At 36.1% G+C, this 71,512-nt stretch overlaps 5 protein-coding genes, 3 long non-coding RNA genes and 1 pseudogene across 30 annotated transcripts; 1 reads left to right on the plus strand and 8 right to left on the minus strand.

Moving 5' to 3' along the window:
- Positions 1–12,658: 12,658 nt before the first annotated feature.
- Positions 12,659–16,629, minus strand: LOC108174939 (uncharacterized). The gene is made up of 4 exons (XR_001791812.3): positions 16,547–16,629; positions 16,017–16,116; positions 15,289–15,453; positions 12,659–13,543 (listed from the first exon to the last, which is right to left on the minus strand). It is a non-coding gene; the product is annotated as an uncharacterized lncRNA (long non-coding RNA).
- Positions 16,630–17,568: 939 nt separating this feature from the next.
- On the minus strand, positions 17,569–55,383 carry LOC114819228 (uncharacterized). 14 transcript variants are annotated; one of them, XR_011573628.1, is made up of 7 exons: positions 55,340–55,371; positions 19,998–20,103; positions 19,658–19,672; positions 19,220–19,339; positions 18,388–18,497; positions 18,197–18,277; positions 17,569–17,903 (listed from the first exon to the last, which is right to left on the minus strand). It is a non-coding gene; the product is annotated as an uncharacterized lncRNA (long non-coding RNA). The 14 variants fall into 14 exon arrangements; XR_011573637.1 differs by lacking the exon at positions 55,340–55,371 and adding an exon at positions 20,614–20,691 and having other exon boundaries at positions 19,220–19,328; XR_011573627.1 differs by lacking the exon at positions 55,340–55,371 and adding an exon at positions 20,614–20,691.
- LOC139187508 (receptor-like protein EIX2) lies at positions 21,277–24,579 on the minus strand. Its single transcript, XM_070808948.1, has 2 exons — positions 24,473–24,579; positions 21,277–24,336 (listed from the first exon to the last, which is right to left on the minus strand). Exon 2 carries the CDS (start codon positions 24,124–24,126, stop codon positions 21,391–21,393), a length of 2,736 nt encoding a protein of 911 aa, XP_070665049.1. The 5' UTR covers positions 24,127–24,336; positions 24,473–24,579; the 3' UTR covers positions 21,277–21,390.
- Positions 33,447–35,999, plus strand: LOC139189762 (DNA mismatch repair protein MLH1-like). The gene is made up of 2 exons (XM_070808960.1): positions 33,447–34,024; positions 35,398–35,999. The coding sequence occupies exons 1-2, from the start codon at positions 33,784–33,786 to the stop codon at positions 35,400–35,402; spliced, it is 246 nt and encodes an 81-aa protein (XP_070665061.1). The 5' UTR covers positions 33,447–33,783; the 3' UTR covers positions 35,403–35,999.
- Positions 36,595–44,733, minus strand: LOC103449405 (receptor-like protein EIX1). 9 transcript variants are annotated; one of them, XM_070808952.1, is made up of 8 exons: positions 40,472–44,733; positions 39,596–40,126; positions 39,426–39,503; positions 39,287–39,344; positions 38,789–38,953; positions 38,451–38,527; positions 37,535–37,703; positions 36,595–36,871 (listed from the first exon to the last, which is right to left on the minus strand). In XM_070808952.1, the coding sequence occupies exon 1, from the start codon at positions 44,610–44,612 to the stop codon at positions 42,888–42,890; it is 1,725 nt and encodes a 574-aa protein (XP_070665053.1). In that variant the 5' UTR covers positions 44,613–44,733; the 3' UTR covers positions 36,595–36,871; positions 37,535–37,703; positions 38,451–38,527; positions 38,789–38,953; positions 39,287–39,344; positions 39,426–39,503; positions 39,596–40,126; positions 40,472–42,887. The 9 variants fall into 9 exon arrangements, with proteins under 9 accessions (XP_070665053.1, XP_070665056.1, XP_070665054.1 ...); XM_070808955.1 differs by lacking the exon at positions 38,789–38,953 and having other exon boundaries at positions 37,535–37,683; XM_070808953.1 differs by lacking the exon at positions 38,789–38,953.
- LOC139187725 (receptor-like protein EIX2) lies at positions 41,323–42,794 on the minus strand (annotated as a pseudogene).
- A 560-nt stretch (positions 55,384–55,943) lies between the features above and the next one.
- Positions 55,944–58,760, minus strand: LOC139189761 (receptor-like protein EIX2). Its single transcript, XM_070808949.1, has 2 exons — positions 56,832–58,760; positions 55,944–56,657 (listed from the first exon to the last, which is right to left on the minus strand). The coding sequence occupies exons 1-2, from the start codon at positions 58,534–58,536 to the stop codon at positions 56,101–56,103; spliced, it is 2,262 nt and encodes a 753-aa protein (XP_070665050.1). The 5' UTR covers positions 58,537–58,760; the 3' UTR covers positions 55,944–56,100.
- A 1,144-nt stretch (positions 58,761–59,904) lies between these two features.
- LOC139189763 (uncharacterized) lies at positions 59,905–60,498 on the minus strand. Its single transcript, XR_011573641.1, has 2 exons — positions 60,279–60,498; positions 59,905–60,124 (listed from the first exon to the last, which is right to left on the minus strand). It is a non-coding gene; the product is annotated as an uncharacterized lncRNA (long non-coding RNA).
- A 7,888-nt stretch (positions 60,499–68,386) lies between these two features.
- Positions 68,387–70,570, minus strand: LOC114820106 (uncharacterized). Of its 2 annotated transcripts, none has more exons than XM_029090370.2 (4): positions 69,894–70,570; positions 69,080–69,190; positions 68,882–68,962; positions 68,387–68,770 (listed from the first exon to the last, which is right to left on the minus strand). In XM_029090370.2, exons 1-4 carry the CDS (start codon positions 70,158–70,160, stop codon positions 68,696–68,698), a joined length of 534 nt encoding a protein of 177 aa, XP_028946203.2. In that variant the 5' UTR covers positions 70,161–70,570; the 3' UTR covers positions 68,387–68,695. The 2 variants fall into 2 exon arrangements, with proteins under 2 accessions (XP_028946203.2, XP_028946202.2); XM_029090369.2 differs by having other exon boundaries at positions 68,387–68,779; positions 69,894–70,556.
- Positions 70,571–71,512: the final 942 nt, after the last annotated feature.

Below are 71,512 nucleotides of genomic sequence, written 5' to 3' on the forward strand. Positions count from 1 at the left end.
TAGTGCTATCAGCACCAAAAGTTGGCAGCTAGATAAATATTACCAGTGAACTTTTGTTTTAAAATATATATATATATATTACCAGTAAACTAAATTCACTCTTGGACTTGCGGATTCACGTTTTACCGCTAGGATTTGATTTGTAAATAATCGTTGAACTTATTTGCGTAAATTATTATTCAAATTTCTAAATAACTATTGAATCTGTTTGCATGAAACTGTTTGGGCCACAAAGAAAAATAAGGTATGGTATAAGGTAAATCTATTGTTATTTACCTTAAAGTTGCACGATTTCGGCCCACCAACTTTGAAGTCTAATTTAGAATCGCACTCTAGGGTTCAGATGACCTCCTCAAATCACTCTAACTCGTTTGAGGGCTCGGACAGGGTTCTTTTGGCCCGAAGCGCGTCCACCAAGCGGGCGACCAGACCCGAGAATATCTCGCCTCCTTAAATATCGATGAATGTGTCATCCAATATGTTCATGTCCACAATGATTGTGCGAAACGTCACATGACACAGCTGAAGGCCACCAACCATAAATTGCAACCATTTCTAGTGCCAAATAATCAATCTACCCATGCTTTTAGCTCAATAATAAGATCGAGGTTGCTCATTTTCCAGTGCCTATAAATAGAGCCATAAGCCTTCAAGCTCAGGACCTTCGTCAAATTAAGACCTAGTTTGGGAGTGAGGTGCTTAAAAAAAAAGCACTCATGAAAAAAAGCTGTGAGGGTTTTAGGTGTTTGGTAAACTGAAAAAAAAAAAGGCTTATTTTGGAAGCTGCTGTGAGAATAAGCTGAAATCAAAGGAAAAAGCTGAAGCTGCTATTTGCAACTTTGGAAAACTGGCTTTTTTTTCAAAGCACACGGAGCTACAGTGCTTCTTTAATGAAAAGACCCACTATTAGACTGTTTTTTTTTTCCAAAATCACTTTTACAAAAAAGTTTACCAAACACTCTGCTGATTTATTTCACAGCCGCTTATTCTCACAGCAGTTTTTTTTCAAAGCACAGCAATACCAAACCAGCCCTAAATATCTACGAGTATACAAAACCTTGAGTGATCTTTCAATCAACGCAACTGGTTTTCAGCAAAAACCAAATTGCTCTTCAACAAAACCTCTAGCTCTTCAGCTACAATCTCAAAGCCTTCATTCAAAGCAAACATTGCCTACGATTCATGAGATCTAAAACTTTTACAGCTCAGTCACCCCATGGTATGTTTTGGTTAACGTGCAATTCCAACCATCTTATTTCCTTTTTGAGGCATATGTTTTGTACTAAATCCAGTCTAATATCAGTGATCTTGGTGGACTCTTCTAGCATTATCTTGCCTTGCATGGTCTGAACCTTGCTAGAGTTTTACTGGTTTCTTTACATTTCCAGTCAATTCATATTTCAAGTCCTACAGCTTGGTCTATTGGCGTAGATTTTACTTTTATAAACGTTTGTAATCTTGACTACATTTTCTTTCTCGTTTTAGTTTCCATTTTTCTTTCATTTATGTTTTAGGCAAGTACTATACACACAAAGTTACAATGATTTTAAAGTCCTTCACTAGAGGCACAAAAAATAACTTTATCCGACCAACGTTCCATTCGGTGCACAATCGTTTGATTAAGAAGTCACATTTACGCACTACTTTCACACACACTTAAATACAAAAATTGTATGTTAGCAGTCCAGCAGTGACGTGCCTATTCTTTATTTCTCTCTGGAGCCATCATGTGGCACTAAGGGCTGCTTTGGTATTGCTGTTCTTTGAAAAAAAAAATTGCTCCTACTGTGCTGTGAGAATAAGCTAATTTTTGCTGCTTCACGTTTTCAGTTTTTTTTTTCACCAAAAACTGTGAAAATAAGCCGTTTTTAAGTGTTTACCAAACGTCTTTTTGAGCTCAACTTTTTTTTATACCCACTTTTTATAAAATCACCTTAGTATTAAACCAGTACTAAGACTAAAAATGACTCAGAATAAATAAATGTTGAACCTAATAATCCAGCCACCATCCAAGTTTTGACACCAACAGAAACCTAGCTAGTTTAAATTTGTGAATTATATATGCATCTTCTGATCATGCAGTTTCTTGGCAAGTTAAGCCTGATTAGTTTGAACTAATTAATTAGATATATAGTTGGATCATCACCTGATTTTGCAGTGTAAAACAAGCATTTTAGAACGTGTATATTTTAAATATTTTCTAGGAGTTGGGTAAACGTTAAGGAAGATGCATGGGTTTCCTTCCCAATAAAATCCCTACGAGTGCCCGAGCGTCGTGGATTGTCCTCTCGCTGCCACTCACACAAGGCACAACCCATAAACTAGCAACTTCCATTATTTATTGAAGGAAGCTAAAGTTAAAATACATTTTGGAATTCAAATAAACTTTATACACATTGTCGAATTTAAAGGGAACATGTAGGTATTTAAAATATTTTAAATTTCGGTGGTCCTCTTATTAAGAGTTCATTGACGAAATGCCTTTGTTCTAGTTAAAAAATTTTCATTTGATTTGGAGAATCAGACAAGTTGATGACTAATCATAAAAATATTACTTGCTATCATACACGTCAGTTTACTCTATACATATAAATGACTAAATGATAGTCAATTTGAATGAATTTTTCTAGAGAAATCTTTAGATGATGATGATAAAGAAAATAAACTGTACGAGATATAACGTATCTACAATAAAATGATACTACATTATTATGTAACGAGGATTAGAAGAGCAACTCATTATGTGTAAAAAACCAAATATTATCCAATTTCTACGCTGAATATAATGAACAACTGTCAATCACACATGCACATGCATATACAAGACACAGAGTCTCATTAAGTAATTTTTCAGCCCATATCTTGGACATCTTTAATCGCTAGGATCATCCATCTTAATATATTTTAACTCTGTTTTTAGCTAAAGGTTTCTCAAAAGAACTGTGTTTTTGGTGAATAATCTATTTTTTAAGCTTTGGATAGTATATTATAATCCTCCGAATTTGGATCCTCTTCGAATTTTGGGGTCTGAAGCATTATTTTGAATGAACGACGTCCTTGGTTTATGTAAGGATTGCCTGATAAGTGTTATTAGATTCAATTTGAATACTTCGAATTACCTGATTTTTGAACTCTAGACACTAAAATTTTGAAGATCTCCGTCCATAACCCTTTATCCATCTTTGTGGCAAGTTGCGACGTGAGTTAGTATTGGTCCTTAAAAATAAAGGTCATTGACCTAGTCCTAACATTAACTCCGAGTCATCGGCGTTAACATGGGGCCCCAAAAATTCCTCAACCTTTTCAAAACGGACAAAGGGAAGACATGACCCGCCCATAACCGTCAATCTGGTGCGTCCACGTAAGACACCCAAACACCGGGACGTCCATTTCGCACGTGAGATAGCGGTGGAGGACCTCCCTCCACGTGTCAGATGGTCAGATTTCTGTCTCCGGAGAGATTTTTCAGTGTAACCGTCACACGAGGTGATACATCACGTGTCCCTCTATAAATAGTGCGTTAATGTGTTAAAAGATTAATATTTAAAAATTAAGATTTTCCACCACTTAAATAAAAACACGTAATGTTACATCGGTATTCCCTTTCCAACTAAAAATTTCTACTTCTTGTGGACTATTTGTTGTTCTCCAATTTGGTCAAACGACATTTGGTTTGCCCTAGTCGACGTGGCATCCTCTACATAGGATTCCCATGATTGCACTATTATTATATCTCATTTTTTATTGAACCAACAAATTTCCATATTGATATTTCTATATCCAATTTATATAAATATATGATTACTAATTATTTTAATTTATATTAAGTGATTCAATCTTTAATTGGAAGGAAAACTAATGAAAAAAGTTTGAAAATTTTGAGTTTTAATGATAAGGACAAAATAAAGGTTAAAGTGAAGAGTACCAAGATTGATTTTTTAGTGTAAAAATGTGGTTTTTCGTTAAAATGAACAGTACCGGGAGTTTTTTGTTAAAGTTCTCATAATAGAATTGAAGCCTTTGTGATAAAATTTATAGTTGTTGAGTTAGTATGTGGTTAACTTGGTGACAGTATTGATGTTGTAGTCATTAGTAATGCGTTGTTGGATTTTTTTTTTAATAATTTTATAATATGGTATCAAAACAGGATCTTGACACTATTGGATGACAATTGATCCAATTTTTTTTTTCTTTCATATGGGATATGTTTTAACTCGTCTCCTCACACCTAATTTTAATAAGATATAAGTGAAGACAACTCCATATCGATAACCCTTTTTTAAATTTTGTTTCGGCCAATTTTGATTTGGATGTCCCAACTCGAGACTTCATTGCTTTCCATTTGCGGTCGCAAATCAAATTTAATTGGGCCAAGAGGACTAGTAAGCTTTGATGCCATGTACAACTTTTAGAGATGGTCCATTTACCCACTAGTCATTAATCAACATCATATTATACGCAACTTAATTACTTACGCAAACCCATAGGTGTAGGTTTTTGTACAAATTTAAACAAAAGAGTTGATGCAATTAGTAGTTAAATTATTGTATAAAAGGAGAGTTTAATTTTATTAAGTTTAAGATGTCAGACATGTTTCAACATGCCATCTCACATATGATCAATTTTCAGTGAGCCACATGTGAAGGTAACTCCACATCGGTGACACTTTTGATTTTGATTTTGAGGATTTTATTTTGGTATCCCAACTCGGGGCTTCAGGGTTTGCAATTCGTGGTCCCAATTTGAGTTCAATCATTCCTAGAGGATTAGTCTGCTCTAGTACCATGTAAAATATAGAGACAGTTCATCTGTCTATTACTAATCAATATTGATGCTGTCCCAACTCAATCATATGTGCAAAATAATAAGTTTAGAGATTTTACAAATTACCTAGATTCAATTAGTAGTCGAACTATTCAATATATAAGAGATTTAATTTCATTAATTTTTTCGTGGGACATATTTCAACAGACCCCTTTGTAATGAACAATTGAAGCCATGCCTCTAAAATCTTAACATTAACCCGTTAATAATACGTGCAAACATACTGAATAATTACTTTAATTTTATATGTTAAGTGTATATTTTATGACATGTAGTATAACAACGTAATATCTCTACCCTCCTCAATCTCAAAATAAATATCTTGTTCCTCTGCCGATCACATTTATCTCCGTCGATGAACATGACTTTGGAGTCGAGCCAAACGCAAACGACATGTATACGAACTTGTATGCATATGCAAAGCCTCATTTTTTGGTCGCTTTCTCAGGAGACATCAAATCTTCCTAGCAAGAAAAGGAAAGACCTCTCTCTCTCTCTCTCTCTCTCTCTCTCAAGTTAGGAGGGTTAAATTTGGATCGTGGATTCTCTTCATGTAGTCATAAGGTGCTTCATGAATATGGATAATATAGTGTGTTAAAAACATATATGTACATGGGATTCCCCTTATATTACATACATATACATATTTATGTGTGTGTGTGTGTGTGTACATCGATTGACCGTTCAATTGTTCTGGGACAATAATGAACATGTATGTCCAGCTGCATGTTTGTCTGCATGGGTCAAATTTGCTGATATATATAGACGACATTCATCTTAGTTTCCGACCAAAATATATGATTAAGTGATTAATTATACTGAACTTTTGGACGTATTCCATAAAATAAATCCATCTAATCCATATCTCTTGTGCTAATTATTCTCTTTTTATTGTATCATAAATAATACTGCTTAATAAGAAACATCGTGGAGGCTTCATTTCCACAATAGACAAAGAAATAATTGATATATGTGCGTGTGTGTATATACTCCTTTAGACAAGAATATTATGGACGTCATTAGTTAGGTTATATTCAGTGTATCATCTTAAAATTACTTCACACGCATTTTCCAGATCCTTAAATTCCTTGTGTGGTAAAACATAATCAGTTGGTTCAAAAACTCACACGTACCCTCTTCACTCTTGGACTACAAATTAATAAATATTATCCTATAAGAAATGCAAATGAGACGTTCTTTAAAGTATAACTCTCCATATACTCTTTGCCACTTCATGTTTTCTATACAATATTTTATAATATTAATAGAAGAATTGATGTTAAGCTGTGAAGTGACAAAAATAACGAAGAAATCTCACTTTTAAAAAGATTTCTTTGGCATTCCTCTTTACTCTATATATACGAACCACAAGTCAAACCCTTGGATTTTTTTCAATTTTTTCCAAAAAAGCTAAACCCTAGAGAGGGGATTGGTGTTGCCTTTTCTATTATTCGATTCAATGAGGCCCATTACTTAGCCGAAAAGAACAAGGCCCCTTGATTTTTAGAATTTGAAGAGACAATTTGTCCCCACTCTATGAGTAGGTATGTTTTTTTTTTCTTTTTTTGGAGAAGGTATGTTTGGATTTTTTTTTTTTTTTTTGGAGTTGAGCGATATCATTATTAATTAGATGTTAGATTAGTTACTGACGATCTATTTAAACGTGGCCGCATGATCAGAAAAAGAGTCGTTAGGCTCAAGATTGCCAGCAGAATCCAGGGGACAAGCCCACATGGGTGGGGTTTGATTGCTGCTTCCTTGGCGCGTGCAAGGGTTTAGGCGGGTGAGAGCTGGGCATTTGGGCGTCACTTTCTGTTTTCCACTCTCACATGTGGACTCTACCACTAATTTTGGGCTAAATCTTAGGAGGAATTTGAGTTTTGTTTAGGTTTTAGGTCCAAATTAGAACTTGGGTTGGATTGGATTGGGGGAGGGGGAAATAGAAGGGGAAAAATAGGTTTTTGTACCTAAACTGATATTCCTCCTACTGCCGACAAACCCAAAGTTTTAATTTGTTCAACTTTTCCCACTATTTGCGTCTATACCAGGAAATTGTTTCTTAAATTCAAAGAATTGTATAGTATCTTTGCTCAATCGAAGGAGGCATCAACTTAAATCTTGGGTCTTTCGTTTGGTTTTGAGTTGGGTTGTGTGGAACGGTGGTGCACCGAAAAAAGACAGAAAGAGGTGAGGCTGCCTACGAACACTTTCTTTATACTTTGCTTATGACCTTCTATGTAATTTTGCAATAGGGTAAACTTTTTGTTAAAACTTTCATTAAAAAGTGGTTGGGAGAATAAGTCATTGAGGTAGCCATAGTAGCACTCCAAAAAAATTGCCTATGTTTTTGGACCTGGACCTAAAAGCCGCACCCCCCCCCTCCCGCCCCGCGTTGATTAAAATCCTAAAATTCACTTAAGTTTGCCCTAAAGCCCTTTATTCATATAGGTTGCTTTGCTAGTTTGTCCCCTGAATTTTTATAGCCATTTTCAACTTACCCATGAGCTAAGTTTTTGAAGAATATTATTTTTTCCAATCCAAAATTTCAAGTCTTGAAATTAATAGGGTAAAGGTTTTGAAATTGGAACTCTTTCGACATTGAGGAGAATAATATCACTAGACAAGTAACTAGTTGGTGAAAACTTAGGAGTTTTCTTCATTATAACAATAGTCCAAAGTAAAGGTCCCAATTGAACTATCCATCTTGCTTATGGAATGGCGTGTCAATTTTGATTTGATTACAATGCTACATTTGGTCTCTTTGTGTGGGCCGTTTATCACCCAACAAATACGGGCTGGGCCCAAATAACAGGCCTGTTCGGCTGGGTTGGATGGAGAGAGAGTCAAAATGACTCTTTTGCCCCCTTTAATCGCATGGAGCAGGTTACTACTTCCATCCCAATTAACATTTGGATATGTTCCTATTGTTTATTATCGATCGTTAGTGCCTCCGTTGCTGATGTTTATCTAGGCAAATTTCTCACAATTGCTTTCGTTTTAATTACTACTATAGCACTGTTTTGATATGCTTTAAGATGGTTAAACACTTACTAATGAATGATTGGTTAACGGGTTTTTGACGAATTGACTGAAGCTGCGATTTTAATTACGAATTGTTAATGTGTTTTGGATGAATTGACTGTAAGTATGATTTTAGTTATACCTTCCATGAGATAAGTGCAATGCAAGTGCTCGACAAAGTATGAATCCATTGTCATATCATTTTCAGTTTTTTCATGTTTTGTTGTTTGTAATTTTCGTTGTGTGGTTAGTATGAGGAAGCTCCTATAAGATTTTAGTTTTTTGTGGGTTTTCAAGTTTTTTTCATGGCTTCAATTTTTGTTTTTGAATCTGTCTATAATGTTTGCATTGATAGAAAAAGGCTGCTTAAGCTTTGTGGACCATGGTGCCTTACTACCTGCCTGGCTGCCTTGAATGGTGGTGCTATGAGATTCTGATGTTGCTAACAGATCGGCTTTCGAATATTGAAATGTTATATATTGCTAACAGGTTGGCACCGCGTCGGCACTTTTTCTAGTAAGATCTATTACTGAAACGATAAATTCATAGATAACTACATATTAGGTAAAATGTTTTGTTTTCGTAAATGTTTGAATTCTAAATGTCCGGTTATTTGGCCTATCAAACGTTCAATTTTAGTATTACAATGAATTCATAACAGGATTAGTGAATTCAATGATCTGATTTAATCATTCTCTATTTATGATAAACACGAATCTACCTAATGTTTTCTTTGACATTCTCCTTGGACCATCTCCAATGGTTAGGCTAAAAGTCAAATATTTTAGCCCAGAAAATTTAGCTTTTTAGCCCAGAAATAGCTTTTCTGCTCAAACCGTTCTAGCCTAAAATTTTAGCCCGGGATTATTAAAGAATGAACTTAGGCTATTTTTATTGAATTAAATTAAAAAAAATATCTAGACTATCGTAAATTAATTTTATGAACATTTTAATCTAAAAAAATTTAAATTCCAATTTCTGGGCTAAATTTCGGGAGGAATCTGGCATTGGTTTAGCATTTAGCATTTAGTCCAAATTTTCCCCTTGGGTTGGAGTGGGTTTGGGGGAAAATTTTGAGGAGTAATTTGGCTTTTAGCCCACCATTGTAGTTGGTCTTAAAGAAGCTGTCTTGGAACTTAGAAGCAATATACATGTTTAACAGAATGTCTCAAAGGACCTCCGAAGCCAAAGCAACTACACAAAGTGGCACAATGAGAAGAAGAGCGGGTGGAAATTTGGAATATAGAAAAGAACTAGGGTACCCAAGTTAATAATAAAATTCGCAAATTGGAACCGTCCGGCATCCAAATTCCAGAAGGAGCGAATAACAAAAAAAAAAAAAAAAGGTTTTTATATTAACATCCCACAAAATGTTGAACGCACCACACATTAAAATTTAATATTAAATGACTTATTTACTCCACTAAATACACCCCAAATCACTTTTAATGTATTATTTATCTTCTTAACTATCAAACATTTTGATTAAGAAAAATTGTTTTTGACAAATGAAACACGAAATTGATGTTTCAGGAGTTTCACATGAGGTAAGACTTCATAGTTTTCATTGTTTTAGTGATTTCGATGACATCGATAATTATTTAATCTTGCGTTTGCTGCATTATTTAAACTTCTATATTCATATTCATCTTTTAGTGTTCATATGGTTAGATTCAATCCCTGAAAATTAAAAATGAGTGTTATAAGATTTGAGAAATGTGGGGTGTAAAGAAAATGTGGGCTCTATGTACAAAATATAAGATGTATATTGAGAATGTGGGGTGTGGGGGTATTATGGGAAAGTAAGTGGGGTATATTAAGATAATTTTTAAGTAAAAAAGCAAATGTGGGGTGTATTAAGTTTATGGGGTTTATTCAACAATTTGTGGGGTGTTAATATAATTAGCAAAAAAAATAAAAAAATAAAAAAGGTATAAGCCAAAAAACCGACATTGTTGCAACTCCCGACTCCCCCGAACGACACGCCATGTCAAATTATCAACTGTAGATCCATCGCAGCCATTTCTCTATATTTTTAGGGGATTTTAACGAAAAATTTTCGGTATTATTCATTTTAACGAAAAATCACATTTTTACATTAAAATATCAATTCTGGTACTATTCATTTTATCTTTTATTTTATTTTTATTGTTAAAACTCAAAGTTTTCAAAACATTTTCATTAATTTTTCTTATTTTCTAAGCTCTCTCCCGTCGCACAGGATACTAAGAGCAGATGCCACAGACGCCAAAAAACAAACCTTCAAATCTTCAAACCCAATTCAATCCCAATGATTCTATTGCAGTCCCACTCAACATTTCTCTCGACAGTTTGGCTCAATCGCCTCCAGAAGTTCTTTCCTTTTCCCAATTCAAGGGTCCAACCCTCCCATTTTGTATGGTTTTGCAGCATCGAGAAGGCGGTGGAGGTTTATGGGAAGAATATATACATTTGTTTATCTACTTTATGAACAGTGTTATTTTGTTAAATTACAACATTAAATAGATAGCCGTTACATATATATTTTGTATTATGTGATTGATAAGTACAAACTAGATAGAATTCTTGTACTAAATGGATAGCCGTTACATAATTGTTTATGGGAACATTTATTGAAAGATATAATTCTTTTATTTAATACATATGTTGCAAGTATCCAAAGACAAAGTAGAAAGGGAAAAACATCACATTATATATTATTACAATCAAACTTCAGAATAAAAATCTTTTGAAACAAGTCGTTTTCAATGCAATTGCTAGTGCTACCTTATCTTTGATGTCATCCAAGAATTGAAAATAGGCATACCTCCATGAGGTCTTTAAGATCAATGTGCCGTAGAAACCCCAAAAGCTTGTGATAAAGCCAAGTACCACGCTGACATAGAACAACAACTTATCATTTCCATCTTCATTCTTTTCCATTGCATCCTTGGCAGTAAAAGTGTCATCTTCAGGGCACTTAGTTGAGAGATGAAAGCCACATAGCCATGGATTACCCATATAAATGGACGAAACATTGAGCGTTTGAAACTGGTTTTCAGAAGGAATTCTTTCGGACAAGTTGTTGTAAGACAAGTCCAAGTGAGACAAAGAGGTTAAAGATGACAAGCTTTGAGGAATCTGTCCTGAAAGGTGATTGTGTGAGAGATCAAGAGTTTCGAGCCAACACAAGTTTCCGACCTTGGAGGGGATCTTTCCAGTCAATTGATTCATAGACAAATTCAAGATGCTCAACTTAATGAGGCTGCTTATTTCTTCAGGGATTTCATCTTGTAAATTATTTGATGAAAGATCAATGCGCTTTACAAGATATAGAGTCGTGTTGTACACAAGTTATTTTCCTTTTAGTGTCAGTGTGGCTTGCTCAAGCTCATCAAGATAGTGTTCATAGGAATTATCATTGATCGGAGAAGAGTATCCATAAGAATTATCATCGACCATGGAAGTTAAGTTACCTAAACATTGGAATAGTACTTGAAAGGTTGTTGTGACTAAGGTCGAGGATGTGAAGGCCATGAAGATTGCACAGTTGCTGGGAAATGCGTCCAGTAAAATAATTGGACCGTAATCGTAGCATAGACAATATGGATACATTTGATCCTCCTACCCATAGAGGTATGTTCCCAGATAACTTGTTGTCACCAAGATCAATACTCATCAAACTAGAACAATTTTACAAAGAATCAGGAATTTCACCTCCAAAATTGTTGTTGTTGAGCTTTAATATTTCAAGGGAACTTAGTACCCCCAATGAAGTGGGAATCTTACCAAAGAGGTTGTTTTGATCAACATCTAGAAACACCATGTTGCTCTCCACACTCCATGCGTTTGGGAGTTCTCTAGAAAATTGATTGCTCCTCAGAGACAGGATTCTCAAGTGCTGCATGTTGCAAATAGAGGGAGGAATAGTGTCATTCAAATGATTCTCATGAAGTAACAATTCTTGCAAATTGGGCATCATTTGGTCAATATTTGAGGTGATTGGCCCTGAAAATAAATTGCTTTCAAGATAAAGGTATAAAGCATGAGTCGACCACCAAAGTGGGAGTTGGCCCTCCAATTGATTATGACTCAAGTCAACAACATCTAAATTTGGAAATTTCAAATGGGATGGAACATTTCCATGAAATTGGTTGACACAAGTGTTGCAAAATTTAAACTAACCGAAATTAGTCCAACTTAGTTCCAAAGTTTATGCTCGGAAGCGTACAAATCGGTTGATAGTATATAAAGCAAGCACTTAATATCATCCCTCAGAAAATGATTTAATTCTTATCAACTAACTTAAGTCCAATTGCAACGAAGTAAAATTAGCAAAGATTGATGAAAGATGGATTTGAGAATTGAAACTAATAGTAAAAACAAATGAAAACAAGAAAGTTTGATCACAATGCAAAAAGTGGTAGCCAAGAACACAAATTGTAATTCAGTCGAGTAAAACGCTAGAGCATCCGACTCACCATAACCAATCCAACTTATTTTCTTCAGTGAATTATTAACAAGTACTCAACCTCATTGATAGTCAAATCTCCCCAACACATGTAATATCTATGGCATCTAGACTATTACGTATATCCCAATATGCAACCATCCATGGCATCTGGAATAGTTTAACATAATAAAACTCATTACAATCAGTGGAAATTTATATAAAGATTACACAAATCCTAGAGTCTGACATCTACTACTAGGTAATTCATGGTATCTATGTGCAAGAAGCTATTACTCAAGTTGAAAACATGACACCTACACAACTTGTATCAAATTCACCAAGACTAAAACCAAGCATATAAGCACAGCAAACGATACTCAATGAAATTGAAAACTCGAAAATAATTCAATTCAGAATTTAATCATTCATAGTCATGGCTACACCATAGCCTTAGCTAAGGAAAATTAGTTTCGAAACATAACTGGAAATATGATTGAATTCATATAAAAAAAAAATTAAAAGAAAAACTAAGTTTAGAAAAGCCTGAAATCCCCGTGCTCTGCCGCTGCCTTCTTCTCTTTTTTCTCCTTCCAGAAAAAATTGATCAGTTCTTTTCCTTCTTTTCCCCTTTTACGTTTCCGTAACCGACGAAAGATTAACCCCAATTAATTGCTGACGGTAAAAGAGAGGAAACGGTAGAAGTCTTCAATTATGTGCTGGCCACTCTTTGGTACATTAAGGCACCCAAATGAACATCTATTAACATTAAACTCGTGCCCTTGATCTCCTTGCTGCTGCTTCCCCTAGGTTCAATAACTCTTTCATTGCCATCAATAAATCCATTTATACAAACAACCAAGTCTCTCTCTTTGATGCCTTCTCCAAAACCCATAATAAAAGAGAACACATACCACAAGAAAATCAAACAAATTAGGAGCAAGAAAATATGGGAATAACATTCCTCTGCTTTCCTTTTCCGTTCTCCCCCAACTGTGCAACTGCAATTTCACCAACTTAATCACTGCCTCTTTGATGCGATCTCCCATTTTTCTGATTCTGTAGCAGTCAATTCCCCATTTTTCTTTGAGATAGTGAGTTCCTCCTGGAAAATGGTAAAAGTCGCAAGCCTTTCAATCATCTTTTAAGACAGATCAAATTGAAGTTTGATGCCCTTTAAGTATTGAAGTGGCCATGTGGAAGCAAAACAAACTGGTTCATCTTTGGATCCAAAGGATAGAAATATTGCCAGCTTTTACCATGTAGACCCTACATAAAAATTATGAGAATAAGATGAATTTAGATAATGCCTGCACATGAATCCAAAAGAGGAGAAGCTCCAACAACGTCCACTTTGACTAGAAATTAAACAAAAATCTTAGGAATGTTGCCTTATTATTAATCTAGTCATAAAGGCACAAATCTCTGAAATTCCTTTCATTTTTGTCCAACTTATCACAAGAAAATGTAACTTTTGGAGTAAATAAATAGTAAAATATGCGATCATCAAATACCCCCAAACTTACATTTTGCTTGTCCTTGAGCAAAAGAAGAAAACATAAGAACAAGTAATAGCATGATAATATCCAGAGATTTGAAGCCTGTTTTAGATAAATCAAGGTTTTCCAGAGATTTGAAGTTTGAATATTCACTTGGAAAATTATCCCTAAAATAATTCCCGGATCGATCAAGTGTTATGAGGTTGGTACGATTAAGAAACCAACTGGGAAATGAAGAACTTTTAATGCCATCAACCGACATATCAAGGACCAAAAGTGACGTCAAGTTAATCCTCTGCAATGAGAGTGGAAGAAAGTTAACGCTCTGTAGTGAGAGTGGAATGCTTTCAATTTGACACGAAGATAAATATAACTCTAACAATGAAGGGAGCATGATAATATCATATGCCCAACTGACTCCTGTGCTGCTAAGATCAACGTCATTGAAATTAATGCATTTCAGGGAAGAGAGGTGAGGAAGCCAATTCAAATTTTTGGAAGATAAGTCTTAATTCCACCCGAGATCAAGAAAATTTAGGCTCGACAGGTTACCAAGAGAAGAGGGAATCTCTCCTCCAAATGACGCAGAGGAGAGATTGAGATATTGCAAACTTTTAAGCTCCCCAATGAACTTAGGAATTTGATTGCTAAGAAAATAATTCCCGCTCAAGTCCAGGTAATTTAAATGTTTCAAGCTCAACAGAGAAGCATTTATCTTACCTCACAAATTCTCGCAGAGAAGAATCTATTTTTGGCCATATCAAAAAGTTCAAACTTTGTTGTTGAAATTCCATATTTTGTTGTGTACAAAACCCCAGATTTACAAAAATTCTGGAAATTAGTTAAAAAACAGGGAATTACTTCCATCAGAGTTCATGGTCTTTGTAAAATACATAAACCAAAAATTCAAAAACAAAAATAAAAAAAAAATAAAAAAAAAGTTGAAAAAAAAACCAATTTATCTTCATTTCATGTAAATTGATCATAGTTTTGCTCAACACAAACATATCTACTCTACGATCGTTGTAGAGTTGACATTAGGTGGACAACTCTTTTGACTATGCCAATAGACACATTACGAAAGTTTACTTTCCATGAGCTTTGCATGCAACTCACAAATTCCCAACTATATGTGTCATTTGTTAGTCCTTGACCTTCATTGCGTAATCACTAAAGTAACCAAATCCAAAAAAAAACAAAAATGTGACTCTCTCTCTATGGCTTTCTTACTACACAAAAATATCCCTAATTAAAGCATGCCACACATCATCACATTGCTATTATATGAAGTATATTTCTCATTGGCAAGTAATATACTCTCCTTAGCTCAAGAGGATATGAAATTGGTTGAGTACACTGTTCTAGCCATTCGAATCAATAAGCTCAAGTTTGCATGGTACAAAACCCTAAATACTCAGACATATGATATCCAATCTTCCACTTTACAAATCACATATGGGTAAAATAATAGCTCTAAAGAAATCGGAAGTAAAGGGCTTTAGAACACAAATATACCTGAGGTGCCAAAATATGGAGTTGAGGAAACGTTTTCTTCTTATTTTGAGGGAAGAAGAATCCAGCTCTGAATTTGGATCCATTTTCTTAACCCCGTGGTTCCTATAACCCATAAATTTTTCTAGTGTCGTTCAAAATCACAAGTACCCCAGATGAATTGAAAAACTGCAGAGATTAGTCAAAAACACCTGAACAGCACCATATTGGCTGTACTAAATATAACAGTACCCCAAATTTATGGGGCTATCAAATTTATGTATATTTTTTAATGACACTAAAGATTAATTCTGAATTCATGGTACTATCAAATTAATGTATATAGCATACCTATATTAGTATGATTCTAATTTACATTTGTTTCTTATAAAAAAAAAAATTATAACATAAATTTCAACATGTATGCGTACAATGCAAAAATTTTTGTTTCGTAAATTACAAATAATTCACTAATACTTCATACATGGAGTGGCGAACCACTTTAGTTGGGTTATCTTGGCACACATTTGAGTTAGACAGTTGATAAAAGGATAGTACTTCTTATATATATTTGTACCAGCCAACGCCAGCAAAAAAATTAATGAGCAATCCAAAAAGTAGCCAAAGTCGCTTCAGCCATATGCCTCATGAAACACATTCTAAGCTATCTGGACAGACTACCTTGAAATATTCTCTGATATACTGTTGCAAATATGCCTCTATAACAAACACAAAACATTGAATTCCATTACCTTCTTGTTATTGACCTCTTTCTCAGTCGGAATCGCCAGACTTCCGAACCATCATCCGGGAACTGTGGAGGAAGAGACCGTCGACCACGCCTTCACGCACCTGCGGCCGGAGCTGAAGAGGAGAGTTAGAATTATAATATATCATATTGACGGATTCTCAGACACATTTCATCGAACACTAGTGTGCCACGTTCTCATATGCTTTCTTGTAAGATTAATTGAAGAACAATACTAGTTTTTGAACAAAATTAACTTCCTGACGAGTAATTTAACAGAGAAGAAGCAAAAAGAGCGCAAAGAAAAAGCTTATATAAATCATAATATGATTAAATGCAGGCTGCACAAATGTCACTGGAAAATCACGGGTAGCCGCAAGCTACTTTATCCTCTAAAAGCCAAACCAAACAAATCAAAAACAGGACACGCAAATAAAGATTTCATCAATTTGTTTACTAAATCCGTTTTTTCTGATTTCATTTCGAATACCCAAATGAAAAAAATTAATTAGAAGCTTTCAACTGAGAGATTACCTGAAGAGAGGGAAGTTTCAGCAAGCGAGAATAGAGATGGAGCCCCCATCCCTCTAAGCCCTAGCCCCTCACTTGAATCGCCCACCCACCCTCTGCAAACCCTAGACCCACCCCGTAATCTCTCTGCAACGGACAGAAATGGAAGACAAGCCTCTCCTTTACAAATTATCCATTGAAGATCCATCTCAGCCATATCAAATTATCCGTTGTAATACTAAGAGCAGAAGCCACAGACGCCAAAAAACCCTCAAATCTTCAAACCCAATTCAATCCCAATGATTTTATTTCAGTCCCACTCAACACTTCTCTCGACACTTAGCTCAATCGCCTCTAGAAGTTCGTTCCTTTTCCCAATTCAAGGGTCCAACTTCTTCTCCTTCTTCTTCCTCCTTGTCTCCCTCCTATTTTTGTATGGTTTTGAAGCCCCAACAAAAAGTTTGTCTTCAGTCAGTGGCTAAGTCAGGAATCGTTGGGGGAAGGAGTGAAATCTATAAGGGTAAAAGATCCAAAAAAATGTAGACAACCAACTCCTAAACATCAAGCTAATCATTCTAATGATGTGTTACAAATCCGTAATCGGGTAATACTGCAATTAGTACATCTCAAACACAAATACTGACAACCCCCAATCAAAAGAACAATACCGTGAAAAACATGATAAGAAGAGAGACAACGTAAGACTAAATTCATTAGACTGAAAATGGTACTTGGAGACTGAAAGAATAGAGGGAATGCATGCAAAATCAGGAGGTGAATTCTTATGAATTGCAAAAATGCAAACCCAGCAACCATTGACATGCCCTTGGAGCACTTGGGAAGCTGGAAATTTCATCAATCTCATAAGCGGCTCAGTTGTCAGCTCCACATACAACCCATTTTCTATGAACACAAACTCCCTCTCAACTTTATTTCTCTTCCCCTCATCCAATCCGTACACATGCAAGCTCCTAATAAACTCACCATGGTTGATGGTGTTCTTGAAGACCAGGAGAGATCTCAGCAAATGAACAAAATACACTCCATTTGTCCCAAAATCACTCATAAAACTTCACATTATTACATAAATATCATGGCCTTTGCAATCCATAAAAAATTAAAATAAAGAATAGGAATAAATTCAAAGAACCCCACATTACACTAGGAAGTAGTGTAGTACAGTGTTTGGATACATGGAAAAATGAGAAGGAAAATGCAAGGCCAGATGCTTTTTCATCCTCGCACAAACCTAATCATCACACAAACCTAATCAGATCATCAGTTACCCACATAGGCTGCTATTTCTTCACTTTAAAGATTCTATGTTCTTGCTCAGCTCCTCCAGCTTCTTCATCCTCGTCTTCTCATTTTGGCTCACCAGCTGCATCAAATGTAACACGACAACAAAACAATCTCAAAACATTGAATTATATAAGCACTTTGTACGCTTTTACTGAATCAAAATATAATGAGTGATAACTAGCATCGGTTGAGAGTTTGGACGGGTTGAACTCCTAACCGGAGGTAAGCCCAAATTTTGTAGGATTGGTTTTGTCAAAGCAGGCTCAACCGTGCTCACTCTAACTCCGAACTGGCCAGACTGGTTCAAGTTCAACCCATCCATGAAATTGCAACCCTAGCTATGCCAAGTAAAAAATTGTTTAACAAACTAACCTCCATTAGCTTTGTGATAAGCTCCACATTTTCTCTGTTCTTTTCATTGAAAGCCTCAAGTGCATCTCTGTATTCCTTTTCCTGTGACAAGTTACAAACCCGAAATTCATCACAAACACACACGAATTGATCCATAATTGCATATGCATAGCAGTAAACATTGACATCAGCAAAAATCCAGGTTGTGTTACCTTCTTCTGGCAGGTATGTCCTAGTGGCTTTAACTCTGTTAATCGCATAGATCTTTCTTACGAACTAGTGAAACATCCTTCCTCATTGGACCTGAGAGCCCTTCAAGCTCCTGGAAGTTCCATAATTTACGACAAAAGGGAAATTAATCATCTAATAATTGCTAGCAAATGATCCAACGATTATACAGAAGAAAATTTGAGGGTTTTGAGAAAGAAGAGAATCTGTTTTTTGCCGTATCAAAAAGTTTAAACTTTGTTGTTGAAATTTGTCGGCTAAATTCCATATTTTGTAGTGTACAGAACCCCAGATTTACTCTGTTAGATGAGACAAACAAATAATTATCCAGCAGTACAAAATTATTAGCATCCGACCATATGCTGCTAGACAATTGTTTCACTAACAAAAATTCATAAATTATTGACAAAAAATTCTTACAAAATCGATATTATATTACATTTGAATATGAATGAGGATAAATGGTTGACACTCATAAATGTGTTCACTTATCCATAATAAAATTTAAAAGGATGAAAAAATAACAACAAAACACAGAACACAGGCACCTTACCCCAATGCCTCATGAGTACAAATGCATTCTAAATTTGAACCTGACTAAAAGTTGATAAAAGGATAGTACTTCTTATATGTATTTGTACCAGCCAAGGCCAGCAAAAAAATTAATGAGCAATCCAAAAAGTAGCCAAAACCGCTTCAGCCTTACGCATCATGAAACACATTCTAAGCTATCTGGACAGACTATCTATAAATATTCTCTGATATACTGTTGCAAATATGCCTCTATAACAAACACAAAACATTGAATTCCGTTACCTTGTTGCTATTGACCTCTCTCTCAGTCGGAATCGCCAGAGGTTCAGAACCGTCTTCCGGAACTGTGAAGGAAGAGACCGTCGACCAGTACCACGTCGCCTTCATGCACCTGCGTCGGAGCTGAAGAGGAGAGTCAGAATTATAATATATCATATTGACGGATTCCCAGATACATTTCATCTAACACCTAGTCTGCCACGTTCTCGTATGCTTTCTTGTAAGATTAATTGAAGAACAGTACTAAGTTTTTGAACAAAATTAACTTCTAGATGAGTAATTTAACAGAAAAGAAGCAACAAAAAAACCCAGAAATCTTTTAATTGAAGAACAATACTTGGTCTTTGAACAAAATTGAATTCCAGATGAGTAATTTAACAGAGAAGAAGCAAAAAGAAACCCAGAAATCTTTAAAAAATTGTCTATAAAAAATGAAATTACCTTGAACGGAGCTCGCTGCAAACAACACAACCACTCATTAATACGTTCAACCCCATTTGCACATAAACAATTAGAAAGATGTGAAAAAAGAAAGCAAACAAAAAGCTTATATAAATCATCATATGATTAAATGCAGGCTGCACAAATGTCACTGGAAAATCAAGGGTAGCACCAACCAAACAAATAAAAAACAGGACACGCAAATAAAAATTTCATCAATTTGTTTACTAAATCTGTTTTTCTGATTTCATTTCGAATTCACTGGGAAAAAAAATACATAAATCCAAAGAAAAAAAAACCCAAATGAAAAAAATTAAATTAATTAGAAGCTTTCACGCACCTGGGACCGGAGCTGAAGAGGAGAGTCAGAATTATAATATATCATATTGACGGATTCTTAGACACATTTCATCGAACACCTAGTGTGCCACGTTCTCATATGCTTTCTTGTAAGATTAATTGAAGAACAATACTTAGTTTTTGAACTAAATTAACATCCAGATGAGTAATTTAACAGAAAAGAAGCAACAAAAAAAACCCAGAAATCTTAATTGAAGAACAATACTTGGTCTTTGAACAAAATTGAATTCCAGATGAGTAATTTAACAGAGAAGAAGTAAAAAGAAACCCACAAATGTTGAAAAAAATGTCTATAAGAAGTGAAACTACCTTGAACGGAGCTCGCTGTAAACAACACCACCACTGATTAATACGTACAACCCCATTTGCACATAAATCATCATATAATTAAATGCAGCAAGCTGCTTTATTCTCCAAAAGCCAAACCAAACAAATAAAAAACAGGACACGCAAATAAAAATTTCATCAATTTGTTTACTAAATCCGTTTTTCTGATTTCATTTCGAATTCACTGGGGCAAAAAACATACATAAATCCATAGAACAAAAATACCCAAATGAGAAAAATTAATTAGAAGCATTCAACAGAGAGATTACCTGAAGAGCGGAAAGTTTCAGGAAGCGAGAATAGAGATGAAGCCAACATCCCTCTAGCCCTAGCCCCTCACTTGAATCGCCCACCCACCCTCAGTGCAAACCCTAGACCCACCCCCTAATCTCTCTCTGCAACAGACGCTAAAAACCCCTCAAATCTTCAAACCCAATTCAATCGCCTCTAGAAGTTCGTTCCTTTTCCCAATTCAAGGGTTCAACTTCTTCTCCTTCTTCTTCCTCCTTGTCTCCCTCCTATTTTTGTATGGTTTTGCAGCATCGACAGAAATGGCAGAAAAGCCTCTCCGTTACCCCCATACTTCTCCCATCTCTCTCTCGGCAAGGGACAGGAACCCAGAAGACGCCATCCAAATCTCCCACCTCTCTATCTGCAAGGAACAGGAATCCCAGAAAACCCTCGACGATATCGAACCACCAATTCTTCCTCCTTGTCTCCCTCCCATTTTTGCATGGTTTTCGCAGCATCGACAAGGCGGAGGAGGTGGACTACCACTGGCCGAGTTCGACGACATTCAAGTGTAAAAGAGAAGAATACATACATGTGCTAATCTAGTTCATAATGTTATTTTGTTAAATTGCAGCATTACATAGATAGCCGTTGCATATATATTTTGCAAGTACCAAATTAAATGGATAGCCGTTACATAATTGTTTGTGGGAACATTTACTGAAAGATTCTTTTATTTAATACATAAATTGCAAGTAACAAAACACAAAGTAGAAAGGGAAAAACATCACATTATATATTAGTACAATAAAACTTCAGAATAAAAACCTTTTGAAACGAGTCACTTTCAATGTAATTGCTAATGCTACCTTATCTTTGATGTCATCGATGAATTGAAAATAGGCACACCTCCACGATGTCTTTAAGATTAATGTGCCGCAAATGCCCCAAAAGCCTATGATAAAGCCAAGTGCCACACTGACATAGAGCCACAAGTTATCCTTTCCATCTCCATTCTTGTCCTTTGCATCCTTAGCAGTAAAAGTGTCATCTTCAGGGCACTTAGTTGAGAGAGGAATGCCACATAGCCATAGATTGCCCACATAAATAGATGAAAAATTGAGGGCTTGAAGCTGGTTTCCAGAAGGAATTCTGCCAGACAAGTTGTTGTAAGACAAGTCCAAATGGGACAAAAAGGTTAAAGATGACAAGCTTTGAGGAATCTGTCCCGAAAGTTGATTGTGTGAGAGATCAAGAGTTTCGAGCCATCGCAAGTTTCCAACCTTGGAAGGGATCTTTCCAGTTAATTGATTCATGGACAAATTCAAGGTGCCCAACATAATGAGGCTGCTTATTTCTTCAGGGATTTCACCTTGTAAATTATTTGATGAAAGATCAATGCTCTTTACAAGATATAGAGTTGTGTTGTACACAAGTTCTTCTCCTTTTAGTGTTAGTGTGGCTTGATCAAACTCATCATAGTAGTTTCCATAAGAATCATCATTGACTAGCGAAGTTAAGTTATCCAAACACATGGGAATAGTACCTGAAAGGCTGTTGTGACTAAGGTCGAGGATGACAAGGCGATGAAGATTGAACAGTTGCTGAGAAATATGTCCACTAAAATAGTTGGACCGTAATCGTAGCCTAGACAACATAGATACGTTTGACCCTCCTATCCATATAGGTATTTTCCCAGATAACTTGTTGTCTCCAAGATCAATACTCCTCAAACTCGAACAATTTTGCAAGGCATTAGGAATTTCACCGCCAAAATTGTTGTCGTTGAGCTTTAATATTTCTAGGGAATGTAGTCCCCCCAATGAAGTGGGAATCTTACCAGAGAGATTGTTTTGACCAACATCTAGAAAGATCATATAGCTCTCTACTCTCCATGCATGAGGGAATTCTCCGTAAAATTGATTGCTCTTTAGAGACAGTATTTGCAAGTTCTGGATGTTACAAATTGAGGGAGGAATAATGCCATTCAAATGATTCTCATCAAGTAACAATTCTTGCAATTTGGGCATCATTTGGTCAATATTTGAGGAGATTGGCCCGGAAAATAAATTACTTTCGAGACAAAGGGAACTGACATTAGGGAAGCACCAAAGTGGGAGTGGGCCCTCCAACTGATTATGACTCAAATCAATAAACGTCAAATTTGGACATTTCAAATAGGATGGAAAATTTCCACGAAATTGGTTGTAAGACAAGTCTAGTAGGGTGAGTTGGGAAGATATCTTCAACAACCATTCATCTGGTATGGAATCTGAGATTCCATTACCACGAAGGATAACATCAAACAGTTCAGTTTGAGTTTGAAGCCATACCCAAAAACCAGAACTTACACCACAATTTATGATCCGAATTGTGTGGAGCTTGAAAGGAGGAACCCTGTCATAAGCCCCGTCGAAAATGAGGGAAATGGGCCGATCTATATTTCCTACTTCAAAATCTTGTAATCTGGTAAAATTTATGAAATGGGCTTCCGTTAGAATGCCTTCCCATGAATTACCAAGCAGACGTAGGGAAACTAGCTCATAGAGTTGTCCAATACTTTCTGGAATTGAGCCGTTCATATTATTATAAGTCAGGTCTAGTGTTCTCAAGGATGACAAGTTTCCGATAGAATCTGGAATTGAGCCCCACAAATTGTTTCCTCCAAGGTTGAGATTCTGTAAACTTCGAAACATTCCTAAAAAGGTCGGCAATTGGCTTTCAAGCTCGCAATAAGACAAATCTAGTGACTCTAATGTATTACTTGGACAATTTGAGAGACTCATCCAAAACTCTTCAATCCCCCCATCAAAGTTGTTCCCTGAAAGACTTAAGACCTTTAGTTTGCAGAAATTTCCACTCACTTTAGGAATTTGACCTTTTAAGCCTGTTCCAGATAAATCAAGGTTTTCCAAAGATTTGAAGTTTGAAAATTCACTTGGAAAATGATCCCTGAAATCATTCCCGGATAGATCAAGTGTTTTGAGGTTGGTAAGATTAAGAAACCAACTGGGAAATGAAAAACTTTTAATGCCATTATCCGACATATCAAGGACCAAAAGTGATGTCAAGTTAATCCTCTGCAGTGAGAGTGGAAGGAAGTTAATGCTCTGTAGTGAGAGTGGAATGCTTTCAATTTGGCACGAAGATAAATGCAACTCTAACAATGAAGGGAGCATGATAATATCATACGCCCAACTGACTCCTGTGCTCTTAAGGTTAACGCCATTGAGATTAATGTATTTCAGGGAAGAGAGGTGAGAAAGCCAATTCAAATTTTTGGAAGATAAGTCATAATTCCACCCGAGATCAAGAAAATTTAGGCTTGACAGGTTACCAAGAGAAGAGGGAATCTCTCCTCCAAATGACGCATATGAGAGATTGAGATATTGCAAACTTTTAAGCTCCCCAATGAACTTTGGAATTTGATTGCTATCAAACGAATTCTGGCTCAAGTCCAAGTAATTTAAATGTTTCAAGCTCAACAGAGAAGCATTTATCTTACCTTGCAAATAAGCATTTTCCCACTCTGCATCATTCCGGAGGTCCATCTTCACGACATGACTAGTGTTGTTGTTGCATGAAATACCTTCCCATTGACAGCAATCATGACCCACCCAAGACGAAAGCCTACCAGAATCATCAACAAGATGTTCTTTAAAGACAAGAAGCGCATGTCTTTCTTCATCAATGCATGAATTTGTCTTTACACCGCTTGAAATTTCATCACCAGCCAAACAGAAACGGAGTTTAGTAGGACTCTGCATGCAAGAAGAGACCAAAAGCAAAAGAAGCAAATAGTGAGCAATAATGCGGTGACAATGGCTATCCATTATGACACACAGTTTTTCTTTGCTTTGTTGGTGAGATGTTTAGCTACTAAAATTAGTGCGATACCGGAATTTATAGGAAGAGATTATGGATGTAGGCTGGAGAGCTGAAAACGAAAGCCGTCTGATAGAGAAAAGAAAAAAGGCTAACTGAAATGAGTGGCGGTTGTGATGGGTTGTGGAAATCCATATGCTGCGAAGACTTTGAATTAAGGGTCTTCATGTTCCATCACAAGTCACAACTTATCAACTTACTTATGGAAGCCGATTTGGATATGTTGTTATATTTTACACCACACATGCTGGTAGACTGGTAGTCACTACTTGGATATTTACAAGTTTGCAAGCCGTGTAGGAGCAGAGATTATGAATGCATGGATGAGATGGCTAGCTACCTGTGGAAGTCTTTGCACACCGATTAGTCTTTGGTGGAAAATCCATATGTCTAGCCGTGGAAATTCAAAAATCATAATTGATGAAAGGGATTGGTAGAGAGAAGAGAGTGGCAATTGGCAATGCAAGTGAGAATGATAGAATATTTGCGGTATTTTTCTGTCTTTTTTTTTTTAAATACTAGTGATATTCTAAACTAATTCATCTATTAATTTGTTCACTGATTCACATGCATTTAAGAAATTGCAAGAGGGATAGACAGAGACTGAAGCCCTAATCCATGACTCTGTTAACACTTTTTAGGGTTCTTACCGTTTAGCCCAACTAGAGGAATGGATGTGATTTGTTCCATTTTCCTCACTATTTGCGTATATACCAAGAATCGTTCCTTAAATCCTAAGAATGGCATAATATGTTCGCTCAATCAAAGGGAAGCAGCACTTAAACCTTGGTTCTTTCACTTGGTTTTGAGCTTGGTTGTGAGGACGGTGGTGCGCCGGAGAGATACAAAGAGAGGCAGGGTCGCCTACGTCACTTTAATTCCCAAACAAAAACACTTTCTTTATATTTTGCTTATGTCCTTCTATGTAATTTTGCAATAGAATAAACTTGTCACCAAAACTTTCGTAAAAAAGTGGGTGAAAAAATTAGACAATATAGTGGACATAATAACACTCCTTATTTTTTGGTTTCTGTTTTGGTGTTTGGTGAAGCTGTATGTTTTGTAGAGCAATGGCTAACTTAGCGTGTTCAATCTGCTTGAACTATGATAAAGTGGTGACAAAAGTTGAAAAAGTGATTGTCTTTTCCCCCTCCTCAGATGCTTCAACGTTTGCTTGTATTTCGGGGAAGAGGTCAATGCTTGACTAAATCTAACCGTTGGGTTATTTGCAAGAAGCTTCTTTTTGGGGTTTTATACTACATCTATGTACAGAATGCACCAATGTTTGAATAGCTAAAAATGTTTAAACCCAGTTATCCGATACATCGATACAATATAAAATTTTCGGCACACCGATTATGAATGCATGAATGAGGTGACTAGCTACCTGTGGAAGTCTTTGCACACCGATTAGTATTTCATGGAAAATCCATGTCTAGCCGTGGAAAGTCATAAATCATAATTGATGAAAGGGATTGGTAGAGAGAAGAAAGTGGCAATTGGCAATGCAAGTGAGGATGATATAATATTTGCGGTTTTTTTTTTTTTCTTTTTTTTAAATACTAGTGATATTCTAAACTAATTCATCTATTAATTTGTTCATTAATTCACATGCATTTATGAAATTGCGAAAGGGATAGATAGAGACTGAAGCCCTAATCCCTAATTATATTCGCTCTTTTTAGGGTTCTTACCATTTAGCCAGACTAGAGGAAGAGACTTGATTTGTTTCATTTTCTCACTATTTGCGTCTATACCAAAAATCATTCCTTAAATTCCTAAGAATGGCACAATATGTTTGCTCAATCAAAGGGAAGCAGCACTTAAACCTTGGGTCTTTCGCTTGGCTTTGAGTTAGGTTGTGACGGTGGTGCGCCAAAGAGATACAGAGAGGCAAGATTGTCTACGTCACTTCAGTTCCCAAACAAAAACACTTTCTTTATATTTTGCTTATGTCCTTCTATGGAATTTTGCAATAAAATAAATTTGTCACTAAAACTTTCATTAAAAATGGGTGAAAAAGTTAAAACAATATGGTGGACATAATAGCACTCATTAATTTTTGGTTTTGTTTATGGGAGTTTTAACAAAACACTCCCGGTTAGTGATGATCATGGTATATCCGTGTACTAGTCTGACTAAAATTAGTTTTACTCGAGAATTGTGATTCCTTCTTACACATACTATTCCTAGGATTACTAGGATCATCTTTATGAAATATTATCCTAATTAACACCACTTTAGTTTCTTCCTGATTTAACATATGCCATGTAAACCCTAGTTTTGGACCCTGTTGGAGAATAATAAAAGTGGGAAGTGTGAGAATATATTTAGGTTTCCTTGCTCTTATGGATTTAGGTTTTGCATCTGTCAATTAGGATTTGCTTTATTTCCTGTTTTGAATTTACAATTTAGTCTTGTTTCTTGTTTTCCTTTAAATTCCAAATTCCCTATGTTGAAAAACCAATTTATTGGAAAACGAAATGAGTGGCGGTTGTTCACAACCACTTTTACAAGTTTGCAAGTCATTTGTCGACACAGCTGGTACCTGTTTGTGACGGGTTGTAGAAATCCATATACAGCGGAGACTTTGAATTAAGGATTTTCATGTTCCATCACAATTCACAACTTATCATCTTATTTACTGTTCTTTGTTCTTATCTTGTGGTAAATTACGTAAATGGATTTAGATATGTTCTTGTATTTTGCAAGTCCATCGCCTACACCACACTAGTAGACTGGTAGTCACTACTTGGATATGACTTTTGTGTCATTATTTACAAATTTTCTAAACAGTGAAATGATTATTAACAGTCTAAAATAATCATTGTTACACTCATTGTTTTCATATTTGTTTTTCACTAATAAGGAATACACGAGATTTCCTGTGGACTTTTCCAAATTTTAATGAAGCCTTGTAGGAGTAGATATAGTGAATGCATGAATGAGATGGCCAGCCGTGGAAATTCATATATCATACTTAATGAAGGGGATTGGAAGAGACAAAAGAGCGGCGATTGGCAATCCAAGTGAGGTTGACTTACTACTTGCGGTATCATATTTTTTTTTTTTAATACTAGCAATATTCTAAACTAATTCATCTATAAATTTGTTCATTGATTCACATCCATTTAGGAAACTGCAAGCGAGATAGATAGAGACATAACCCTTAATCCCTAACTCTATTTGCATCTTTTAAGTTTCTTATCATTTGACCCGACTGGAGGAAGGGACGTGATTTGTTCCATTTTTTCCACTATTTGCGTCTATACCAAGAATCATTCCTTAAATTCTAAAAATGGAATAATGTGTTTACTCAATCAAAGGGAAGCCACACTTAAACCGTGGGTCTTTCGCTTGGTTTTCAGGTCGGTTGTGAGTTCAGTAGTGCACCTGAGACATACAAAGAGAGGCGGAGTCGCCTACGTCACTTCAGTTCCCAAACAAAAACACTTTCTTTATAATTTGCTTATGTCCTTCTATATAATCTTGCAATAGAATAAACTTGTCACTAAAGCTTTCATTAAATAGTGGGTCAAAAATTAGACAACATAGTGGACATAATAGCACTTGTTACTTTTTGGATTCTTTTTTGGTGTTGCAATGGCTAACTTAGCGTGCTCAATCTGCTTGAAAAAGTGATGTCATTTCCCCTCCTCAGATGCTTCAACCCATGCTTGTACTTCGGGGAAGAGGTCAATGCTTGACTAAACCTAACTGTTGGGTTATTTGCAAGAAGCTTCCTTTCAGGGTTTATACATCATCCCCATACAGGATGCACCCATGTTTGAACGGCTGAATATGTTTAAACCTGGTTACTCGATGTAATTCGATACATCGATATGGTATAAAAATTTTAGCAATTGCATTGGGTTTTAAAGATTGCAAGAGATTCAGTGAAATGGTTGTCTTGTAACCCTAGCTTTTCCACTCAAAGTGCATTTTTATGAGCATTACCACCACATGAATAGTTGTTGATGAATGTGATCAAATTTGTCTACTACTTAAATCTCAAAACCTAAACTAAACCAATCATAATTTATGTAGTGGTAATGCTCACGACCACTAAGGATAGCAAGCAAAATGCACTCTTCCATGCAACTAGTAACATAGTAGAAAGCAAACCAAAGGCTCTTCATCAAGAAAAATTATTGAAACATACTAGAACGCATCAACATGTTATATTATGAGTAGACGATCCAATTTATACTTTAGAATATAGCATTAATAATCAATCCACACACTATAATATGAGAGAATCAATAGATCATGTTCCTGTATTTCAGTGCACCGCAATATCCTTTCTTCTTCCTTTGAAAGACCATAACAAGTGATGCCCCAACAGAATACGTGTTTGTCTTCAGTCAGGGGCGAAGTTAGGAATTGTCGGGGAAAGGAGTGAAATTTAAAAGGGTAAAAGGTCCAAAAAAATTGTAGACAACCAAATCCTAAATATCAAGCTAATCACTATAACGATGTGTTTACAAATCCGTATTCGACTAATACAGCAATTAGTACATCTCAAACATAAACACAAGCACAAACACAAATAATGACAACCCCCAACCAAAAGAACAATAATGTGAAAAACATCAAAAGCAGAGAGACAACGTAAGACTAAATTCATTAGACTGAAAATGGTACATGGAGACTGAAAGAATAGAGGGAATGCATGTAAAATCCGAAAGTGAATTCTTATGAAATGCTAAAACGTAGACCCAAACCCCAAACCCCACCCCCCCCCCCCCCCCCCAAAAAAATAAAAAAAAAACCTTTTCTTTACCTTTTATTTGAGAGCATATCGTATAAACTGCCACCAATCTCCAACACATTAAGCTAATTTTGTAATAGTGTGAGTAATCCACTATTACTTGCAAAAAGAAGCAGGTGGTTTTACTATTACTCGAACCGATGCCCTTGAAGATAAAATCTCACAGGCCATGTCCATAATTTAACACGTACATTAACAGAATCTCATTTAGTGTAAGATGTAATGAAATTTCTTTGCGAGGTTACAAGTTTTAGGTAAAAACCTAACTTCTGTTAACCTGATCATTTAAATTTTTGTTAAGAGTTTTTATCACAAATGGTCCTTCAAATTGATCTACTCCACTAAGATGGTCCTTGAAATTGAAAATCAATCAATGTAGTCCCTGAAAATGGGTGTCGCAAATCAATCTAGTCATTCCGTTACAATTCCGTAAAAAATTATGTTAAGTGATGACATGTCACATAATTGACCCTTACAAGTCTAATTAAATAAGCCACGTGAATTAAAAACATTTAAATTAAAAAATAATTTTTTTATTTTGTATAATTAAAAACTTCAAAAAAAAAAAAAAAAAAAAAGGAAGACGAACACATTTGTTCTACTCCCAACTGAACACAATCACACCTGCACTGCACCCAAACCCCTCCTCACGATTTTAATTGCCAATACATCAACAACTTTGAAAAGTTTGGTGATGGAATTGATATAACAATAAGCCAAAAAATTAGTTACGGTTTCTCCACCCCATCATATACTGCTTCTCCACCCCCGTCATCACCTCCTCCAGCATAGCCACCACCTTCTCCACCAGCTGCCTCTCCTTTGGCTATGTCAGAACCCCCACCAGATGCTTCCCCACCACCTCCATCAGAAGGTTCGCTCTCCCAAATCTTCCCCAACACATCCAGCAAAACCCTCACCTCACCTCCACCTAAATCCACAGAGTCTGTTCGCTCCGTAAATTTGTCATGGGCCTTGCGGGCATGCCGGGAATTTATTCAAACATGAAATTGGTGGGTGCGGGCATGCCACTACTAGATGCCGCTAGTAGACATGTTTTGAATGATTGAGGTTGGGCCTGAGTTTGACTTCAAACCAAGGGATTGTGCCATTGAGTGTGAGTGGCTCAAATCAAGGTTCTCTATTTGCCTTAAAGATAAGGACTTTACTTATATGGAGAGATAGAACAATATGTAAATGGCAAGGTTGCTGGAAATGTAAATTACAGAGGAAAGTGAATGACTAGTATTGCAGATTGCTTGTAGATTAAATGACTGGAATTGAGTTGTACATAAAGACTACAAATGAGAACGATACTACTAGTGAGCAGCAGAGCTAATAAACTAGACAAAAGATGGCTTTTGTGAGGGCTGATCCTGAAAATGATTGAGGTTGGGGCTGACTACAGCTTCGTATGCAAATCTGGCTTGAGCAGAGTTTGTGTATTTGTTTTTTTGATTGGTTGAGTGTCCCTAATTTTTGTACTCCTTCTTCTTTATATAGAGAAATGAGAGAGCTCTTGCTGAGAACCTTGAATCTGTCTGAATGCACTTAACTGCCAGCTAGCATGTGAAATAATATTAAAATAGGCAAGTTTGCTTCTCCACCACATGTCTATTTCCCACTTGCAATAAAATAATTAAAAGAAGCAAACAAAGCTTCTTTCATCACATATCATTGCCCGAAGGCCTGCATGGTGTCTTCCTATCCACTTGCATGAAAAAGCATGCATTTGTCTTGATTAAACAAATCTCTTGGCAAATCTCCACCACCCAAATAAAAGGGAAAAGTAATATTATAATGTCAAAACCATCCTACTTGCAGCCAAATATCTTTCCAAGTTAGCTTTCTTGCACATTTATCCTTCAAATGCCATATTTTACCCAAATAGCCCAAATAAGTGAAATTGTACACATTTTAGGTGCAAACAGAATCCCCACCTCCTCCAGCTGATGTCATGCCCCATTCGTCCGATTCTCCACTCGCACCACAAGGAGAAGCACCAGAAAAATCTCCTTCATCCCCTACCGTCACACCTCCTCCATCTGGTTCCAAATCTGCTCCTCCACCAGCTAATAACTCACTGTTGAATTTTTTATGTGTATTTCATTAAGAAACAATTACAAATGAAACATATATATAGGAAAAGAAAGTAGACATAAGGCTAACTTGCCTAACTTGCCTAATTTCCTAACTTGCCTAACTTGCCTAACTTACACAAAGAATGTTGACTAGCCTAACTTCACTAGTCATCCATCATGTTTATTTCATGCATGCATTTTAACAAAAGATATGACTTGCATGCATTCCAACACTCCCCCTCAAGCTGGATCAAGGGGATTCCTTGAGCCAAGCTTGGACAGAATGCGCATGAACTGAACCGTAGGAAGAGGTTTAGTAAAAATAACGCTTTGCTTCTTGTTGCGCCATGTTACCAAATTCCCACTTGAAATGGCTTCGTGCCGCAAACAAACAGTAATGGCTTCGTGCCGCAAACAAACAAACTTGAAATGGCTTCGTGCCGCAAACTTGAACAACGTTAGGTAGAGCTAAAGCATCCATCGAGCTCTCAGCTTCATAATGTTCTCCAGCCATCTTGGCTTAGAGTAAATGTTCTCCAGCCATCTTGGCTTAGAGTAAAAGTTCTCCAACCATCTTGGCTTAGAGTAAAAGTTCTCCAGCCATCTTGGCTTAGAGTAAATGTTCTCCAGCCATCTTGGCTTAGAGTAAAAGTTCTCCAGCCATCTTGGCTTAGAGTAAATGTTCTCCAGCCATCTTGGCTTAGAGTAAAAGAAACTTAACAGAAACGATCAACAGAGCATCCATCGAGCACTCATCTTCATAATGTTCTCCAGCCATCTTGGCTTAGAGTAAAAGAAACTTAGCGGAAACGATCAACAGAGCCAGGAATTTCGAGTTCCTGCTCTGATACCATGTTGAATTTTTGATGTGTATTTCATTAAGAAACAATTACAAATGAAACATATATATAGGAAAAGAAAGTAGACATAAGGCTAACTTGCCTAACTTGCCTAACTTGCCTAATTTCCTAACTTGCCTAACTTGCCTAATTTACACAAAGAATGTTGACTAGCCTAACTTCACTAGTCATCCAACATGTTTATTTCATGCATGCATTTTAACAAAAGATATGACTTGCATGCATTCCAACACTCACCCCCTGCACTCACGATGCAATCACCACCTCCTTCGGTCCCTTCACCCCCTGGTACTTCGCTCCTTCAACTTTCCCATTAATTGAGTAATTAATACAATAAGAAAGGTCTGGGTGTGGTTGTGTTCGAGTGGGAGGAGAAGAAGATTGACGCATCTTTTTTTTTTTTTTTTTTCTTTCCTTTTTTTTAAGTTTTTAATTATACAAAAGATAACATTGTTTTAATTATTTAAATAGTTTTAATCCATGTGGCAATATTTAATTAGACTTATGGGACCCAGTTATGTACCATGTTATCACATAATGAAATTTTTGACGGAAATGTAATGGAAGAACTAGATTGATTTGCGACACCTGTTTTCAATGATTATATTGATTGATTTTCAATTCCAGAAACCATCTTGATGAGATGAATCAATTTTAGAAATAATTTGTGATAAAAACCCTTTTGTTAATTGATGACGTGACAGTGTCGTAGACTAAAGTCGTGCCACTTTATTAATTAACAAAGCATTTGACGAAACAAATCAACGAAAGTACAAAAGTGCCAAAAAAAAAATCAAAATTGTATGAAAAATAATCAAATTTTTAAAAATTTTAGAATAATAAAAGGAGAATTACTCATTTTATTTATTTATTTACCGTGAAGGCGAGCTTCGAATCATTTATTTAACCTATATATGAGAAAATTCACATTTAGATATCTTAGAATGGTAGGTGCGAGCAACAACTACACTCTTGGTGAATTAGTGCACACTTTTGGCGAATTTTTACACATAATTTAAACTTGTGAACTTTGTCGTGTTTATTCTAAGATAAAATTTTGTGGCTAATGAATAGACTAACTCGAGTTTATCATGTTTTCTAGGTTATCTCGATCAAATTCTTGCCTCTTGTCTACATTTTTTGGTGTTCTTTTTGTCTACCATAGACACTATTAAAAACTTTAAGCCTTTATTACCAAAAACTTATGAAATGTAAATATAATTTTTATATCTCAAATATACCTCTTTCATTGTTATTACGCTTATGTATATTTTCGTAATGCAATTCTTTCATTTTTGAACAAACAAGTAGATGAATGAAGTCTCACACTGGTCTAGTCATAATAACCTAGTTTAAATTTGTCATTGGTAATAATCGATCCTAAGTTCCCTCATTTATAAATAAAGAGAAATACTATTCACCTTAGTATTAAGTGGCAACGCAATTCTTAACAAATTTAAGTTTTTTAACCTAATTTTACTCCCCTCTATTGAACCAAAAAAATATAATAAATAATAATAATAATAAATAAAATAAAATTACACTCGTTTCTTCTTCATTTTGGCGGTGCCGGGAAAATTGGCGCTTCCAAACGAGTGCGGTGCAACGGAAATGGAAATTGAAGCAGAAGAAGAAGAAGAGAAAGTCGCGACGGAGCCTCCCAAAACTCACCGCCTAGAAGAGTCTGTGGTGAACCGAATCGCTGCCGGCGAGGTCATCCAACGCCCTGTCTCCGCCGTCAAAGAGCTCGTCGAGAACAGCCTCGACGCCCGCTCCTCCTCCATCAACGTCGTCGTCAAGGACGGCGGCCTCAAACTCATCCCAAATCTCCGACGACGGCCACAGTATACGCGTCAGTCCCTTCTCAACTCATTTTTTCCATTTTATTAAATTTTGAAGGGTAAATTACATAGTACCATCAGGTTTGACAGGTTTGACGTCTATTATAACCTCATACAACATCTTTAAAACATTTTATTTTCATACCTTAAGTATTATTTTATTTTAAAATAATACATCCGTTACATTTTTCGTCCATTGATCCGTTAAGTGCTGACGTGGTTACCACATTTATACCATGTGGGTGCCAAATGTATGCCACGTGGCAAAAAAATAATTTTTTTTTTAAATCTTAATCTTCTAAATTTACAAACAAAAAAAAATCCAAATCCCTCCCCCAAAGCCCCCGTACCTGAACCCTGAACCAAAAAAAAAAGCTCTGAAACCTGATCCCATTATCCCCCCCCCCCGCCCGCAACCTTGAACCAAAAAAACAAAAAAAACACCTCTGAAACCCCGATCCATTACCACCCCCCCTCGCTGCAAAAAACCAGTTCCCATTATTCAAACCCCAAATCCCATAAATCCCCTACCAGATCCACCCGCACCAACCTGTCCACTACCAGATCGACCCACCTCTGAACTACACCACTGCACCACCATCAAGCATCAGACCACCAGCCACCAATCTGCCGCCGTTCTGTCCAACGCCTTGAACCAGTCTCGCAACCTGCTTGAATCTCCCGCGCCAACCCATCGCCTAGATCCGATTGACCTAAGATTGCTGCTCCATCGCCATCCTTGCTGCACCGTTTCTGTCCTGCATCACTGCAATCGGTTCTCGTCGCCGCCATCCACCATCACCCGTTCCCATTTAAAAAAAAACCCAGATTGCCTAGTTCCCATTTAAAAAACCCCAGATCCCATTATTCCTCCCCCCAACAAAAAAAACCCAGATCGCGTACCTGGCGAAGTCCGACGGTTCGCACCCATCCTCCACCTCCTCCTCTGCACCCAGCTCGACCTCCTCGGGGAAGATGAAGATGGGTTTTTTTTTTTTTTTTCCTCTCTTGTTCTTCTGGTTGCAGGTTGTGTGGGTGGGTTGCGGGTTCAGCTTTTGATTTTGGCTTTTGGTTTTTTTTTTTAATGTAGAAGATTCAGGTGTTTTTTTAAAAAAAATTAAAAAAATATTTTTTTTGCCACGTGTCATACATTTGGCAGCCACGTGGTATAAATGTGGCAGCCATGTCAGTACTTAACGGATCAATGGACAGAAAATGTAACGGATGTATTATTTTGAAATAAAATAATACTTGAGATATGAAAATGAAATGTTTTAAAAGATGTTGTATGAGGTTGTAATAGACCTCAAACCTGAGGAGCAATGTAATTTACCCAATTTTGAATTATTTCTAAATTTATTTACGAATTTACGATTCATTGCAGTATGAGGACCTGCCGATACTGTGTGAGCGGCACACGACGTCGAAACTCTCGGCGTTTGAGGTCTTGCAGTCGATAAAGTCGATGGGGTTCAGAGGAGAAGCACTTGCCAGCATGACGTACGTAGCTCACGTCACCGTCACCACCATTACCAAAGGCAAGTTGCATGGTTATAGGTGCGTGCCCATTACCTGTTTGATGAAATTCCCAGAAAATTATATGATTTGTTCATAGAAAGAAATGGCCTTTTCATTTTAATCTTAGTGATAATTATTGTGTTATACTTGTAATTTATGATTTAGTTTTGAAATAATTATAATTTTGTGGGTTCAGGGTAACAATTAGAGCAGTTTAACTTTAAAATTTTCCTAATGAATGTGATGAATTAATTTCTATGTTTTGGTTTAATGGGATGAAATTATCTTTACTGGTGAATTTAGTGGTGGTACTTGTTATCAGATTCTGCTGATGATTATTCAAAGATTGTAGATTTGCTAAGCCGGTTTGCAATTCATCATATGAATGTTAGCTCCTCCTGTAGATGAACATGACTTTGGCGTCGAGCCAAACGCAGAAAATATATATATCTGTGTGTGTTCATTCCATACTACATATGACGACATTCATCTTAGTTTCCGACCAAAATTTATGACTAAATGATTAATTATATTCAACTTTTGGATGCATTCCATACAATAAATCCATCCTAATCCATATCTCTTGTGCTAATTATGCTCTTTTTATTATATCATAAATAATATTGCTTAATAAGAAACTTCGTGGAGGCTTCCTTTCCACACTGGACAAGAATATTATGGACGTGTTTGTTAGGATATATTCAGTGTATCATCTTAAAATTACTTCACACGTATCTTCCAGATCCTTAAATTCCTTGTGTGGTAAAACATAATGAGTTGGTTCAAAACTCACACAAATACCCTCTTCACTCTTGGACAACAAATTAATATATATTATCCTATGAGAAATGCTAATAACGTTCTCAAAAGTGTGACTCTTCATAGACTTTCTGTCATCTCTCATGTTCTTAATACAAAATTGTATAATGTTGACATGAAAATTAACGTTAAATTGTAAAATGCCAAAAATTTTACAAAGAATGACTTTTAAAAAGGTTAACATTTCTCTTACTATATATATATACTAGAAATTTGAACCTGCGCGTTGCTGCGAGATTGAAAATTGTATAAAAGATTATGCAATTTCATTTCTTTTCATAAGCAATATTTGAGTCAAGAACTAAGAATTACAAATGACAAAGCAAGCAGAATGGAAGCAAGTTGCCGACCCTAGTTTTTTTGTGAACACTAAAAAAATTCAATCAACATCTACCAAACAAATGCATACGTAGAAACTAAAATACTAAACCTTCTTATTTTCTGTTCGAAAAGCCCTGCAGGCGTCAGAATTTCGCTACCGATGGACTCCAATTCTCTTGTTTTCAGTTCAAGAGTCGTTCCTGCAACAACATCAAACAATGTGATTCTGGATATAATGGTATATTTGAACAGTAATGTAGTTTTAAATTAGATTGTATGCAGAGTTTCTCAATAAATTTATAGTTAATTAAAAAAAATAGCAATCTGCAAGTAATTTAGAAACTCGTTCCAACCCAAAAAGTAGTTCAAATATTTGAAATTGCAATTTTACAAGTCACTAAACCCAACTTACAGATTATGTCCTTTTCATTTATTTCCTCCAATTGCATCAAAGCATATACTTTCAAGTTCAATCAATCAAGAAATTCAAACATATCATAAAGATCAATTTCAGTTCTTAATTAGCTTCAACAACATGATATTAAGATTCCCAGTAAATAGCACAAACTACCCAAAGGCATTACTCTAATGAGCAAACACTATTGAGATCCACAATCAAGTAGCCAAAGGAAAACAATTATCAGATATTCAGATAAGAAGAACTATGAAATACTGAGATTAAAAGGTTACCCACACTTAATCGAGTGAATGTTGAGCTAAGCTGATAGTAAATTCAAACTGAGCAACCACTCAAATTTCGACAGTAATACTTATTACACATCTCAAAAAGAACATATAATACTTATTACACATCGAAAGTTGAAAAACAACACAATTTCTTTGAGATTTTTCAGCGAAAGTACATCATCAGACACCTTTTGGAAATAAACTCTTGCCTCATTCTGGTCCGGGGTTCATAATCCGCAAGCAGTTTGAGCATTTCCAAAACACCACAGAGCATCATCTTTCCTAGGATTAATCAACAATGCTTACTCCAGCTTCGAAATAGCATCTGGGCAAACAAACACAAACCTGCATTTATAAATTCAAACTCTCAAATAACTAAATGAAAAAAGTTCCAAATTTAAAATTTTCAAGGCTACCAGATAAAACATGGAGAATTCCAAAGTCTATAAATAGATATTAAACATGAAAGACCACCTCCAAGAACTAATTAGGCTTGGAAAAAAATGGATCCAAGTAGATAACAGATTAAAATCGAGCACGAAATCCGTCAACAAAATTGGAGTCTCATTGGAAAATGGATGGACGTTGATTCCACTATTTCTCTACACTGTCATAAACAATGATACGAATTGCCTACTGATGGACAGAACTTGAAAATAACAGCCCTCATTTTATGATCTGTCACAAATATTTTTTAGATAATGGACATTGCTTATCAAATTTTCAGTCTGGAGAACTTGTCAGGTTTAATGAATCAAATTCGTTATTAAAGAACTTGCACTATAAGATTCGTAGAGAAATGCTTTTTTCCAACGATAGCTAAGATCATTTGGGAGTCATCTAATATTCTTATTGACATTTTAGCTATCATTCCCCTTCCACACGCAAGAACAGCTCTTCTTAGAGTAAATTTTACGGTTCCGATTTCTTTATTTTCTTAGATGAAAATAGGGTTCTATTAATATTGTCCATTTGTGTTTGAATTTCAAAGTCGATATACAAAGACAGTCCTGAAACACAATAATTTAGAACATAAAAGAAAATGTAACTAAAAAAAGTAACCGATGAAAAAATGGAGAAATATGCACGAACCTTGGAAATAAGAAAGCAGATGTTGCTTTCTAGTTGTTGACAGAATTATACTGAGGACCATTTGAATTTTGGTATAGCTGCAGAGGAAACAAATTAGAAGGTTATAATTATAGGTATAATTTAATTTTTACATTTGATGCGTCATTGGATTAAAGGAATACAATAGGATTATGTTTTAGATGCAATTGTTGGATTAAATGAAGTAAGCACTGGTCATTTCTAATTGACTATGATAAAGAAATCTAGTGAACCATTTGAGTTTTGAGCAAATATGATAAAGATATCATGTTTAATATATATTAGTAATTAAGAAAACTTAGAGCAATGAATGAGTATACATTCACTGTTTTGCAGCGAGGCAATATAGTTTGAGATGCTTGGGGAATCTGATATATTTTTTGTTGGAGCCTTTGTAGTAAAAGTTGTGTCTCATATTTCACTTAAAAATTTTCGAAATCGTTAGGCACTCCCTTCAGAGGACCAGACGATAGATATTGACGTTTCTAATCACGGAAAAAAGAAAGAACATAAACAAACATCGCAAACCCGTCAACCAATATGATAGGTCAATTGCACAATACAGAAGAAACTGAATAGAGATTCAATTGTTCAAAGTCCAAATTCTAGAAAATAAATCCTAATTAACAACCAACTAATAATGGGTAATCATTGAAATTAAAAGAACAGCATAAGGAAGGGAGAGAGAGAGTAATGCAAGATTAAATAATTGTATTAGATATAACTCTACTGTCCAAACATTTATCACTACAATTTACAACAAATCAAACTCCCAATATAGCTCACAAATTTAAAAAAAAAAAAAACGTAAGCAGCACCTGATGAATCCACTGGAAAGCATGGTGGATGAGAGAGAAGAATTTATGGTTTCACCGTCTGGCAGCAACCCATTTCATAAAAAAAATTACTTTCACAAACCCGCTTTGCAGCAAAAATAAAGAAAAAACAAACACTTACTATGTCGTATGACTTTAATTCCAATTGCCCCTTCAAGCTCCCTAGCTTTTGAACCATCATGCTCGTATTCATAAAGCCCTAACCATGAAACCAAAATTACTAGCTTGACAAATAAACATAACCAACAACAAAAAAAACAAAAATTTTCAAATGGGCACTGCAAAAATTACCAGCCGAGCTACGGAAGACAGCGATATCAGGTCCGAAAACTAATTTCCACTATTCCAACAAAGATCCAACAGGGCCCCAAAGCGTCAAGGAATAAGGTGCAATGATAGTATTATCATTGTCGAACACCCTTTCTATGTAACTCAGGCCAATCAATGTACCTAATATGCACATCTATTGCCTTTGATTTTATCCTTTTGAATTTGAAAAGGAGTATGTAGTAAACTGAATTCTTTTAAGAATTGTATCCTTTTCAATAATTTCAACATAAATCCCCAAAGTCACAAAAATGAAATTTCAACAGAAAACCCATTTAGAAAGGAAAATTTACACTTGTAAGTTGTACACACATAATATTTAAACCAGAAAATGCCCACCCCAAATCAGCTGAAGAACTCAGCGGTAAACGCTACCTTTTTGGGTCCAAAGCTCTAAATTGTGTACCTTGGGTAGAGAGAGCTTTAGAAAACAACGTCGTCGGAGAACCAGCCTTTGATGCGGCTGCGGCACATGTGCTGGTGGTTCAATTTCGCCTGATTCACAATACAAAAAAAGAGTATAAGTACACCAATGAAACAACTTTGATCAGTAAGACTTAAGACTAAAATTGCTGTATTTTAACATCTCACGTACAACATGAAAATCATACACAATATTTTGTATGATTGACTATAATCAATTGCTATTTCTTAATTTTGAATCCAGTAACTCTACAACTTCAATTAAAACTAAACTCTGAGATCCAAATATCATCAACATTCATCAAAACCTAAATTTTAAGCAAATTAAACAAAAACCCGAATCCTTATTCAGCAAAATCCCCTACAAAATTTCCAAAAATCGAAAACTTCAAGAAAATTAAAGCAAAACTCACTAACATTTGTAGCTACATTCCTGAGAAGCACAACTATAGTATGCCTGGTGGAGTCATCAGCTTTCACCAGCAACAGTCGCATGTTCAACGTCGGCAGCAGCTTCTACCACCGCATCGTCCCGACAGAAAAATCGCACTTGCTGCCGTTCTTCTCCGGAGAAAACAGAGAGCTACAGTGTTTTAATGAAGCTGGAGAGTGGAAAATCTCTCAATATCTTCTTCTCATCCTGATATTAGTCTTTGGATCGAGAGACTTTCAACATCACCGTCATACGAGGCAGTGACAAGGTACAGGTGGTGTGTTCTTATACAAATATACAAAAGGGTATCCAATCATCCTTTTTATTTTCGTCGGTATGAATTAACGAATATCAACGTATAGAAATTAACAAAAGATGTATAAGAAGTAAAAAATTGTGTGTGGATAGCACATCTCTATATAAATAGTGGAATATGAATATTAAAAAGTTAATAACTTAAAAATTAAAATATTTTACTATTTATACAAAAATACGCGATGATGTATTATCTATATTTCCGTCACAACTAAACATTTTTTCCTTGAATCTCATCGGCGATCCAATTCCCACCAGCAAGTATTACGCTTTACCGTTCAAACAACTTGTAACCCAATGGGCTCCATCCACCTCAATACTTAATTTTGTTTACCCTTCTTATATTATTTAATTAGGCCCATTGAATATTCATCATATAGAAGGCCATTCAAGTGTAAAAGAGAAGAATATATACATGTGCTTACCTAGTTTATGAACAAAGTGTTATTTTGTTAAATTGCAACATTAAATAGATAGCCGTTACATATATATTTTGTACTATGTCTATGGGATTGATAAGTACAAACTAGATATAATTCTTGTATTAAATGGATAGTCATTACATAATTCTTTTATTTAATACATAAATTGCAAGTACCAAAGCACACAGTAGAAGGGGAAAAACATCACATTATATATTAGTACAATCAAAATTCAAGATAAAAATCTTTTGAAACGAGCCACTTTCAAAGCAATTGCTAGTGCTACTTTATCTTTGATGTCATCGAAGAATTGGAAATAGGCATACCTCCACGATGTCTTTAAGATCAATGTGCCGCAGACGCCCCAAAAACCTATAATAAAGCCAAGTACCACGCTGACATAAAACCACAACTTATCATTTCCTTCCTCATTCTTGTCCTTTGCATCCTTCGCAATAGAAGTGTCATCTTCAGGGCACTTTGTTGAGAGAGGAACACCACATAGAAATTGATTGCCCATATAAATGGACGAAATATTGAGTGTTTGAAGCTGGTTTCCAGAAGGAATTCTTCCGGACAAGTTGTTATAAGCCAAGTCCAAGTGGGCCAAAAAGGTTAAAGATGACAAGCTTTGCGGAATCTGTCCCGAGAGATGGTTGTGTGAGAGATCAAGAGTTTCGAGCTGACGCAAGTTTCCGACCTTGGAGGGGATCTTTCCGGTCAATTGATTCATGGACAAATTCAAGGTGCCCAATTGAATGAGGTTGCTTATTTCTTCAGGAATTTCACCATGTAAATTATTTGATGAAAGATCAATGCTCTTTACAAGATATAGAGTCTTGTTGTACACAAGTTCTTCTCCTTTTAGTGTCAGTTTGGCATGCTCAAATATTTTACGAGAACGCTCAAAGCTCATAACATAATCATATCCATAATCATATCCATAATCATATCCATAACCATATCCATAATCATATCCATAATCATATCCATAATCATATCCATAATCATATCCATAACCATATCCATAATAATCATCATTGACGAGAGAAGTTAAGTTATCCAAACACATTGGAATAGTACCTGAAAGGCTATTGTTACTAAGGTCAAGGATGTGAAGGCCATGAAGATTGCACAGTTGTTGGGAAATATGGCCACTCAAATAGTTAGACCGTAATCGTAGCATAGACAACTTGGATACATTTGACCCTCCAATTCATAGAGGTATATTCCCAGATAACTTGTTGTCTCCAAGATCAATACCCCTCAAATTTGAACAATTTTGCAAGGCATCAGGAATTTTACCACCAAAATTGTTGTCGTTGAGCTTTAATATTTTCAGGAAACGTAGTCCCCCCAATGAAGTGGGAATCTTACCAGAGAGATTGTTTTGACCAACATCTAGAAACCTCATATAGCTCTCCATTGTCCATGCATGAGGGAGTTCTCCAGAAAATTGATTGCTCCTTAGAGACATGATTTGCAAGTTCTGGATGTTAAAAATAGAGGGAGGAATGGTGCCATTCAAATGATTCTCATCAAGTGACAATTCACCCAAATATGGCATCATTTGGTCAATATTTGAGTGGATTGGACCAGAAAAGAAATTGCTTTCTAGATAAAGGGAACGGACATTAGGGAAACACCAAAGCAGGAGTGGGCCCTACAACTTATTATGACTCAAATCAATAAACCTTAAATTTGGAAATTTCAAATGGGATGGAAAATTTCCACAAAATTGGTTGTAAGACAAGTCTAGTATGGTGAGTTGGGGAGATATCTTCAACAACCATTCCTCTGGTATGGAATCCGAGATTCCATTACCACTAAGAATAACATAAGATAGTTTAGTTTGAGTTTGAAGCCATACCCGAAAACCAGAACTTATCCCACAATTTTTTATCACAATTTCATGGAGCTTGAAAGGAGGAACCCAATCATTAGCCATGTCGAAAATGAGGGAAGTGGGTCGGTCTATGTTTCCTATTTCAAAATGTTGTAATTTGGTAAGATTTATGAAATGGGCTTCCGTTAGAATGCCTTCCCATGAATTACCATACAAATGTAGGGAAACTAGCTCATACAGTTGTCCAATACTTTCTGGAATTGAGCCGTTCATATTATTCGAAGTGAGGTCCAGTGTTCTCAAGGACGACAAGTTTCCAATGGAATCTGGAATTGAGCCCCACAAATTGTTTTCTCTAAGGTTGAGATTATGCAAACTTTTGAACATTCCTAAAAAGGGCGGCAATTGGCTTTCAAGCTCATAACCAGACAAATCTAGTGACTCTAATGTATTACTTGGACAATTTGAGAGACTCCTCCAAAACTCTTCAATCCCCCCATCAAAGTTGTTCCCTGAAAGACTTAAGACCTTTAGTTTGCAGAAATTTCCACTCACTTCAGGAATTTGACCTTTTAAGCCTGTTTCAGATACATCAAGGTTTTCCAAAGATTTGAAGTTTGAAAATCCACTTGGAAAATGATCGCTGAAATCATTCCCGGATAGATCAAGTGTTTTGAGGTTGGTAAGATTAAGAAACCAACTGGGAAATGAAGAACTTGTAATGCCATTATGCGACATATCAAGGACCAAAAGTGATGTCAAGTTAATCCTCTGCAGTGAGAGTGGAAGGAAGCTAATGCTCTGTAGTGAGAGTGGAATGCTTTCAATTTGGCACGAAGATAAATGCAACTCTAACAATGAAGGAAGCATGATAATATCATATGCCCAACTGACTCCTGTGCTGTTAAGGTTAACGTAATTAAGACTAATGTATTTCAGGGAAGAGAGGTGAGAAAGCCACTTCAAATTTTTGGAAGATAACTTATAATTCCACCCGAGATCAAGAAAATTTAGGCTTGACAGGTTACCAAGAGAAGGGGGAATCTCTCCTTCAAAAGACGAAGAGGAGAGATTGAGATATTGCAAACTTTTAAGCTCCCCAATGAACTTAGGAATTTGATTGCTATCAAACCAATTATTGCTCAAGTCCAGGTAATTTAAATGTTTCAAGCTCAACAGAGAAGCATTTATCTTACCTCGCAAAGAAGCATTCATCGCCCTTTCATCACCAATATAGTCATATGGATTCCGGAGGTCCATCTTCACGACATGATCAGTGCTGTTGTTGCATGAAATGCCTTCCCATCGACAGCAATCATGACCCACCCAAGAAGAAAGCCTGCCAGAAGGATCAACAAGATGTTGTTTAAAGACGAGAAGCGCTTGTTTTTCTTCGTCAATGCATGAATTTGTCTTCACACTGCTTGAAATTTCTTCACCAGCCAAACAGAAACAGAGTTTGGTCGTCCTCTGCATGCAGGAAGAGACCAAAAGCAAAAGAAGCAAATAGCGAGCAATACTGCGGTGACAATGGCTATCCATTATTACACACAATTTTTCTTTGCTTTGCTGGTGAAATGTTTAGCTACTAAATTAGCGCGATACCGGAATTTATAGGAATAGTTATCGATGTGGGGCAGAGAGCTGAAAACGAAAGTCGTCTGATAGAGAAAAGAAACAAAGGTTAACTGAAATGAGTGGTGGGTGTTCACAACCCCTTTTACAAGTTTGCAAGCCCCTTGTCGACACATCATGCATTTAGTGTACAGCAACGGCAAGTGCTCAGTCTGCTTGAACTATATATAAAATTGACACCCTCTTGCTAATACAAAAAGGAGAACGTTGTGGAATTTATCTTTTGTGGTGTGCTATCGATATTCTTTTTTTACTTCTCAAACACCTTCTATTAATTTCTATTATTTGATCTTCTTTAATTCATTCGATCTAACAGTTGCAAATTAAAAAATGATGCGTGAGAAATAAAAAGAAGTGGGGATAGTGCACCCCCTTTTTTTTTTTTTTTTTGAATCAGCTTTTGAAAATAGAAGGCAAAAACAAAACTGAATACATGTAAGTAGGACATGGCCGTTATAGAAAATTGCAGGCATCTTGATGATTAAAGTGGTGACAAAGGCCTCTTCAAAAAAAAAAAAAAAAAAAGAGGTGGTGACAAAAGTTGAAAATGTGATGTCATTTCCCCTCCCGGGATGCTTCAACCTATGCTTTGCCGATCATTTTCGATTATTTTATGTCCATATGTCATAATTTTATTGGTAGTTATAGTTGACAAGTTAAAATTAATGATGGAAAGACTAATCTGCCCTTAAATTTGATGAAATAGTGGATGAAATCTACCGACAATGAGTTAATTGGCTAATTTCAAATAGTTCAAGGGTTATTAGCCAAAAAAAAAAGTTTAGGAAGTCAATCTCAGCTAGAGTAATAGTTCAAAAGGTCAAATGATAGTTTACACATAAAATTGACACCCTATTTCTTATACAAAGGAGAATGCTGTGAAATTGATCTCTTTTTTAATTTTTTTTTATGAACCAACTTTCGGAATAAAAAGCAAAAGCAAAACTAGAGTGGTGTCTTGGCACTAATAGGGAATACAAGAGATTTTCTATGGATTTATCCGAATTTTAATAAAGCGGTGTAGGAGCAGATATTATGAATGCATGATTGAGATGGCTAGCTACCAGTGGAGTCTTGGCACACCAATTAGTCTTTGGTGGAAAATCCATATGGCTAGCCGTGGAAATTCATAAATCATACTTGATGAAAGGAATTGGAAGGGACAAGAGAGAGGCAATTGGCAATGCAAGTGAGGATGATTTACAATTTGTGGTACTTTTTTTTTTGTAAATACTCAGCGATATTCTAAATCAATTCATTTAAAACTTGTTCACTGATTCATATGCATTTACGAAACTGCAAGAGAGATAGACAGAGACAGAAATCCTAATTCCTAAGTCTGTTCGCACCTTTTAGGATTCTTACCATTTGGCCCGACTGGAGTAAGGGACGTGATTTGTTCCATTTTTACTACTATTTGCGCTTATATCAGATTAAATCTAAAGAATGGCAGAAAATCTTTGCTCAATCAAAAGGTAGCGGCTCTTAAATCTCGAGTCTTTCGCTTGGTTTTGAGAGAGGCAGGGTTGCCTACGTCACTTCAGTTCCCAAACAAAAAAAACTTTTTTTTATGTTTTGTGCTGCTGTCAACGCTTCTACAAAAATTTTAACTTGTGCACCCCAACCACCACACTTCATTATTGACACCACCACCATACCCTTACAATTGTTGTTGCCACCACCATCACCACCATCAGTCCTGCTGCCACCACCACTGCTAATGCCATTGCCTTCACCACCACCACCACTCCAAAAAAAAAAAAAAAAAAAAGGGTAACTGAAATGAGTGGCGGATGTTCACAACCCCTTTTACAAGTTTGCAAGTCCTTTATCGACACAGCTGGTTGTGATAGGTTGTAGAAATCCATATGCAGCGGAGACTTTGAATTAAGGGTCTTCATGTTCCATCACAATTCACAACTTATCATCTTATTTACTGTTTTTTTTCTTGTGGTAAATTACGAAAACAGATTTAGGTACGTTCTTATATTTTGCAACCATTAGATACGTTCTTAAATTTTTCAACCATCGCCTACACCACACATGCTGGTAGACTGGTAGTCACTACTTGGATTTTTACAAGTTTGCAAGCCGTGTAGGAGCAGAAACTATGAATGCATCTAGGAACAGATTATAGATGTAGGCCGGAGAGTTGAAAACGAAAGTCGTCTGATGGAGAAAAGAAAAAAAGGTAACTGAAATGAGTGGCTAGTGTTCACAACCCCTTCTACAAGTTTGCAAGTCCTTTGTCGACACAGCTAGTACCTAGTTGTGATGTGTTAGAGAAATCCATATGCAGCGGAGACTTTGAATTAAAGGTCTTCATGTTCCATCACAATCCACAACTTATCATCTTATTTACAGTTCTTTTCTTGTGGTAAATTACGAAAACGAATTTAGATATGTTCTATATTTTGTTCGAATTAAAACGAATATGACTGTTCAATCGTTATTTACAAATTTTTCTAGACAATAGAAATGTTATTAACAATCTAAAGTAGTTATTGTTACACTGATCGCGTTCTTATTTGTTTTTCACTAATAGGAAACACAAGAGATTTTCTATGGACTTTTCCAAATTTTGATGATACCGGAATTTATAGGAACAGATTATCGATGTTGGCCGGAGAGCTGAAAACGAAAGTCGTCTGATGGAGAAAAGAACAAAGGGTAACTGACATGAGTGGCAGTTGTTCACAACCCCATTTACAAGTTTGCAGGTCCCATGTCGACACAGCTGGTACCTGGTTGTGATGGGTTGTGGAAATCCATAGGCAGCGAAGACTTTGAATTAAGGGTCTTCATGTTCCATCACAATTCACAACTTATCAACTTACTTACGAAAACCGATTTGGATATGTTCTTATGTTTTACACCATACATGCTGGTAGACTAGTAGTCACTACTTGGATATTTACAAGTTTGCAAGCCGTGTACGAGCAGATATTATGAATGCATGAATGAGATGGCTAGCTACCTGTGGAAGTCTTTGCACACCGATTAGTCTTTGGTGGAAAATCGATATGTCTAGCCGTGGAAATTCATAAATCATAATTTATGAAAGGGATTGGAAGAGACAAGAGAGTGGCAATTGGCAATGCAAGTGAGGATGATTTAATATATGAAGTTTTTTTTTTTTTTTTTTTTTTTTGTAAATACTAGTGATATTCTAAACTAATTCATCTATTAATTTGTTCATTGATTCACATGCATTTACGAAATTGTAGGAGGGATAGACAGAGACTAAAGCCAAGGGACATGATTTGTTTCATTTTTCTCACTATTTGTGTCTATACCAAGAATCATTCCTTAAATCCTAAGAATGGCATAATATGTTTGCTCAATCAAAGGAAAGCAGCACTTAAACCTTGGGTCTTTCGCTTGGTTTTGAGTTGGGTTGTGAGGAGTGGTGGTGCGCCGAAGAGATACAGAGAGATGGGATCACCTATGTCACTTTAGTTCCCAAACAAAAACACTTTCTTTATATTTTACTTATGTCCTATGTAACTTCACAATAAAATAAACTTGTCACTAAAACTTTCATTAAAAAATGAGTGAAAAAGTTAAAACAATATGGTGGACATAATAGCACTCATTGATTTTTGGTTTTGTTTTTTGGTGTTTGGTGAAGCATGTATCTTGTGTGTAGCAACGGCTAACTTAGCGTGCTCAATCTGCTTGAACTATGATTAAAGTGGTGACAAAAGTTGAAAAGGTGATGTCAATTCCCCACCTCAGATGCTTCAACCTATGCTTGTATTTCGGAGATGTTTGCAAGAAGCTTCCTTTTGGGGTTTTATACTACATCTATGTACAGGATGTACCAATGTTTGAACGGTTAAAAATGTTTAAATCCAGTTATCCAATATATCGATAAAGTAAAGGAATTTCGGCATTTGCATTGGGTTTTAATCAGTGGCGAAGTCAGGATTTTTAAATAATGGGGTATAATATCAACTAAAAAAGCTGCATTGAGCTATTTCATCGAGCACATAGTAGGCACTTGCCAATTCCTGTCAACATATGCCGAATGTTTATGCCAACATATGTCGACAACTACTATTATTTGTAGCTTGTAAAGGGTGAGTGCATGATACTGTGGAATAATATTGAAGGCTTTTTAACTAAGATATTTCATAGAGCACATGGTGCGCACAATAGATCGCACAAGAAAATAGAAAATGAAGACAAATGTGTAAGAACAAGTAGAAGAAAGATGTTGTAATTTAGATTGCCTTAGCTATTTTTAAGGGTCATTATACAATACACAAACAAATTTACATGAAGTTTTTTAAGTTATTGGGGTTAAAGGCAACCAATAACCCCATGCTCGCTCCATCACTGGTTTTAATGATTGCACGAGATTCAGTGAAATGGTTTTCTTCTAACCCTAGCTTTTCCACTCAAAGTGCATTTTTATGAGCATTACCGCCACATGAATTATTGTCGATGAATGTGATCATATTTGTTTACTACTTAAATCTCAAAACTTAAACTAATTCAATCGCAATTAATGTAAGTGGTAAATGGTAATGGTCATGACCATTGAAGGATAGCGAGCAAAATGCACACTTCCATGCAACTAGTAACATAATAGAAAGCAAACCAAAGACTCTTCGCCAAGAAAAATTGTTGAAGCAAACTAGAATATATCCAAATAGTATGTATAACATATACTATGTAAGCGTTGTCCGTATTGACTATGGTACGCACGAGAGGGAGAGAGATGTGAAAAAGTTTTGCTAATTGTGAGATATATATTGCTTTTAAATACTTTTTTTTTGCCACTCAGTACAACGGTCTTGTTGTATTCATTTTCATTTGTAAGTGAGAAGTCTTAGGTTCAAATCTCGTGAATGGTTAATTTGATACTAAATTAGGTTGTTTTTTGTCTGGCTTAGCTGAACTCCTCTATACTCTTAGTGTAAAATATATCGGTGTACTTAAAAAAAAATACTTTTCCTTTTTATATATAGTGATGATCATGGTATATCCGTCTACTAGTCTCACTAAAATTAGTTTCACTCGAGAATTGTGATTCCTTCTTACACAAGTAGCCATACTATTCCTAGGATTACTATGATCATGTAAACCCTAGTTTTGGACCCTGTTGGAGAATAATAAAAATGGGAAGTGTGAGAATATATTTAGGTTTCCTTGCTCTAATGGATTTAGGTTTGCATCTTTCAATTAGGATTTGCTTTATTTCCTGTTTTGAATTTACAATTTAGTCTTGTTTCCTTTCTTGTTTTCCTTTAAATTCCAAATTCCCTATTTTACAACCACTTTTATTGGAAAATGAAATGAGTGGCGGTTGTTCACAACCACTTTTACAAGTTTGCAAGTCCTTTGTCGACACAGCTGGTACCTGTTTGTGACGGGTTGTAGAAATCCATATAGCGGAGACTTTGAATTAAGGGTCTTTATGTTCTATCACAATTCACAACTTATCATCTTATTTACTGTTCTTTTCTTGTGGTAAATTACGTAAATGGATTTAGATATGTTCTTGTCTTTTGCAAGTCCATCGCCTACATGGTAAATTACGTAAACGGATTTAGATATGTTCTTGTATTTTGCAAGTCCATCGCCTACACCACACTGGTAGACTGGTAGTCACTACTTGGATATGAGTGTTGTGTCATTATTTACAAATTTTCTAAACAGCAAAATTATTGTTAACAGTGTAAAATAATCATTATTACACTCGTTGCTTTCTTATTTGTTTTTCACTAATAAGGAATACACGAGATTTCCTGTGGACTTTTCCAAATTTTAATGAAGCCTTGTAGGAGCAGATATAGTGAATGCATGAATGAGATGGCTAGCCGTGGAAATTCATATATTATACTTGATGAAAGGGATTGGAAGAGACAAGAGAGCGGCGATTGGCAATCCAAGTGAGGATGACTTACTATTTGCGGTATCTGTTTTCTTTTTTTTTTAATACTAGCAATATTCTAAACGAATTCATATATAAATTTGTTCATTGATTCAAATCCATTTAAGAAATTGCAAGAGAGATAGACAGAGACAGAACCCTTAATCCCTAACTCTATTTGCATCTTTTAAGGTTCTTATTGTTTGGCCCAACTGGAGGAAGGGACGTGATTTGTTCCATTTTTTCCACTATTTGCATCTATACCAAGAATCATTCCGTAGATTCTAAAAATGGCATAATGTGTTTACTCAATCAAAGGGAAGCAACACTTAAACCGTGGGTCTTTCGCTTGGCTTTCAGTTCGGTTGTGAGTTCACTAGTGCGCCTGAAACATACAAAGAGAGGCGGAGTCGCCTACATCACTTCAGTTCCCAAACAAAAACACTTTCTTTATAATTTGCTTATGTCCTTCTATGTAATCTTGCAATAGAATAAACTTGTCGCTAAAGCTTTCATTAAGTAGTGGGTGAAAAATTAGACAACATAGTGGACATAATAGCACTTGTTATTTTTTGGATTCTTTTTTGGTGTTAGGTGAAGCATGTATTTTGTGTATAGCAATGGCTAACTTAGCGTGCTCAATCTGCTTGAAAAAGTGATGTCATTTCCCCTCCTCATATGCTTCAACCCATGCTTGTATTTCGGGGAAGAGGTCAATGCTTGACTAAACCTAACCGTTGGGTTATTTGCAAGAAGCTTCCTTTCAGGTTTTATATATCATCCCTATACAGGATGCACCAATGTTTGAACGGCTAAAAATGTTTAAACCCGGTTACTCGATGTAATCGGATACATCGATATAGTATAAAATTTTCAGCAATTGCATTGGGTTTTAAAGATTGCAAGAGATTCAGTGAAATGGTTGTCTTGTAACCCTAGCTTTTCCACTTAGTGCATTTTTATGAGCATTACCACCACATGAATAGTTGTTGATGAATGTGATCAAATTTGTCTACTACTTAAATCTCAAAACCTAAACTAAACCAATCATAATTTATGTAGTGGTAATGCTCACGACCACTAAGGATAGCATGCAAAATGCACTCTTCCATGCAACTAGTAACATAATAGAAAGCAAACCAAAGGCTCTTCATCAAGAAAAATTATTGAAACATACTAGAACACATCAACATGTTATATTATGAGTAGACGATCCAATTTATACTTTAGAATATAACATTAATAATCAATCCAGGCACTATAATATGAGAGAATCAGTATATCATGTGTTTGTGTTCCGGTACACCGCAATATCCTTCAAAACAAGTGAAGCCCCAACAAAAAGTTTGCCTTCGGTCACAGTGGCGAAGTTAGGAATTGTTGGGGGAAGAAGCGAAATCTAAAAGGGTAACAAGATCCAAAAAAATGTAGACAACCAAATCCTAAACATCAAGCTAATCATTCTAATGATGTGTTTACAAATCCGTAATCGGGTAATACTGCAATTAGTACATCTCAAACATAAACACAAACATAAAAAATGACAACCCCCCACCAAAAGAACATAAGACCAAATTCATTAGACTGAAAATGGTACATGGAGACTGAAAGAATAGAGGGAATGCATGTAAAATCAGAAGGTGAATTCTTATGAAATGCAAAAATGCAAACCCAGCAACCATTGACATGCCCTTGGAGCACTTGGGAAGCTGGAAATTTCATCAATCTCATAAGCGGCTCAGTTGTCAGCTCCACATACAACCCATTTTCTATGAACACAAACTCCCTCTCAACTTTATTTCTCTCCCCTCATCCAATCCGTGCACATGCAAGCTCCTAATCAACTCACCATGGTTGATGGTGTTCTTGAAGACCGGGAGAGATCTCAGCAAATGGAGGTAACAGTCACAAGAATCCATGAAAGAGAGAGAAGAAAATCATGGTGTTGTGCGGGTAGGAGTAGAAAATGCAATCGTTCCGTATAGAGCGGAGTGCTGAAGAAAAATTGAACAAAATACACTCCATTTGTCCCAAAATCACTCATAAAACTTCACATTGTTACATAAATATCATGGCCTTTGCAATACATAAAAAATTAAAACAAAGAATAGGAATAAATTCAACGAACCCCACATTACACTAGGAAGTAGTGTAGTACAGTGTTTGGATACATGGAAAAATGAGAAGGAAAATGCAAGGCCAGATGCTTTTAGTTACAAACCTGTTTAAACTTAAAGGGTATTTTCCTGCCTAAATCAGCCAAATGTTTTTACCAAACACTAATTAATGAAACAAACCAACTTAGAAATTACACCAAATGCAAATCACCACCCATATATGTAAACATTGAAAAGGCTCACCTTAAATACATCATCACACAAACCTAATCAGATCATCAGTTACCCACATAGGCTGCTATTTCTTCACTTTAAAGATTCTATGTTCTTGCTCAGCTCCTCCAGCTTCTTCATCCTCGTCATCTCACTTTAGCTCACCAGCTGCATCAAATGTAACACGACAACAAGACAAGTTCAAAACCTTGAATTATGTAAACACTTTGTACGCTTTTACCGAATCGAAATATAATGAGGGATAACTAGCATCGGTTGAGAGTTTGGACGGGTTGAACTCCTAACCAGAGGTAAGCCCAAATTTTGTAGGATTGGTATTTCGCCCCCACTCTAACCCCAAACTGGCCAGACTGGTTCGAGTTCAAACCATCCATGAAATTGCAACCCTAGCTATGCCAAGTAAAAAATTGTTTAACAAACTAACCTCCTTTAGCTTTGTGATAAGCTGCACTTGTGCATCTCTGTATTCCTTTTCCTGTGACAAGTTACGAACCCAAAATTCATCACGAACCCGCACGAATTGATCCATAATTGCATATGCATAGCAGTAAACATTGACACCAAAATGTGGTAAAAATCCAAGTTGTGTTACCTTCTTCTGGCAGGTATGTCCTAGTGGCTTTAACTTTTTGTTAATCGCATCGATCTTTCTTACAAACTTGTGAAACATCCTTCCTCATTGGACCTGAGAGCCCTTCAAGCTCCTGGAAGTTCCATAATTTACGACAAAAAGGAAATTAATCATCTACTAATTGCTAGCAAATGATCCAAGGGTTATATTTCTGGTTTAACCAGCAGAAGATGAAGCACATGGGACACAGAAATTTTAAACAAGGCATCCCTGGACTTATATTCTTGTTGTCGCAAACATAAACAAGTGACCAAATAAAACCTGACCATATGACAAATTTAAGGGTTTTGAGAAAGAAGAGAATCTGTTTTTTGCCATATCATAAAGTTTAAGCTTTGTTGTTGAAATTTCTCGGCTAAATTCCATATTTTTGTTGTGTACGGAACCCCAGATTTACTCTGTTAACTGAGACAAACAAATAATTATCCAGCAGTACAAAAATTATTAGCGTCCGACCGAATGCTGCTAGAAAATTGTTTCACTGACAAAAATTCATAAATTATTGACAAAAACTTCTTACAAAATCGATATTATATTACATTTGAATATGAATGAGGATAAATGGTTGACACTCATAAATGTGTTCACTTATCCGTAATAAAATTTAAAAGGATGAAAAAATAACAACAAAACACAGAACACAGGCACTTTATGTATTTGTTCACTTATCCATAAATGTGTTCACTCATAAATGCCTCATGAGTACAAATACATTCTAAATTTGAACCAGACTAAAAGTTGTTAAAAGGATAGTACTTCTTATATGTATTTGTACCAGCCAAGGCCAGCAAAAAAATTAATGAGCAATCCAAAATGTAGCCAAAACCGCTTCAGCCATATGCATCATGAACCACATTCTAAGCTATCAGGACAGACCATCTAGAAATATTCTCTCATAAACTGTTGCAAATATGCCTCTATAACAAACACAAAACATTGAATTCTGTTACCTTCTTGTTATTGACCTCTTTCTCAGTCAGAATCGCCAGAGGTTCAGAACCGTCATCCGGAACTGTGAAGGAACAGACCGTCGACCATGACCACGTTGCCTTCATGCACCCGGGGCTGGAGCAGAAGAGCAGAGTCAGAATTATAATATATCATATTGACGGATTCTCAGATACATTTCATCGAACACCTAGTCTGCCACGTTCTTGTAAGATTAATTGAAGAACAATACTTAGTTTTTGAACTAAATTAACATCCAGATGAGTGATTTAACAGAAAAGAAGCAACAAAAAAAACCCAGAAATCTTAATTGAAGAACAATACTTGGTCTTTGAACAAAATTGAATTCCAGATGAGTAATATAACAGAGAAGAAGCAAAAAGAAACCCAGAAATCTTGAAAAAATTGTCTATAAGAACTGAAACTACCTTGAACGGAGCTCGCTGTAAACAACACAAGCACTCATTAATACGTACAACCCCATTTGCACATAGACAATTAGAAAGATGTGAAAAAAGAGAGCAAAGAAAAAGCTTATATAAATCATGTGAAAAAAGAAAGATATGAAGAAAGATGTGATTAAATGCAGGCTGCACAAATGTCACTGGAAAATCAAGGGTAGCAGCAACCTACTTTATTCTCTAAAAGCCAAACCAAACAAATCAAAAACAGGGCACGCAAATAAAACTTTCATCAATTTGTTTACTAAATCCGTTTTTCTGATTTCATTTCGAATTCACTGGGGGGAAAAAATACATAAATCCAAAGAAAAAAAATACCCAAATGAAAAAAATTAATCAGAAGCTTTCAACTGAGAGATTACCTGAAGAGCGGAAAGTTTCAGCAAGCGAGAATAGAGATGGAGCCCCCATCCCTCTAGCCCTAGCCCCTCACTTGAATCGCCCACCCACCCTCTGTGCAAACCCTAGACCCACCCCCTAATCTCTCTCTGCAACAGACGCCAAAAAACCCTCAAATCTTCAAACCCAATTCAATCGCCTCTACAAGTTCGTTCCTTTTCCCAATTCAAGGGTTCAACTTCTTCTCCTTCTTCTTCCTCCTTGTCTCCCTCCTATTTTTGTATGGTTTTGCAGCATCCACCGAAATGGAAGAAAAGCCTCTCCTTTACCCCCATACTTCTCCCATCTCTCTCTCGGCAAGGGACAGGAACCCAGAAGACGCCATCGAATTCTCCCACCTCTCTCTCTGCAAGGAACATGAATCCCAGAAAACTCTCGACGATATCGAACCACCAATTCTTCCTCCTTGTCTCGAAGGCGGTGGAGGTGGACTACCACTGGCCGAGTTCGACGACATTCAAGTGTACATACGTGTGCTTATCTAGTTCGTAATGTTATTTTGTTAAATTGCAACATTACACAGATAACCGTTGCATATAAATTTTGTATTATGCGATTGATAAGTACAAACTACATAGAATTCTTGTATTAAATGGATAACCGTTACATAATTGTTTGTGACAACACTTACTGAAAGATTCTTTTATTTAATACATAAGTTGCAAGTACTAAAACACAAAGTAGAAAGGAAAAACATCACACTATATTCTAGTATAATCAAATTTTAGAATAAAAACCTTTTGAAACGAGCTAATTTCAATGAAATTGCTAGTGCTACCTTATCTTTGATGTCATCGAAGAATTGAAAATAGGCATACATCCACGATGTCTTTAAGATCAATGTGCCGCAAACGCCCCAAAAGCCTACGATAAAGCCAAGTACCACGCTGACATAGAGCCACAACTTATCGTTTCCATCATCATTCTTGTCCTTTGCATCCTTAGCAGTAAAAGTGTCATCTTCAGGGCACTTAGTTGAGAGAGGAACGCCACATAGTGATGGATTGCCTATATAAATGGACGAAACATTGAGCGTTTGAAGCTGGTTTCCAGAAGGAATTCTTCCAGACAAGTTGTTGTAAGACAAGTCCAAGTGGGACAAAGAGGTTAAAGATGACAAGCTTTGAGGAATCTGTCCCGAAAGGTGGTTGTGTGAGAGATCAAGAGTTTCGAGCCATCGCAAATTTCCGACCTTGGAAGGGATCTTTCCAGTTAATTGATTCATGGACAAATTCAAGGTGCCCAACATAATGAGGCTGCTTATTTCTTCAGGGATTTCACCTTGTAAATTATTTGATGAAAGATCAATGCTCTTTACAAGATATAGAGTTGTGCTGTACACAAGTTCTTCTCCTTTTAGTGTCAGTGTGGCTTGCTCAAACCCAGTATAATTGTAGTAATAAAAATCATCATTGACTAGCGAAGTTAAATTATCCAAACACATGGGAATAGTACCTGAAATGCTGTTGTGACTAAGGTCGAGGATTTGAAGGCCTTGAAGATTGCACAATTGTTGGGAAATACATCCATTTAAATAGTTGGACCGTAATAGTAGCCTTGACAACTTAGATACGTTTGACCCTCCTATCCATAGAGGTATTTTCCCAGATAACTTGTTGTCTCCAAGATCAATACTCTTCAAACTTGAACAATTTTGCAAGGCATCAGGAATTTGACCGCTAAAATTGTTGTCGTTGAGCTTTAAAATTTCCAGGGAACTTAGTACCCCCAATGAAGTGGGAATCTTACCAGACAAATTGTTTTGACCAACATCTAAAAACACCATAGTGCTCTCCATATTCCATGCATGAGGGAGTTTTCCAGAAAACTGATTGCTCCTTAGAGACAGGATTTGCAACTTCTGCATGTTACAAATAGAGGGAGGAATAGTGCCATTCAAATGATTCTCAGCAAGGAACAATTCTTGCAATTTGGGCATCATTTGGTCAATATTTGAGTGGATTGGCCCGGAAAATAAATTGCCTTCTAGATAAAGGGAATTGGCATCAGGGAAACACCAAAGTGGTAGTGGGCCCTCCAAATAATTATGATTCAAATCAATCATCGTTAAATTTGGAAATTGCAAATGGGATGGAAAATTTCCATGAAAGTGGTTGTAAGACAATTCTAGACTGGTAGGTTGGGAAGATATCTTCAACAACCATTCATCTGGTATGGAATCCGAGATTCCATTACCACGAAGGATAACATCAGACAGTTCAGTTTGAGTTTGAAGCCATACCCAAAAACCAGGACTTATCTGACAATTTATGATGCAAATTGTGTGGAGCTTGAAAGGAGGAACCCTGTCATAAGCCCCGTCGAAAATGAGGGACATGGGTCGGTCTATATTTCCTACTTCAAAATCTTGTAATCTGGTAAGATTTATGAAATGGGCTTCCGTTAGAATACCTTCCCATGAATTACCAAGCAGAAGTAGGGAAACTAGCTCATAGAGTTGTCCAATACTTTCTGGAATTGAGCCATTCATCTTATTATAACTGAGGTCTAGTGTTCTCAAGGACGACAAGTTTCCAATGGAATCTGGAATTGAGTCATTCATCTTATTATAACTGAGGTCTAGTGTTCTCAAGGATGACAAGTTTCCAATGGAATCTGGAATTGAGCCCCACAAAATGTTTTGTCTAAGGTTGAGATTCTGCAAACTTTTGAACATTCCTAAAAAGGCCGGCAATTGGCCTTCAAGCTCGCAAGAAGACAAATCTAGTGACTCTAATGTATTACTTGGACAATTTGAGAGACTCCTCCAAAACTCTTCAATCCCCCCATCAAAGTTGTTCCCTGAAAGACTTAAGACCTTTAGTTTGCAGAAATTTCCACTCACTTCAGGAATTTGACCTTTTAAGCCTGTTCCAGATAAATCGAGGTTTTCCAAAGATTTGAAGTTTGAAAATTCACTTGGAAAATGATCACTGAAATCATTCCCGGATAGATCAAGTGTTTTGAGGTTGGTAAGATTAAGAAACCAACTGGAAAATGAAGAACTTTTAATGCCATTATACGACATATCAAGGACCAAAAGTGATGTCAAGTTAATCCTCTGCAGTGAGAGTGGAAGGAAGCTAATGCTCTGTAGTGAGAGTGGAATGCTTTCAATTTGGCACGAAGATAAATGCAACTCTAACAATGAAGGAAGCATGATAATATCATATGCCCAACTGACTCCTGTGCTGTTAAGGTTAACGTAATTAAGACTAATGTATTTCAGGGAAGAGAGGTGAGAAAGCCACTTCAAATTTTTGGAAGATAACTTATAATTCCACCCGAGATCAAGAAAATTTAGGCTTGACAGGTTACCAAGAGAAGGGGGAATCTCTCCTTCAAAAGACGAAAAGGAGAGATTGAGATATTGCAAACTTTTAAGCTCCCCAATGAACTTAGGAATTTGATTGCTATCAAACCAATTATTGCTCAAGTCCAGGTAATTTAAATGTTTCAAGCTCAACAGAGAAGCATTTATCTTACCTCGCAAAGAAGCATTCATCGCCCTTTCATCACCAAAAATGTCATATGGATTCCGGAGGTCCATCTTCACGACATGATCAGTGCTGTTGTTGCATGAAATGCCTTCCCATCGACAGCAATCATGACCCACCCAAGACGAAAGCCTACCAGAATCATCAACAAGATGTTGTTTAAAGACGAGAAGCGCTTGTCTTTCTTCGTCAATGCATGAATTTATCTTCACACTGCTTGAAATTTCTTCACCAGCCAAACCGAAACAGAGTTTAGTCGTACTCTGCATGCAGGAAGAGACCAAAAGCAAAAGAAGCAAATAGCGAGCAATACTGCGGTGACAATGGCTATCCATTATTACACACAATTTTTCTTTGCTTTGCTGGTGAAATGTTTAGCTACTGAATTAGCGCAATACTGGAATTTATAGGAATAGTTATCGATGTGGGCCAGGGAGCTGAAACGAAAGTCGTCTGATAGAGAAAAGAAACAAAGGTTAACTGAAATGAGTGGTGGGTGTTCACAACCCTTTTACAAGTCATGCATTTAGTGTATAGCAACGGCATGTGCTCAGTCTGCTTGAACTATATATAAAATTGACACCCTCTTGCTAATACAATTTATAAGAATTTATCTTTTGTGGTGTGCTATCGACATTCTTTTTTAATTTCTTACACACCTTTAATTAATTTCTATCATTTGATCTTCGTTAATTCATTTGATCTAACAATTGCAAATTAAAAGGACGTGTGAGAAATAAAAAGAAGTGCGGATAGTGCATCCCCTGTTTTTTGTTTTTTTTTTTAATTAGCTTTTGAAAATAAAAGGCTAAAACAAAACTGAATACATGTAAGTAGGACATGGCCGTTATAGAAAATTGCAGCCATCTTAATGATTAAAGTGGTGACAAAAGCCTCTTCAAAAAAAAAAAAAAAAAAAAAAAAAAAAAAAAAAAGTTGGTGACAAAAGTTGAAAATGTGATGTCATTTCCCCTCCTCTGATGCTTCAACCTATGCTTGTGTTTCGGGGAAGAGGTCAATGCTTGGATAAATTATAGTGTAGTAGAGTAGTGCCACGTCATCCGTGGTACTTCCATTCAAAGTTTGCCAAGCTCGACCACTTTTATACAGCTGGAATTGAATCTCAATTTCACTTTTTATAAATAAAAAAATAAAAAAAAATAAAAGAAAACAAAAGCCCAGATGCCTTTGAGCCTCCTTCCACGGCAACGCCCCACCCAGTTTCCGCCATGGCTGCTGTTCCAAGATTTTCTAATGATTTCCTCATCAGTCATTTCAAAACAAAATCAGTGCCCACCCAAGTTAATCAAAACAAAAGAATTAGCCTTGCAGCTTCCCAGTAACTTGTAATGTTATACTTTCTTTGCAACCATACAGAAACTAAAATTGAATCTAATTGTCTAACCTTCAAATCAAATCCCGTTTTCTTCTTTACCAACTCTCCAAAATTCAACCAGAACCACGTTGAATGGATGAGTCCCACTCAGCCACCAAACGCCTTCACACCGCTTTGCCGATCATTTTCGATTTCAATCCCCAAATCGTGAAGAAAATAGATGCGGCGGTGCGCGGAAGGGGATTACCAGATTGGGTCGGAGGGGGCAACAACTTCAGGAACACGATCTATTTTGTTCCTTTCATCTTCTAAATTTATTTAAAGATTAAAAATGAGATTAAATTCCAATTGTGTAAGAACATGACACATGGCAAAATTTGAAAGGAAGTATCACGAATGACGTGATGCACCAATATTCGAATAATTTTATACACTTATCCATAATAAAATTTAGAAGGATGAAACTTTTATTTACCCATAAACTAGTTAACCCCTTGCAATTAGATTTCGTTCACCATTCCGTCAAATTCAAGAACGAATCGGCTATTTCGTCATCAATTCTTACTTGTCAACGATAACCATCGATAAAACTATGATATGTGGCACAAAATAATGTGTTAAACATATAGCATAAAAAGAAAACATAAATAATAAAAAAAAACCAAACGTTTACATAGCGAACCATTTTACATTGTCATTACAGACATTATTTTGTGTCCATATGTCATAATTTTATTGGTAGTTATAGTTGACAAGTTAAAATTAATGATGGAAATACTAATATGCCCTTAAATTTGATGAAATAGTGGATGAAATCTACCGACAATGGGTTAATTGGCTAATTTCAAATAGTTCAGGGGTTATTAACCAAAAAAAAAAGTTCAGGAAGTCAATCTCAACTGGAGTAATAGTTCAAAAGGTTAAATGACAGTTTACACATAAAATTGACACCCTCTTGCTTATACAAAGGATAATGCTGTGAAATTTATCTTTTTTTTTTTTTTTTTTTTTTTATGAACCAGCTTTCGAAATAAAAAGCAAAAGCAAAACTAGAGTGGTGTCTTGGCACTAATAGGGAATACAAGAGATTTTCTATGGATTTATCCGAATTCTAATGAAGCCGTGTAGGAGCAGATATTATGAATGCATGAATGAGATGGCTAGCTACCAGTGGAAGTCTTGGCACACCAATTAGTCTTTGGTGGAAAATCCATATGGCTAGCCGTGGAAATTCATAAATCATACTTGATGAAAGGAATTGGAAGGGACAAGAGAGAGGCAATTGGCAATGCAAGTGAGAATGATTTACAATTTGTGGTACTTTTTTTTTTTTTGTAAATACTCAGCGATATTCTAAATTAATTCATTTAAAACTTGTTCACTGATTCATATGCATTTACAAAACTGCAAGAGAGATAGACAGAGACAAAAATCCTAATTCCTAAGTATGTTCGCACCTTTTAGGATTCTTACCATTTGGCCCGACTGGAATAAGGGACGTGATTTGTTCCATTTTTACTACTATTTGCGCCTATATCAGATTAAATCCAAAGAATGGCAAAAAATCTTTGCTCAATCAAAAGGAAGTGGCTCTTAAATCTCGAGTCTTTCGCTTGGTTTTGAGAGAGGTAGGGTTGCCTAAGTCACTTTAGTTCCCAAACAAAAAAACTTTTAACTTGCGCACCCCAACCACTACACCTCATTATTGCCATCGCCACCATACCCTTACAATTGTTGTTGCCATCACCATCACCACCATCAGTCCCGTTGCCACCGCCACCCAAAAAAAGAAAGAAAAAAAAGGGTAACTGAAATGAGTGGTGGATGTTCACAACCCCTTTTACAAGTTTGCAAGTCCTTTATCGACACAGCTGGTTGTGATAGGTTGTAGAAATCCATATGTAGCGGAGACTTTGAATTAAGGGTCTTCATGTTCCATCACAATTCACAACTTATCATCTTATTTACTGTTTTTTTCCTTGTGGTAAATTACGAAAACGGATTTAGGTACGTTCTTAAATTTTGCAACCATTAGATACGTTCTTAAATTTTGCAACCATCGCCTGCACCACACATGCTGGTAGACTGGTAGTCACTACTTGGATTTTTACAAGTTTGCAAGCCGTGTAGGAGCAGATACTATGAATGCATGTAGGAACAGATTATAGATGTAGGCCGGAGAGTTGAAAACGAAAGTCGTATGATGGAGAAAAGAAAAAAAGGTAACTGGAATGAGTGGCTAGTGTTCACAACCCCTTCTACAAGTTTGCAAGTCCTCTGTCGACATAGCTAGTACCTGGTTGTGATGTGTTGTAGAAATCCATATGCAGCGGAGACTTTGAATTAAAGGTCTTCATGTTCCATCACAATCCAGAACTAATCATCTTATTTACAGTTCTTTTCTTGTGGTAAATTATGAAAACGAATTTAGATATGTTCTATATTTTGTTCGAATTAAAATGAATATGACTGTTCAGTCGTTATTTACAAATTTTCCTAGACAATAGAATTGTTATTAACAGTCTAAAGTAGTGATTGTTACACTGATCGCTTTCTTATTTGTTTTTCACTAATAGGAAACACAAGAGATTTTCTATGGACTTTTCCAAATTTTGATGATACCGGAATTTATAGGAACAGATTATCGATGTTGGCCGGAGAGCTGAAAACGAAAGTCGTCTGATGGAGAAAAGAACAAGGGGTAACTGACATGAGTGGCAGTTGTTCACAACCCCATTTACAAGTTTGCAGGTCCCTTGTCGACACAGCTGGTACCTGGTTGTGATGGGTTGTGGAAATCCATATGCAGCGAAGACTTTGAATTAAGGGTCTTCATATTCCATCACAATTCACAACTTATCAACTTACTAACGAAAACCGATTTGGATATGTTCTTATGTTTTACACCATACATGCTGGTAGACTGGTAGTCACTACTTGGATATTTACAAGTTTGCAAGCCGTGTACGAGCAGATATTATGAATGCATGAATGAGATGGCTAGCTACCTGTGGAAGTCTTTGCACACCGATTAGTCTTTGGTGGAAAATCGATATGTCTAGCCGTGGAAATTCATAAATCATAATTTATGAAAGGGATTGGAAGAGACAAGAGAGTGGCAATTGGCAATGCAAGTGAGGATGATTTAATATATGCAGTTTTTTTTTTTTTTTTTTTTGTAAATACCAGTGATATTCTAAACTAATTCATCTATTAATTTGTTCATTGATTCACATGCATTTACGAAATTGCAGGAGGGATAGACAAAGACTAAAGCCCTCATCCCTAACTCTGTTCGCACTTTTTAGGGTTCATACAGTTTAGCCCGACTAAAGGAAGGGACGTGATTTGTTTCATTTTTCTCACTATTTGTGTCTATACCAAGAATCATTCCTTAAATCCTAAGAATGGCAAAATATGTTTGCTCAATCAAAGGAAAGCAGCACTTAAACCTTGGGTCTTTTGGTTGGTTTTGAGTTGGGTTGTGAGGAGTGGTGGTGCGCCGAAGAGATAAAGAGAGACGGGGTTGCCTATGTCACTTTAGTTCCCAAACAAAAACATTTTCTTTATATTTTGCTTATGTCCTTCTATGTAACTTCGCAATAAAATAAACTTGTCACTAAAACTTTCATTAAAAAGTGAGTGAAAAAGTAAAAACAATATAGTTGACATAATAGCACTCATTAATTTTTGGTTTTGTTTTTTGGTGTTAGGTGAAGCATGTATTTTGTGTGTAGCAACGGCTAACTTAGCGTGCTCAATCTGCTTGAACTATGATTAAAGTGGTGACAAAAGTAGAAAAAGTGATGTCAATTCCCCACCTCAGATGCTTCAACCTATGCTTGTATTTCGGAGTTATTTGCAAGAAGCTTCCTTTTGGGGTTTTATACTACATCTATGTACAGGATGTACCAATGTTTGAACGGTTAAAAATGTTTAAATCCAGTTATCCAATACATCGATAAAGTAAAGAAATTTCGGCAATTGCATTGGGTTTTAATCAGTGGCGAAGTCAGGATTTTTAAATAATGGGGTATAATATCAACTAAAAAAGCTTCATTGAGCTATTTCATCGAGCACCTAGTAGGCACTTGCCAATTCCTGTCAACATATGCCGAATGTTTATGCCAACATACGTCGACAACTACTATTATTTGTAGCTTGTAAAGGGTGAGTGCATGATACTGTGGAATAATATTGAAGGCTTTTTAACTAAGATATTTCATAGAGCACATGGTGCGCACAAGAAAATAGAAAATGAAGACAAATGTGAAAGAACAAGTAGAAGAAGGATGTTGTAATTTAGATTGCCTCAATTATTTTTAAGGGTCATTATACAATACACAAACAAATTTACATTAAGTTTTTTTAAGTTATTGGGGTTAAAGGCAACCAATAACCTCATGCTCGCTCCGTCACTGGTTTTAATGATTGCACGAGATTCAGTGAAATGATTTTCTTCTAACCCTAGCTTTTCCACTCAAAGTGCATTTTTATGAGCATTACCGCCACATGAATTATTGTCGATGAATGTGATCATATTTGTTTACTACTTCAATCTCAAAACTTAAACTAATTCAATCGCAATTAATATAAGTGGTAAATGGTAATGGTCATGACCATTGAAGGATAGCGAGCAAAATGCACACTTCCATGCAACTAGTAACATAATAGAAAGCAAACCAAAGCCTCTTCGTCAAGAAAAATTGTTGAAGCAAACTAGAATATATCCAGATAGTATGTATAACATATACTATGTAAGCGTTGTCCGTATTGACTATGGTACGCACGAGAGGGAGACAGATGTGAAAAAGTTTTGCTAATTGTGAGATATATATTGCTTTTAAGTACTTTTTTTTTTTTTGTCACTCGATACAACGGTCTGATTGTATTCATTTTCACTTGTAAGTGAGAAGTCTTATGTTCGGATCGCGTGAATGACAAATTTGATACTAAATTAGGTTGCCTTTTGTCTGGCTTAGCTAAACTCTCTCATCCTCTTAGTGTAAATATATCGTTGTACTTAAAAAAAAATACTTTTCCTTTTTATATATAGTGATGATCATGGTATATCCGTGTACTAGTCTGACTAAAATTAGTTTCACTCGAGAATTGTGATTCCTTCTTACACAAGTAGCCATACTATTCCTAGGATTACTATGATCATCTTTATGAAATATAATCCTAATTAACACCACTTTGGTTTCTTCCTGATTTAACATATGCCATGTAAACCCTAGTTTTGGACCCTGTTGGAGAATAATAAAAATGGGAAGTGTGAGATTATATTTAGGTTTCCTTGCTCTTATGGATTTAGGTTTGCATCTTTCAATTAGGATTTGCTTTATTTCCTGTTTTGAATTTACAATTTAGTCTTGTTTCTTGGTTTCCTTTAAATTCCAAATTCCCTATGTTGAAAAACCGATTGATTGGAAAACGAAATGAGTGGCGGTTGTTTACAACCACTTTTACAAGTTTGCAAGTCCTTTGTCGACACAGCTGGTACCTGTTTGTGACGGGTTGTAGAAATCCATATACAGCAGAGACTTTGAATTAAGGATCTTCATGTTCCATCACAATTCACAACTTATCATCTTATTTACTGTTCTTTTCTTGTGGTAAATTACGTAAATGGATTTAGATATGTTCTTGTATTTTGCAAGTCCATCGCCTACATGGTAAGTTACGTAAACGTATTTAGATATGTTCTCGTATTTAGTCACTTCTTGGATATGACTGTTGTGTCATTATTTACAAATTTTCTAAACAGCGAAATTATTGTTAACAGTAAAATAATCATTATTACACTCGTTGCTTTCTTATTTGTTTTTCACTAATAAGGAATACACGAGATTTCCTGTGGACTTTTCCAAATTTTAATGAAGCCTTGTAGGAGCAGATATAGTGAATGCATGAATGAGATGACTAGCCGTGGAAATTCATATATCATACTTGATGAAAGGGATTGGAAGAGACAAGAGAGCGGCGATTGGCAATCCAAGTGAGGATGACTTACTATTTGCAGTATCTTTTTTTTTTTTAATACTAGCAATATTCTAAACTAATTCATCTATAAATTTGTTCATTGATTCACATGCATTTAGGAAATTGCAAGAGAGATGGACAGAGACAGAACCCTTAATCCCTAACTCTATTTGCATCTTTTAAGGTTCTTATCGTTTGGCCCAACTGGAGGAAGGGACGTGATTTGTTCCATTTTTTCCACTATTTGCGTCTATACCAAGAATCATTCCTTAAATTCTAAAAATGGCATAATGTGTTTACTCAATCAAAGGGAAGCAACACTTAAACCGTGGGTCTTTCGCTTGGTTTTCAGTTTGGTTGTGAGTTCACTGGTGCGCCTGAGACATACAGAGAGAGGCGGAGTCGCCTACGTCACTTCAGTTCCCAAACAAATACACTTTCTTTATAATTTGCTTATGTCCTTCTATGTAATCTTGCAATAGAATAAACTTGTCACTAAAGCTTTCATTAAGTAGTGGGTGAAAAATTAGACAACATAGTGGACATAATAGCACTTGTTATTTTTTGGATTCTTTTTTGGTGTTAGGTGAAGCATGTATTTTGTGTATAGCAATGGCTAACTTAGCGTGCTCAATCTGCTTGAAAAAGTGATGTCATTTCCCCTCCTCATATGCTTCAACCCATGCTTGTATTTCGGGGAAGAGGTCAATGCTTGACTAAACCTAACCGCTGGGTTATTTGCAAGAAGCTTCCTTTCAGGTTTTATATATCATCCCTATACAGGATGCACCAATGTTTGAACAGCTAAAAATGTTTAAACCCGGTTACTTGATGTAATCCGATACATCGATACAGTATAGAATTTTCAACAATTGCATTGGGTTTTAAAGATTGCAAGAGATTCAGTGAAATGGTTGTCTTGTAACCCTAGCTTTTCCACTCAAATTGCATTTTTATGAGCATTACCACCACATGAATAGTTGTTGATGAATGTGATCAAATTTGTCTACTACTTAAATCTCAAAACCTAAACTAAACCAATCATAATTTATGTAGTGGTAATGCTCACGACCACTAAGGATAGCATGCAAAATGCACTCTTCCATGCAACTAGTAACATAATAGAAAGCAAACCAAAGGCTCTTCATCAAGAAAAATTATTGAAACATACTAGAGCACATCAACATGTTATATTATGAGTAGACGATCCAATTTATACTTTAGAATATAACATTAATAATCAATCGAAGCACTATAATATGAGAGAATCAGTATATCATGTGTTTGTGCTCTAGCACACTATAATATGAGAGAATCAGTATATCATGTGTTTGTGCTCTAGCACGCCGCAATATCCTCCAAAACAAGTGGAGCCCCAACAAAAAGTATGCCTTTAGTCAGTGGCGAAGTCAGGAATTGTCAGGGAAGGAGCGAAATCTAAAAGGGTAAAAAGATCCCAAAAAAATGTAGACAACCAAATCCTAAACATCAAGCTAATCATTCTAATGATGTGTTTACAAATCCGTAATCGGGTAATACTACAATTAGTACATCTCAAACATAAACACAAACATAAAAAATGACAACCCCCCACCAAAAGAACAATACCGTGAAAAACTTCATAAGCAGAGAGACAACATAAGACTAAATTCATTAGACTGAAAATGGTACATGGAGACTGAAAGAATAGAGGGAATGCATGTAAAATCAGAAGGTGAATTCTTATGAAATGCAAAAATGCAAACCCAGCAACCATTGACATGCCCTTGGAGCACTTGGGAAGCTGGAAATTTCATCAATCTCATAAGCGGCTCAGTTGTCAGCTCCACATACAACCCATTTTCTATGAACACAAACTCCCTTTCAACTTTATTTCTCTTCGCCTCATCCAAGCCGTGCACATGCAAGCTCCTAATCAACTCACCACGGTTGATGGTGTTCTTGAAGACCGGGAGAGATCTCAGCAAATGGAGGTTACGGTCACAAGAATCCATGAAAGAGGGAGAAGAAGAAGATCATGGTGTTGTGGGGGTAGGAGTAGAAAATGCAATTGTTTCGTATAGAGCGGAGTACTGAAGAAAAATTGAAAAAAAGACACTCCATATGTCCCAAAATCACTCATAAAACTTTACATTATTACATAAATATCATGGCCTTTGCAATCCATAAAAAGTTAGAACAAAGAATAGGAATAAATTCAAAGAACCCCACATTACACTAGGAAGTAGTGTAGTACAGTGTTTGGATACATGGAAAAATGAGAAGAAAAATGCAAGGCCAGATGCTTTTAGTTACAAACCTGCTTAAATTTAAAGGGTATTTTCCTGCCTAAATCAGCCAAATGTTTTTACCAAACACTAATTAACGAAACAAACCAACTTAGAAATTACACCAAATGCAAATCACCACCCATATATGTAAACACCGAAAAAACTCACCTTAAATACATCATCACACAAACCTAATCAGATCATCAGTTACCCACATAGGCTGCTATTTCTTCACTTTAATGATTCTATGTTCTTGCTCAGCTCCTCCAGCTTCTTCATCCTCGTCTTCTCACTTTCGCTCACCAGCTGCATCAAATGTTACACGACAACAAAACAATCTCAAAACGTTGAATTATATAAACACTATGTAATTGCAACCCTACCTATGCCACATAAAAAGTTGTTTAACAAACTAACCTCCATTAGCTTTGTGATAAGCTGCACTTTTTCTCTGTTCTTTTCATTGAAAGCCTCAAGTGCATCTCTGTATTCCTTTTCCTGTGACAAGTTACAAACCCAAAATTCATCACAACCACGCACGAAGTGATCCATAATTGCATATGCATAGCATTAAACATTAACACCAAAATGTGGTAAAAATCCAAGTTGTGTAACCTTCTTCTGGCAGGTATGTCCTAGTGGCTTTAACTCTTTGTTAATCGCATCGATCCTCTTACGAACTTGTGAAACATCCTTCCTCATCGGATCTGAGAGCCCTTCAAGCTCCTGGAAGTTCCATAATTTACGACAAAAAGGAAATTAATCATCTACTAATTGCTAGCAACTGATTCAACGGCTATATTTCTGGTTCAACCAGCAGAAGATGATGCACATGGGACACAGATATTTTCAACAAGGCATCCTTGGACTTATATTCTTGTCGCAAACATAAACAAGTGACCAAATAAAACCTGACCATATGACAAATTTGAGGGTTTTGAGAAAGAAGAGAATCTGTTTTTTGCCATATCAAAAACTTTAAACTTTGTTGTTGAAATTTCTCAGCTAAATTCCATATTTTGATGTGTAGAGAACCCCAGATTTACTCTGTTAGCTGAGACAAACAAATAATTCTCTTGAAAAAAATTCTAGAAATTAGTAAAGAAAAATGGAATTACCTCCATCAAAGAGTTCATGGCCTTTGTAAATACATAAACCGAAAATTCAAAAACGAAAATCCAAAAAACAAAAAAAAAACAAAAAAATGAAAAAATACCCAATTTATTTTCATTACATGTTCTGGAGATCTAGGTTTTTCCTCCAACTTTTGTCACCCAGAATTTTCAGAAAGTTAAATTCCCTTGAAAACCCACAATTTTCTTTTGCATAAAATCATTTTTAACCCTTTAATCTAGCCTAAAATACACACAAAAAAAGCCCATAAAAATCATCGTTTAATTGGAAAAAGACTTTATTTTTTGGCACAAACCTCACGAATGGTGGCCAAACGCTTGGTCTCCTCTTCCACACGACCCAACTGAGCCTGAACCTTCTCTCTGACCTCCATCTTCTTCCTCTCGATCTCCTCCTCTTTGGCTCTGAAAGTGGAAAGCGCCGACCTTGACATCTCCTCGTCCTCCCTCGACATGTTGCTGCTGAAGCTGAGGCTTCCGGAGGAGTTCTGCAACATCAGCTGCTGCTGCTGCTGCTGCGGCGGCGGCTGAGCCGCCTCCTGAGACTGCTCCGTCTGCATCATCTTCTCTTCAACCTCCTCTACTTCGTCCCCACAGAAACAAAAACCAACCCTTTTCCTGAAATTCGCTATATTTTCTTATCTCTTTCTTTCCCTTTTGCTTTTGCCGATACAGTGCAACACTGTATAGAGTTCTTTCGCAAACCTATCGATACTTGCTGGTACGCTCGCTCTGTAGGACTCGAATTCACTCTCTGAAACCGATTAAACGCATGTGAAGAGAAAACTCTCGGAGGCTGAGGGGCTGAGAGGCTGGCGTTAAAGGGTTGCAAAACGTCAAAGCTAGCAGCTAATTGTGTTCTTTAATAAACCAACAAAAATTAATAATAAAAGATTAAAGGAAAAAAAAAGGGAAAAAAGAAAATGGAGAATTAGAAAAAGAATTTGGGAAAAGCTTTTTGTTGAAATGACCCAACTGCCAACCACAACCTCTACCCGTTTGTGTAGGCCCCCCACCTGAAAAAATCCCTCTTGGAATTTCAAAATTCTTGGTTTTTTATTGAAACCCCGATTTGAAATATTTACCTTGCTCAGAATTTTTTGTAATTTTACAAGAAGTACAAATAGTCTAGAGCAGTGTTATTCACGCTTATTTTTACCTTTTACGTACTTATTTTAATTTGTAATTATCAAATCGAATGAATTGAAGAAGATTTATTAATAAAAACTAGTAAGACTGTGTGAAAAGTAAAAACACGTATAAAAATAGTACGGGTAGTCTAGTCTTTTACAGTAGGATATTTTCTTATGTTGTAGTTTTCTGCATCAATAAAGATTCCAAGTTGTGGATATTATTTACGTGGTGTGGAGATTCTCTTTATATGACAATTTATGAAATATATTGGACTAATTAGAAATTGTATATTTGAGAAATGTTTGCAAGTGGTGGAATGTCATAAATAAAACATTCATCTATTTGCATTCAACATAATGTGCTCCGAGTTTGACATGAAGACGTAAAATATATCATGTTCCAATTCTTTTTTTTTTTGGTCAAAAAAATAAAAAGAAAATAAGCCGTGGGTTTCGATCCCACCCCAGCCTATATTATTTTTCATTAGTTGAAATGCTTTATAAGGTAGCCTTGTTATAGACACTCTTAACATGAAAGTGCGATGTTGTGTAGAGTCTTCTTAACATAAACATACACATAAAACTTGATGAGAATCTCGGTCGAAGTGAAACGAGGGCATGGAAGTTTATCTTAAAAAAAGTAGATGTTTGTACCTCAAGAGATTTTGACAAATTGGATTATCTTTAAGACAATGTATAACCAAGACTAATTAATCCACGATGGATACCCTTTGAAAGTGTATATGTGAAAAGAGAAATGAGCTTCCACTCTGATACTAATT

The sequence above is a fragment of the Malus domestica genome, chromosome 12 (genome assembly GCF_042453785.1).
Source record: "Malus domestica chromosome 12, GDT2T_hap1".
Classification (NCBI taxonomy): domain Eukaryota; kingdom Viridiplantae; phylum Streptophyta; class Magnoliopsida; order Rosales; family Rosaceae; genus Malus; species Malus domestica.

Excerpts from the sequence above, each read along its gene's own strand:
- LOC139187508 (XM_070808948.1), bottom strand. The coding sequence starts at position 24,126 with ATGGACCTCCGGAATGATGCAGAGTGGGAAAATGCTTATTTGCAAGGT.
- LOC139189762 (XM_070808960.1), top strand. The coding sequence starts at position 33,784 with ATGGAAATTGAAGCAGAAGAAGAAGAAGAGAAAGTCGCGACGGAGCCT.
- LOC103449405 (XM_070808956.1), bottom strand. The coding sequence starts at position 44,612 with ATGGATAGCCATTGTCACCGCAGTATTGCTCGCTATTTGCTTCTTTTG.
- LOC139189761 (XM_070808949.1), bottom strand. The coding sequence starts at position 58,536 with ATGCTTCCTTCATTGTTAGAGTTGCATTTATCTTCGTGCCAAATTGAA. Across the intron at positions 56,658-56,831 it reads TAGTCACAACAGCATTTCAG|GTGAAATCCCTGAAGAAATA; the intron begins GTACTATTCCCA and ends ATAATTTACAAG.
- LOC114820106 (XM_029090369.2), bottom strand. The coding sequence starts at position 70,160 with ATGATGCAGACGGAGCAGTCTCAGGAGGCGGCTCAGCCGCCGCCGCAG. Across the intron at positions 69,191-69,893 it reads GTTTGGCCACCATTCGTGAG|GAGCTTGAAGGGCTCTCAGA; the intron begins GTTTGTGCCAAA and ends TGGAACTTCCAG. Across the intron at positions 68,963-69,079 it reads GACATACCTGCCAGAAGAAG|GAAAAGGAATACAGAGATGC; the intron begins GTTACACAACTT and ends AACTTGTCACAG.